The sequence below is a fragment of the Lytechinus pictus genome, chromosome 15 (genome assembly GCF_037042905.1).
Source record: "Lytechinus pictus isolate F3 Inbred chromosome 15, Lp3.0, whole genome shotgun sequence".
Taxonomy (NCBI): domain Eukaryota; kingdom Metazoa; phylum Echinodermata; class Echinoidea; order Temnopleuroida; family Toxopneustidae; genus Lytechinus; species Lytechinus pictus.
The window spans coordinates 20,928,175-20,991,293 of record NC_087259.1 but is presented as its reverse complement, the minus strand read 5'-3'; the positions used below and the strand labels follow the sequence as shown (position 1 = coordinate 20,991,293).

Genomic DNA, 63,119 nt, shown 5'->3' with positions numbered 1-63,119 from the left:
AATGTATTATGTTTTATTATTAAATATATTTCTTTTTTAAAAAGGGCATATTTCATTTGAAAAAAAAAATCCTACAGGGATTTTTTATTTATTATTATAATTTTTTTTTATTTGGGGGGGGGGGGGGGCAAGAGAGCACAAAGCGCAAGCTAAAATTTTCAAATGCTTAAACTGGAAATGAGTCATTTTTAGGACTCTTGTCAGTTTTCATATTTTTTTCTACTTACAACCACTTTTAAATTTCAATTCTCATTTCTTGTATCTTCTACACTTATTTTACCTTAAAAAACAGAATAAAGAATACTAACAAAATAAAGTTATATTCAAAAGGATATAAAGTAAACAGGGCGCACCCCATATCCTTAGTTGGGAGAGGGTAAATCTTAATTATTTCTTTAAACAGTTAATCAATCATTAATTATTAATACTTGTTGATAAAATTAATGATAATTAATCATTCAATTACTATTTTTTTATTAATCATTATTTCTTGAAACCATATTGACACAAAAACAAATACGTTGTTTATTTCCTTGAAACTGCATGTAGAGAAATGAAATTCACTGTTGAACGATATATGATTAAAAAGAAGTAAACATTTTCCCCCTTTGCTTTGTCAATCTGACCCAAAACAAATATACAATTTAGAAAAGAGATAGAGAGAAGAAGAACTTCCACCACCAATAATACACTTAGATAAGGGGGAAGGGACAGGAAAAGATGGAGTAAATGTGATATTATTTAAAAAAAAAATCTATCGCAAAATTAGCTTTTCCTATAGAAGGAGAGGGAAATTTTGTTCACTCGCTCGCTTCAATCGCTTTCTTCTTTTTTTTTGACAGAAATTTTGCTCTATATGCCATGCTTGGCCCCTCAAAGTTTCTGGCTCATCATGCCATTGACATAACCCATTTGGATATGACAAAATTGAAGACTGTGTTCTAGTTTACCAAATCTTTTCAGAATATCATGAAGACTTAAAACATTCTTGTTGGCCAAAGAAAATAATACAAGGAAAATCCTAATGGAATAGAAATAAACCTTGTTATCGTGCTTTAGAGTTAGCTATGTTTAAAGTATGAAAATTGTTGTCAAAATTGCAGTCAGATGTCAAATTTATTCTTGTCATCAAAGCACTATTATCTTGATCTTGATCATTATTATTTACTGTCATTATCATCATTAGTCATGATTACAACACATTACCAAAACATAATGCTATTTTTCATAACTGATGTATTCTTTGTTTGAAAATTCTTGATAATGGTGACAATTAAAATTGATGACACTGCTAGTACACTTACTACTGCTGCTGCTAACGTTACTGGTGACTGGTAGTATTGGCCATTAGTGTCATTAAATATATAAAAAAAATGAAACATTTATAATTACTTATTTAAAACAAATGAAAGTACAAAATACAAAATGCCTTGAAAAGGCCTTGAAAAGGCCTTGAAAATCCCTTGAAATTTCAAGGCTCAAATTCCTCAAGGCCAAGGCCAAGGCTTGAATGTTCAAGGCCAAGGCACTACAACACTGATTAGTACTAGGCATTAGACAGGTCCAGATTTGAGGTAAAGTTAATGCGCTAGCCTAAGCAAGCCCTAGCCTAGCACATGTCTTGCCATTAATGGTAGCTAGTTTGATAAGTGTTTAAGAATTGGATATATATATATATATATATATATATCTAAGCCTAAAAGGCCTATGTAACTATGTAAGGGTACCGGTAATTTGACGATGCTAATATTCATTCTGAGCAACTGAACGTGAATGCTTACGACCAGTACTGGTCGAGGCAGAGTCCACGCGCATGCGTACTCTTAATCCGAAGTCGCAAGTCATGAATATTCATATGCTGGTCCAGAACTCGGTGGGAAAAATAATTTCGCGACCGGGACATCCTTACGACATGTCATCATATGAAAATGATGACTATCCTCCTATTCCTCTTGCTAAGCGCGAGATGAAACAAAAGGGACAATTTCATTATTAAATTAATATCATATTGATCATAATGAGGGCGCGAAATCTGATGATATCATGGCATAAAAACTGGACATTTCACTTTTGTGATTATAAATAGGATGCATCAGTTAATATATTTCTAACCATTAATGCGAGCACAAATCGCGAGCTGAAATTTTTGATAAACTGTAATGAAAAGGGGATTTTAAGTAGTTTGTTGTATAATCAATATTGAAACATTTATATAACTCGCCAATCAAAATGCGAGCGTGCAGCGCGCTAGCTGATACGTCTTGACAATCAGACCTGAAAAGGGATATTTTGAAAACTTTATTAAATACACGAAAATAATAGGTACCTGATAAATCAAAATTTGCGAGCGCGCAGCGCAAGCAGCAAATGTTAACATTCAGACCATAAAACTGACATTTTTACAAAGCACTTTTTAAAAACCAATTTGTAAATTACACAAAATAATGAATGTTCGATTTCCGAGGTAAAATATGTTTTGTATATTGACTTCCAAACTTGATATTCGAACTCCATATTGTACAAGATATGTTAATCACATAACAGGCAATGCGAGCGCGAAGCTTGAGCGAAAATTTTATATATTGGCACGAAATATTCTTTTTATTTTCCAAGTCTTCCCCTCATCTTATTTTAAGCACTCGTCGTCCTTCTCTTCTTTTTCTCCTCTCTTTTCCCTCTTTTTCCTTCTTTCTTTCCCTTTTTTATTTTTTTGCTCCGCCAAGAGGGGGGGGGGGCTTCGGCCCCCGGATTCGCCTATGGGGACAAGGGGCGGGAAAATTTGACAAGCAAAAAAAAAGGTTATCATCGCCAAAGTAAGGTAATCTTGTCCCAAAATACATGTTTTATTTCGATTTAGAATGATGTATTTCTTACCATCATAAAAGACCAAAATAGTAGGGGGGACATTTGATATTGTGTCCCCCCTACTATTTTTAGTAGGGGGGACACGTCCCCCCTGGGATTTCCGCCCATGCATACATTTATAACAGTTTCATGTAACAGGCCCCAGGTCTGCGGTCAGGTCTGCTAGGAATTACATTTTGAGGGACCTGGTAATGAGGGTTAAAGCACTTTAATGGACAGCTCGGTTTCTGCCTGTGTCGCTTGATTGCAATTCCACTGATCTGTAAGAACTGAGCTATGATGCATCTTAGATATTTATATGAATTGAAAGTATATTCCTAATTGGAATTAATATGCTAAGCTTTATTTATCTAGTATGGAAAACAACTTCATAATGATTCAGTTTTGTGAATTCACTTGATTACAGTATAATTATACACAATATCCAGTTGTTCAATTAATTTTATTTACAAATTATTGTCTGAGATATTGAATGAATATATTTTTAAATCAAAAGATTTATACCTCTCCACTAAAAAAATATGGTACTCGATCGATTCCTTCCTGAATTTGTATCAGTATTCAAACATCACACTTTTTTGACAAATTTCCTTTATTAAAGCCTTTATTTTTTACATCTACCATCTTCTTTTTCCAAGCCGACCCACCTCTAGTTAACATTCTCTCTCTCTCTCTCTCTCCCCACCTATCCTCTTTCTGTAAGTATATGAAGTAAAATCTTAATCACATGCATTCGGTTAACGCCTCATAAATATAAATCTTATAAATACAAAAAGCTAGCGTCCCCCTTTTTTTAATGAATCTTTGAATATCAAACAGTCTCCATTACAGTGTAGTCCTTAACTAAGCTGGTTTGGTGTAGAGAGTAAATTAGATTACTAAGGTATTCAGATGTCAAAATTACCTTAAAAATATAAACCATTCATCAGGCAACCGATGCAACAGATTTAAAAAAGGAATTTGGCAATGAAACATTGCTACTCTTATTAAATAGAAAATAAATTTCACAAACATAAATAATTACAACTCCTGAAAGACGCCACTTTTATTTCCACATTATATACAGAACAAGAATTTATTAGGTATAATTTAATGATGCTATTTACAAAAATGCCACATGTAAGCTGAGTTGTGCATCAAAATCTCATATGGGCTAGTACCGTACAATTGGTGCTGTCATTACTATTTCATAGTACAAAATGTGAAATAATGGGTATTGAAAATAGATATTTTATATTTTTCCATATAATCGTTTGCTCCAAAAAGTTCTGTTTGTATGAATTTTAAGGTAAACACTGACATTCTAAAATACAGTATTCAAGAATTCTCAATTATATTATGAGGAAAGAGCAATGGTGTGCAGATATGACATGTCCATATAAACAAACAACAATACCTTTATACATGTAAAATGTTATATCAAACATTTTGGCAACTCCTGGAAATGTTTACTTCATTAACAAAGCTTCATACTATGTGTCGGACCTTTGCAGATAAGAGTGCAATTGATATTCACTTTCAAGTAACATATAAATAATCATATCTTTTGGGGGTATTTTTAAATTAAACCCATTTCCATTGTAATCTAGGAACAAACACTTCAGATAAATACAGCCTATAAAGTTAAAAGGCTCCTGATTATCAAGATTGCTTTTTAAAAAGCAATATCAAATCAACATTGAATGATAGAAATGAGAACAAAAAATAAAAAGAAGTATCTGTCCATGATGCAGCTTCACAAATATTGCAGTACAATAGGCCTACAGATTACTTTAACAGTGATAATCATCTTTGAAATAATGGAAATAATGATATTACATTGAAGGAAAATCATGAAGGGCGGAGAAGTCACCACTTAACATTTCAGTAAACCATTTCAAAAATGTATTATCAGCATGTATTATGATTCCAGCCAGCAGACATGATGCATAGTGCTTCAAAATATTTGAAGTCTTTCTTGATACACTGTTAACATTCCATCTGCAGAGAAGAATTAATTCTATTTTTCTAGGGGCTGTTTTCTCTTTTTACATTGATTACAAACCAAGTAATTCTGTACCATTCATCACTATTCTGCTATATGTCTTGAGTATTGCAGCAAATCTAGGGGTGACTATAGAAAAGATGCTCACCCCAAAGTATACCATTTGGGAAATTTACTGGCGATCAAGTAATCACAGGATAAAAAAATATCATAACACTTTATATTCATGATTCAGTTCAAAATGAAGACCCAAGTCAGAAATTGAGCATACGATTGATTTTTAAGGAGATCGATGCTTTAAAGGGGAAGTTCACCCTGGAAACAAATTGGTTTGATTGAAAGCAGATGAATTAGCGAAAATGTTGGTAAAGGTTTGATGATAATCCATCACAGAATAAGAAGCACCCACATACTTTAGGTAATATGATTTCTATAAATTCCTTTTTTTTTAATGGATCATAATGAATAAAAATATTTTTTCCTACAGAAGGTGGTATGAAATAGTTTGTCTGATGATATATTGTATCCATTTTTTGAGAAAATGGCATTTTGGGGAATTTACATCACAAAATATATGGTGGATCTGCTTGTTTGTGACGACACAAAATCATAACTTAAAAAATTCATAACTCCAATTTAATTCTCAAATTGTTTTACTTTTATTAAAGCCAACTTGTTGTTCAGGTGCACTTCCACTTTAAGTATGAATCACAAAAATTGACGGATTAACCAATGAATAAACTTTATGGGGCTCAAATAACCACATATGCTCTGGGACCAGCCTCAATCCCATTCTTTTTAATAATTCCTCAATGAATTGACATTACACCTACTCATCAAAAGCTCTAATGAAAATAAGGACATTCAATTGAATTGAATGGCCCTGATTTTTTGGATGTTATAAATAATTATCACAAGTCATGACAGAGCACGAATGACGGACTATCCACAGATAATTTCAAGAGAGCAGCATCAACAGCATTACAAGTACACATGTACCGACTGACTCAAAATCAGCATTAACCATCGGGGAAAACACAGGACCGAACAAAATATTGACTCGACGCATGGTGCATTTATACAGTATATATGGCAATGATGAATTTTAATACTGTGCAGCTAAGACCACCTGGGTTTTAGTGTGTCCATTCCATCAATAAATATATTTCAAAGACACCACAGATGAATGTCCTCTGGTTACATTCACCCATAAAGAACCATTATTTCTGAGAAAATGCATAAAATCATTCGTCCATAAAGCACTTCTGCTCAGAGTCAATGGCTAATACTTCTATGACACCACTAAACCGGCAAAGAGACCCACTGACTCCAATCTGATTGACTCTTGGCAACACGGGTACAGTCAGCAATCTGGTCTAGGGTATATCTGTCCGGTGTGAATAGGGACAGTGGCGGATCATTCAATCTCTCCGAATTCAAGGAAGAGCGCCCTCACATCAAGCATGGAGGCAAGGTCAAGGATCTGCTTGTGTAGGAGTGTGCTCTCGAGGATGTCATGGCCAAGAAGGCTGGGGTTGCTCCGTGGGTAGTAGCTGTCATCCTGAAAAGATACAAACATCAAAAAGCAAATAAAATACTGCCGTAATCAAGGTGTTGGTAGGATAGACGTTATAGTTGTAGATGAAGAACCAGCAGTAGAACTACTTGTATAAAAGCAACTCACACTGAACAAGTATTTAATGAGAAGTCAGCAACATTCTACGGCTTACAACATTTGAAAATGTTGCCCTAGCAGAGCTGCTGAACAAGAACATTTCAGTATTATAAAAGCTGAAAGTCAGTATTTTGCTTAGGAAATAAGTATTTTCAAACAAATACCATAGGACAACACATAAAACTGGAACTTTAGAAATCAGTATTTTGCATGAAACCATCTGCATTCTTCTCACTTTTCAGTACTAAAACGTAAAATCTGTACTACTTTGCAGCTCTGCCCTAGTAATAGTAAACACTTGAAGATATAGTGCAATGAATTGTAAATCCTTGAAGTGGTATATGATGAACAGAAATAAGAAATGGTTTTTAAAAAATACATTAGAAACTGAAACCCATTTCTAGAATTAATTCTTGGAAAACTGGTCAAAAGCTGAACTTTGTCTCCTTTTGATCATGGGATGTCTACTGATCAGTCCGTGAAGCTAGAACACACAAATATTTACCTTGAATCCTCTATGGTATCTCAAAGCTCCATAGCAGAATATAAATCTTGTCACCAATAACCTCAAAAACTCATCACTGAAGAATTGCTTATATACATGATCTACAAATAAAGAAAAAAAAATATTCAAATATGAAAAAGAAATATCACACTGACACATAACTGTAAAAGGCAATTAGCTACATTGTCCTTGCTGCACCACTAAAATCGCCCAGTGTGCTTCATTTGCATGAGCACTGTTTGCACAATATTCAGGCTTTAACATGGCAGCTTTAGAGACATATTTTATCAATAAAAAGCATGGCATCTAGACATACATGTAGCCCCATCTTCAAAACAAAACTTCCATAATGAAATTTGCATGTGCTTTAATATAGAGCACTTCTATCTTTCTTTAGCAAAATTCATATACGCTGTACAATAATGCTGCATTATCAACCAGGTTGTATACTGTATTTCAAGGAATAAATTACTGTCAGGTCCTCCTTGTGTTACCTAAATTGAGTGCAATAAGGACAGATTCCTTGATGAAGGAAATGAAGCCCCTGGAGTAGGATTCAAACCCAAGACCCACTGATTAAGACACAAGAGTTGGGACAACTACATGACATCTCCATCATCCCAAAAACCTTTTTCTGCGAGACGTACCGATTGTCTTGGACTTGACGATCTGGATGTGGCCCTCCTCGATGATCTTCTGGACCATGGCCTGGCAGTTGGCCCAGAGGAGGCAGGGGACGTCGGTGATGTCGCAGGCATAGCAGAAGGCAGCCAGGGGCGAGTGGAGGAAGTGGGTGAAGAGGTTGCCCTTGTGAGGGGCGTTGTCCTGGATGGTGACGGGTAGCTGGATCGGTGACATGAGGCAGATGGTGGGCTGGCCAAACAGGTTAGGAATGTTCTGTGCAATATGAAAATATGTAAAATATATTGTGAATGTTCTTTGGAATATATGAGCCCAATGATAAAATGATGATTACTGCCTAAAAACAAAAGAACTAAAAGATTTGAATATCCATCAATGTTGGTGAATGAAAACATAAAAGATATTGAAGCAATGACAGGAAACAAGATAAATCCTTTCAATATGGATCAAAATGAGAAAATAACTATTTATATCCAAGGATTTCCTTTAATAAAGAAATATATGATGTAACTTACGGTAAATGCATGTGCATTAGGACTGTCAACTATGATGAAGAGAGGTTTTCTTAAGAACGGATACAAGTCACCAGGATGAATACTGAAAGAAAAAAAAAACATGACATCTTGAAACATCTAAAATTTTTAAAGGAAAAGTATAAAGGTAAAGAATCTTTAAGTATATATTTTTCATATTTGATCCATAAAAATCCCTGATTATTAAAATTGTCATATTTGTCCATAAAATATTCAAGCTGTAGCCTTTATATTACAGCAAAATGTGGATTATATTCAGACATGTTTCACAAACTTATAGTAATTACTATGATTCTATGACAAACCTGGGCAGTGTTTCACAAAACAAATAATCAAAGATTTTCACTGACTAATTTGCTCTGAGCCAATCAGATGAAAGAATTTCAGGAGCTTATAACAATAGTCAGTGAAAATCACTGTCTATTTGTGTCACGAAATACTCCTCTCCTCTCAACCAATCAAATTGCACCATTTAAATAACTTATTCTATAACAAAAGCTTCTAACATTTCATTAATAAAGATTCTTAAAATCAAATTCACTCTGAACCAATAAAATTACAGTATTTCAGGAGCTTATAACATCACATCTGCTTGTAAAACTCTGCATTCTCACCAATGAATATCTTTGAGGTGGGTGGATCTCTTGACATGGTTTTCTCCATTCTCCTTCTTCGGATTAGTGGCCACGCCCCCCAGGTCGTACGCCCCGTCACTGTCCGGTTTCCCTGGCGTACTGGCGCTTGCCGCTAGGTACACCAGGAGCACAGAATTAGCTGGGATTTCCTGTGGGCATAAATTAAAACAATAAATATTATTAAATGATCTCATGAAATGGTTTGCTCCATGCTCCATCTTCTGATCAATGGCCACTGCCTTATAATACATATTCCCAAGGGCATTAGTAAGTATTACATGCCCAAGGTACTTTTGGAACAGTTAAACATGCCCGAGGCATACCTGAGGGGCCTTTGGACTCTCTAAAAGGTAGCAAGGGCATGTAATTATTCTAAAGGCTCAGCAATATGAAAAGAATTACGTGTGTAAGTAAATAAAGATGTGGATTGTTCTTATTCAATGAAACATCCTATCTCAAAACCATGACTGGTCAATAGAACTAGTCATAAGTAACATTCATTTTGCTGATAGCTAAAACAAATGCCTGGTCACATGACAGCTTTCAACCAATCACTTTTTATCAATATCCATAACATCATTTTATAAGTCTGTGAGCTATAACACATCTTCCCTGTATTAGCACTGCTGCGAATGCGACATTTAAGCATACAATATATACGTAATATATTTTCTTAAGAATAGAAATATGAACAATAAGCTAAATCAACCGCCAAAATACTCTGAATTCATACCTTAATTCCCGCAGACATGAATGTGTAGAACTGGTCAAATGATGGCTTATAGAGAAGATACTTGTGAGGGTTCTGCCTCTTGATTTGGCCTTGGTCCTTCAAAGAAAATGGTGAGATTAAAGTATTACTGGTATGACAGTTTTTCTCCAATATCCTAGAATTAGTTTAACTATCTGAGGAGATGCAAATAATGATGGGGTGACTGGGGTATGTTGCATCCGTCACCTAGCCCTTTGACAAGGCCTTGTGACTCATCAAAGAAGAGAGTTGGCAACCCCGGGTGAATACACATACAAACAACTTCAGTCACCAGGCCTTTTGGATTCTGGCAGAGACGTAAAAAAAAAACGGCTGTGAGCGCCTGTATTGGTAGACTAGCTTTGCCTGGGTAATATAGGACTGCCTTGAGCACCTTAGAAGGATGGTATTTGCGCTATACAAGTATCCTTTATTATAATTTTTAGTACAAGTCATTAGCTAAAATAAATGAATGGTCACATGATATATTTCAGCCAATTATTTGATTAGAATCCATATCACCATTATATAAAAAGGACTATTACCTTGGTTGAATTCTCTTCCCTCAGCGTAGGTTCCCTCTCTAACGTCTGTAACATCCTGTACATATCAAGGGTCAACTCACTGAATTTCACCTACAAAGGAAATGGGAAAGAACAAGAGAGACAAATAAATTGACCCAATGGATCTTCAAGTAATTTGAGGGTGGTGTTTAAATGTCAGAGATCATATTGGAAAGCCAAAACAACTATAAAACTATATCATTACTTGACGTCTTTGGGCAGGTTGACTGTCCATCTTCAGCAGTCAGTCAGTCAACCTGCCCAAAACGTTGAGTCTCCAAATCGCTAACTCAAGCCAGCCTTCTCTATTCTCTATAACTACTCAAGCCTCTCACCTTTTCTCTATACTGGTTTACACACTGTCCTTTTAAGGACAAAACTCACCTCAAAAGGAGAATACTCTACTTCCCAACATTCCACTCTCTTGCCACTCCATTTCACCCCTACCTCTAGATACTTTTCACTTTTCTTAGTCCACCTAGGATTCATCACATGGCGTATCATAAACCTCCTCCTCGATGATATCTATCTTGTCAAACACAATTCTGCTCTAATTTTCAATCCTTCCAACAGTTCTGATGATGGCTAATTCCTCATTAACTATTTACGGCATGATTACATATGACTAAATAAGTTGATCCTTGAGTGACAGTCTCTAGCACAATTTTGGCAAGGAAACCCTTGGAGTAGAGGGCTTTAAGCAACAGGTGTTTTCCTCTATGTACGCTTTCCTTTAGAGCTTCTAAGATGTCACTGACCTGGTGGGAACAGTTTCCTACGATGATGGCCTCTTGGAGAGAGAGCTCACTGGTGATGGCAGGGTCCTTGGCTGGAACAATGCTTTCCGTAAGACGATGAGTCTGTACTTGTGCCACAGCTTGCTCATCTAACACACGTATGCTCTCATCGGCCTACAAGGATAATAATCAGGTGAGTGTCTCATGAAATATTTGATAAAGTTTTTTACTGACAATATGCAAAACCATTTTAAACGAGCGTTCACCAATCACAACAAAAGTTGCTTCCAAATGTAATAGCATCAATGAAAGCCCCTTTCATCGAATAGCAAAAAAAACTAGCACATCATTGATGTGGAGCTCATCCGGCATCTCGCAACGAAATTTAACACAATTTCAATTTCAGCCCAGTTGACACTGTAGTGAATTATATTGGTAACATAAATTGAGGATATAGAATTGAAATTGATGAAGAAATGACATAGAAGCATTTTTTGTGATCTATGAATGAATTTCATATAAATTATAAAACATAAATAATTGTCTAGTAAAAATTTCTTAACTCTGTGTAGAACCTTGGTGAACCTCATGTAGCTCTCAGATGGAACAAAAATAATCAAAATCAATCAACAAATAAATATGTATTTTTTGTGAGTTTAGAAAATATATGAATAAATTAGCATATTTAATGAGTTTCAAAATTCTGTGTTGAAATTTTGTATCACCACCTCGAGCTATCATATAAATTGAAATTAATCAACAAATGAAGAAGAAAAAACATTTTTTATGATTTATGAATAAATTTTGCATACATTAGCATAAATAATTTTCTAGACAAAATTTCAAAATTTTGTGTACAAGTTTGGTGAACCTCATGCAGCTCTACCAGATGGAAAGAAAAAAAATCAAAATCGGTCAACAAATAAAGAGGCATTTTCTGTGATTTATGAATAAATTTCGCATAAATTAGCATAAATAATTTTCTACTGAAAATTTCAAAATTCTGTGTAAAAGTTTGGTGAACCTCATGAAGTTCTACCAGATGGAAGAGAAAAAATCAAAATCGATCAACAATTAAAGAAGAAGCATTTTATGTGAATTTTTAAAAGTACGCATAAATTAGCATATTTAATGAGTTTCAAAATTCTGTGTAGATGTTTTGAATTCCCCACCTAATGCTATCATATAAAGCAAACAGAATTGAAATCAGACTTGAAGTGACGAAGAAGAAGCATTTTGAAATTCAGTCAACAAATAAAGAAGAGGCATTTTCTGTGATTTATGAATTTTGCATAAATTAGCATAAATAATTTTCTACTCCAAATTTTAAAATTCTTTGTAGAAGTTTGGTGAACCTCATGAAGCTCTACCAGATGGAAGAAAAAAAATCAAAATCGGTCAACAAATAAAGAAGAAGAAGCTTTTATATGAATTTTTTAAAAATATGCATAAATTAATTTCGCATAAATTAGCATAAAAATTGTTCTAGTCAAAATGTCAAAATTCTGTGTAGAAGTTTGGTGAACCTCATAAAGCTCAACCAGATGGAAGCAAAAAATTCAAAATTGGCCAACAAATAAAGAAGCATTTTTTTTTTTTTTTTGAAAAATGCGCATAAATTAGCATATTTAATGAATTTCAAAATTCTGTGGAGAAGTTTTGAATCCCCCACCTAGTGCTATCTTATAAAGCAAACAGAATTAAAATCGGACTTGAAATGGCGAAGAAGAAGCAATTTGAAATTGTGGACGGACGCCAAGGCATAAAAGAAAATTCATAAAATCTTCACACTTACATCAATAAAGGCCTCAATTTCACCAAGCACCAGGTCCCATTCAGGCTGATCCTCAGCATTGTAGTTAGACCGATACTCTTCTAGATTCCTACTCAAATCCTGAAACAAAACAGAATAATCATGACAATGATAAAAACATATGCAGAAATATATCCAAGGTATAGGACAGGGGTTCTCAAACTACGGCCCGGGCCGGATCCGGCCCGCGGAGCTTCTCAATCCGGCCCGCGAGACTGCTGGGGTTTTTTTAATCACTTTTTAAGTCACAATTATATAAAACATAGCTCAATATGATTACATTGTGTATCCATGTAGACCTAATTAACCGTAATAAAAGTAATGGCAGTCAAATTAATTTGACTTTTAAACAAAGTTTAGTGGAGTCTTTTCTGTCTGTTCGATCTACTTTCTTATTAGATGACCAGCGCTTTTCTCACCATGTTTGGATCTACATACAGGTGCCAAAGTGCATTTTCCACAGTGAACATTTTAAAGAACTAACTCATACCGAAGTACCTTGACAGGGTCCGCGGAACGGTTTTCAGAGTGGGGGGGGGGTGCTGGCCATGCAAAAAATCAGAATCATATGGTAATTTTTACGTTTTGTACATGGTTTTGGAAAATTGGGGGGGGGGGGCTGAAGCCCCCCCCCCCCCCCCCCCCCCGCTTCCGCTGCCCCTGCTTGACCAGTGAACATTTGCACCAGTGCCTTCGTATGGCAATTACACCTTTTGTGCCAAGGAACTTTCAAGCAACTTGTTGCTGACAGACTGTCACTTTTCCTATATTGAAAGTGACTACATGTAGGAGACTGACATCCTTGTTAGAGTGTACAACAGACATGGTCTATTATTCATACTACTTTGACTACAAAAAATATTGATACTTCAAGACATTATCTGTCTCCCCAATGCCAGGTATGTATAGACCTGTACGATCTAGATTCCTTTTAACAAAGTACTACAATTTTCTTTTCATTAATATTGACTCTCGCTGTATTTTGAAATATTTTCTATTTTTTCCTGCGTTCAATATGAAACTGTTCTAAATTTGTTGGATTAAATACTCCCAAAATAAGGGCCAGATTGCACAAGAGAGCATCAAGGACCCCGACCGCAAGTGTCTTTGCGCTTCGCGCACATTTTTTTCTTAGTAACCACTTCACCCTGGCCCTTTCAGGTTTACTTGGAGTCTCATTTGGCCCTTCAAAGAAAAAGTTTGAGAACCCCTGGTATAGGACATATTGGCCATCTGTATTTTCATACACAATACAAAAAATAATGTTTCATTCCTTGGTGAAAGCAGAGTAGCGGACATAACATACTCCCATTGCTTTACGACAGAACCAACACTATTTCATCTTAATAATGTCATGAAAACCCAAGACAAGGGGTGTGCCTGAAACCTCCCTGACAAAAGATTGTGAGACGAATGCAAGCCCAGTCCATACGCACCATGTACATGTATAACATTCACCCTCCATTTGAATCATCACATTCTGTACACAGAACCAAAAAATCAAATATCAAACTTCACAGATGGATTTTCGCAAACTTTCATTGATTTACTGCATTTATTTTTCTGATTTATCATAACGATCATGGGGAACTTCCCTTAAATATGTATGACACTGTAAAACTAAATTGGTCATGCCACTGTGTACAATTGCTTGGGAAGAAATTACCAACCTTCACTAGATCCTTGACCAAGTCCATCTTCCGTAATAAAAGACTAACCACAATTACTCTGGCATAGTATCGTAGTTTCTTCACCATCAGTTCTGGACTGTTTGAAAAGTAGAAGGGGAGAATATTTAATATTTTAAAGAAATTTTACCTCTCCTCTTTTCGTTACATTGTCATTTCTTACACACAACACTGCACACATTATGATAATATTACTTGATCATCACATAATATTGAACACTTAAAAAATACAGTAATTTTTAAAGTTTATTTTTATTATGAGAACATAGAAATATCATTCAAAGTATTAACAAAATATTGACATTTTCATCATTTGTTTGGAAATAGTACAATATCATTGCTACTAAAAACCAAGCATAACTTAGAATTTTAGAATTATGCAAATGTCACCAAAAAGGGCAAATGACTATTAAGATTTGTATTTGAAATCTAGTTACCTTTTCTCCCTGTTTACTTTTGAGAAGTAGCCTCTCGCTCGTATAGCAAGGTAGAATGAGAAGGCTTCATGGAGATAATTAGTTTCACTGGTCCTCAAGCTGAGAGATAATGAAAAATACAAAATTACATTAGTAATCATCCAAATGATCCAATAGGCAAGTTTAAAAAGTTTTTTTTTGGTTTACATTTGATATTTGCATTGGAAGATTTGATAAAGCATGATAGAAAAATAATAAATGCAAAGTAGGTCACATTTTTATATTTTGTACAGAAATAATTGAAATTATTTCTGTACTTATCTATGAAAAGCAGGAGACCATCATTAAGTGCAAAGTGCTTGATATTGATGATGGACGAAAAAAAGTAATAAAAAATGAAACTATGTTTATTTTCTTCATTGAAGTAAAACTAGTAAGAAGCCTTCCTACTGAGTTTTTAATGAATGGATTGCAATTTATGGGAGTTTTAAAAACTTCGGATAAGTTTTCAGGTTGAAAAGGTCCAAGAATGATATTTAATGCCTATTCTTTTTCATTAAAATTTATACATGTACATGTAATACAGTCAACATTTTCTGCAGGAGATACTGCATTCATTTCAAACAAAATTGATGAATGATCACATTTAAATTGTGGACAGCAAATAATAATGGCAACAAAATTACATAATTAACACAAATGAAAAAAACAATTAATCAAAATGTAGGGAACAGCTACATGTATCATTTATTTATGAGCAAAATGGCTGATGAAAAAATAGCAGCCAGAACATTTACATGTATGAAAAGGCCTACATGTTTCCACAACTACATCCTTTTATTCATATATCAGGCCAACTGTCATCTGAGTATGTCTTCCACCAGAAATAGATGGAATATAATTACATTCAATCCTTGGAGAATACAGAGGTCATTCTTCATCAATCCACTGATGCCCTTGATATATCATCCCTAAATATCTGATGATGTAATCATAATATATTCATAATAGCTCAGTACACGTACCTGGAGGCCAGTATACACAGCACTATTAAGACTATGAGACTTTCTGAGTAGTAGACAACTGCTTCTAGTTATCCCAAGTAAATATACATTTAAGCTGGAAAATATAGTGTCAAAGCATTCCACCTTTTATTTATATGCATTATAGACCAATTTCATAGTTAAAAAAACCTACTGTACTGTGCATGTTAAAGTTGTATGCACATCCATGGGATACATGTACATGTACATACATGTATGTTGTAGCTAAAAGGCAAATCAACGAAAATCTAAATTCAGGGAAAATATAGGCCTACACATGTACCTTTTTTGTAGGTACTTGGTGACTCATATATACATGTAATGTCCCGGGGGGGGCCACTTCCATTGACGAGTGGATACCATGCGCGACCATGGGGTCTCGAAAAGCACCCTAAACACGTATTTTCCATATTCTGAAAATGCACCCCTTAACAAGTATTGGCGTCTGAAATCCTACCCTTAACAAGTATTGGCAACAAAACGATACTCTATTCCCTGAAATGAACCCCTAAACAAGTATAGCGATATTTTATTGTTTTTTATTTTATCACGGGTCCGTCGGTCGTCGGTTTTACCTTTACACACCATTTGGTTTAGTGCGGCCCCACCTTCCACACCTCGCGCAAATTAGACTCTAAACACGTGGTGTTGGGGCAAAAAGGATATCCTTTAGAAAACATTTTAATTTTGTTTTATCATCCCCGCAAATTTGACCCTAAACACGTACATGTAGCTTTCCTAGCGAAATAGATACCCTTTTTTCATTATTTTTGTGTTCTTGACACCCTTATCACGTTACGTACGTAACGTGACCTATCTTGAAAAAGACATCCTTTTTACGTGTTTTTTGGTCGCGCATGGTATCCACTCGTCAATGTAAGAGGCCCCCCCCCCCCGGGTGTAATGTACATGCCGGGGGGGGCACTCAAATTATTTTTTTGATGGGGTGTGCCTCACGAAACCCTGAAATGGGGGTCTAAGGAACTGACCACAAGGGTAAAATACGGGGTCTCAGGAACTAAATACATGTATACTGGGCGGAACGGGATCTTGGTACAGTATACGGTGCACGCTAGCACTGCATGTATATATAATGGGCACGCTAGCGGTGCATGGAGCTGCTAGCAGAGGGGCAATTCCATAAAATATGTATGTCCGACCCCCTATATTTGGTACCTTCATGAAATTTTCTGTCTCTGATTTCTGGTTCTTATGACAGTCTGTAATGCTGTCAAATGACTATGACTTGGTCAGTTTATTAAGTGAAGTAAGACTTGAGAAAAATGGGGGTCGGATGTACAAAAAGGTTGAATTGCCCAGAGGGAGTTGTAAAACCAGCCGTGCGTGCAGCTTTCGCGTATGCGGTGCTCGCGCTAGACAATTTTGGCAGCACAGGGCAAGTAATAGGGGGTCTTGCGAGCGGGCGGTGTGGCTTCTGAACAGAACTTTTGTCATTCGGAGTATCTAGAGAACTGAAAATTAGGTCTGAAAAAGGGTGTCATCAAAGCGGCACTTCCCTGTACCACCAATATATGTGAGTCCCCCCCCCCTTCCGTGTGTACATGTACTCTTATGGCTATGCATTTGAACTTGAAAGGGCATGAAAGCACTATTAAAGTACTTTAATATTTCAAAAATGTGATTACATTGTATCATCAGCCTAAACAACAGTATTCTTTGATCAGATAACCTGTAATAACAATAACCCCTAGGCTTCGTTTTGTTTCTTCAAGTTATTACTGTGTTATCCATTTGGTACATTAACAGTCCACTGAATTGGCAATTGAATGATATCAAAGATTAATCTAAACTCCTTCACTTCATGATAAAATCTAAGTAAAAGCAAAAATTCCAATGTCAGAAAAGGACAATTATTTAAATCTACATTTTTTTTAAAACAAAGTCTTGAATGAAAGAAAGAAAAAAAAAACAATTACTTTGTAAATTTCATAACATACTCTAGTCGATAATAAAAAAATTGTTAGGATATAATACAGCATACTATCTATCAATTTGGTAAATGTCTTTCCAAGTACTTCCCACACACAGCTGCACAAGCGAGTGTATTTCCTGATGAAGGTACTTAAAACAAAGCAATTTAGCAACTAGCTGGTGTGAGAGTTAACACCGGGATATTTATGGACATCGCTTTCAATCATGGTGACGGGCTCTTCCTCTGAGTGGTATCTGCTGGAGGCAGTTGCTATGGTGATCAAAGCAGAATGGAACGCATCTTTCAACTCCACGCACTGTTTGTCTGTAGTCTACATTGGACAGACAGATGGTGCTAATGTCTGGTATCATGACAACCATATGCTTGTAGGCAATAGGCCCATTTTATACTGAACAAATATCTCCAGCATTGTCAGTTTTGCAATTTCTAGAAGCTCGAAAACTCAGCTGTTTTAATAGCAGAAGTACTTGTAATAATAATGATAATGATGATGATGATTGATGATGATGTTGATGACAATAATGATGATGATGATGAGTGATGGTGTTCAAGGTGGTACTGCAGTGGTGGTGGTGATCAATATCGATGATATGATGACAATGATGATGATGACGATGATGATGATGATGATGAAGATTTTGAATAGTAATGTGATAATAACACCACAAGTAGCACAACATGTAGCAATAGCACAAAAGTTAATGTACATGTACATGTATGCATTTGTAATCTAAGAGCCAATTCCACTATGAGTGTTAAAGACAAATTATAAGTCAAATAAAACAGATTTTTAGAAGATTTTTTTTTTTTACTATGTCTTCAGGGCCAGTAATATAAAGCTTAGCAATTAATCATGAGGATAATTTCTAAGATTGATCAGATCTTACACAATAATCAATGCAATCAATAAAAAAATATCATGATATCCTATCGTGATCAATTGCTAAGCTTTATGTTTACAGGACTCAGGAGGTTTACTCCAAAAAGACATTTAAATAATGTGCCATTTTGTGCATATGAAATAGCTTCACCTTAAGCATCAATTACTTGAAAGCAAAACTGCACATATAATTTCAATTAATAACTGAGGTCAACAATTGAAAAATTCATATCATTTACATATATTCGCCCTCAACAAGTCTGTCATCTCATTCTTTTCCCTTTTTTTTTAAATTTGTTTCAAATGTCTCCAGCACCCTCTAGGATAAGGGCAGACAAAACATAAATAACTGTCTTGTAGCCCAGGCTGCACTCAGCATATTGGGCTTGTCAAAAAGTCAGCCAAGGCACAGAAGTGACATTAATCAGTCTTGAGGTACAAATCAATAGAACAGCCACACTATACTAACACTGACATGTGGTTGCCAATTGATTTTTCCTCCATGGAGGTTTATCACGTAGGGTATAAAATTTGTACTCGCAAAAACTATGAGCGAGTGCTTGAAAACAGCAGAGCAAGCTTTGCAATGTGACTACACATGCTTTGCTGTAGTCTACATGTATGTATGGGTACAGAGTTTTGAAATAGGAACATATATGTTACTGTCAAGTGGTAAAAATTGATAGAATAATAAAACTGAAATTATACTCTCTCAAAAAAATATAGCAAATGCTTGAAAATTGCGGACTGTGCACTATCACTACTGACTTGAAATTTCTTTGAAATTTCTTTGAAATATCAAGTATTTCAAACAGGTTCAAAATTAATCCAATAGAACATGTTTGAAACAAAGTGTATATTGATCACTTTATATGCAAGTGCAAACTGCAAACTGCAAATACGGTACTAAAACTGCTAAATATATTAGGTTCCAACTTTAAATTACATTAATTTCAGCATACTACTCATTCTTGCAATTAAAATCATATGAGATCAATTTAAATGAATCACTTGTACTTGTGCATGTTTTGTTTCTGTTTGATTTACAGCACTAATAGTCAGATTCCATTTCCAATTTTCCATGATAAACTTAATATTACTCATATGAACATATTTATGTACATGTATCAAATGAGTATTAAAAGGCTCAAAGCTTTTGTTTTTACTTCTTTGAATGTACCAGCCTACCAGGGGAAAAATACATGAGGCAATGGCACAATTTTGACCCTAAATTGTCCAAAAGAGCCACTGAAAACTAAAAAAAGTTGGTAATGTACCTGGTCCAAGCTAAATTTTAATATAATGAAGCAAATTTTGGCTGGTGAGCTCAGAAAGACTTCTTTTATTAATTTTCCCCCTGGAATTTATGCAATTCTTCAATTCCATAGCTTTGATCAGGGTTACATTTCTCTTCCCTTTAATATCATTTCATCCATCAATTTCTGAACAATGAAAAATGTACATTAATCAACTAGCAATTTACTTTTTTTAATGATAGAGACCTTTGTATCCACTCTGGATTTGATCAAATACCAGATAATGTTCAACTTGAAGTACTTACCAGGTACCAGGTAATCAACCATTTTCCCCACACACCAGGTACTAGTCAGTGGGAGAACCTATCATAGCAGTGGCCATGGAACGGGGGGGGGGGGGGGGGGGGGCAGGGGGACACTTTTCCAGTAAATATGTACAAAAACGTAAATAACTTTAATTTTTCACATTATTTCTAAAAAGTACAACTTCTGAGTTCAGGAGATCACCATGTATGTATTGTCGCATAATGATCTGAGAATCAGAGAATGACTAAAACATCATTGGTACATGTATTAAAAGTCACAATAATATATATTCGTAATAAAAAAATTCACAACACACCTAATTGTTATATCGCAGGATACTTACTAGTAGTGGTAATACAGCTGACCAATTTTAGAAGCAATCTCTCCGATCTGCCATCTCTTCAAACCATACCTCAGATCCAAAGTTTGCCTTGGAAGAGGACAGAAAACAAATGTTTTCATGATAATTTGGTTATAAATGGAGTTCAATTGGATCAATATTTTTGAAGTTCTAAAAATGATGGTACTTGTGATCAAGAATCTATTAATATAATGAAACATAATATTTCTTTTTAATGAATAAATAAACTTGAAAATAAATAAATAAATAAAGTGCATGGCTTGAATGAACCCAAGGCCACCCAAGGGCCCCTGATGCCCTAAGAATAGCCTTGAGGCTTGATGCTCTTCCAAATATTTGTAGACTGAACCCTAAAAGGACTGGGCTATTTGAGATGTATCGAGGACTGGGGGGGGGGGGGCATGATGGCCCCACTTCTGATCTCAGCCGCCATTCCATTGTTTTTTCAATGGAAATTACTACAGACCATTTCACAACTATTAAAATTAAACCCTAAAATAATTAAGCAGACCAATTAGAACGAAAATTAATCACCCTTTTATGAAATTCAACTCCCATATACTTTGTACACAAAGTATAAAAACAAGCCATTTTCGGCATGACATTGCCTCGTAAAAAGTCATGTGACGTCGCGATGCTATAACCGTATGTCGCGAATTTGGTCTCAAAACATTGCGTGAGACTTTTAAGAAAAAAGTCATAAAATTTTGCAGCGCTATCTTTTTCCTTTTTAGAAATATCGCTCGAAGCGTCGAGAGGGGCAATCATGCCCCTCCAGTCTTTTTAGGGTCAAAGTCAAAATAAGTGCCCTTTGCATGTGTCCCATTGAAAAAGACACTTTACTATTGATGCCCTTTTTAAAGTCATAAAAACAGGTTAGATTATTATTTTTCAATTCCATCTAGATAGCCAGTGTTGGAAGCAAAATGAATATATATTCATCAAAATTCTGAAATTGATTGTGTAGTGTCAACTTGTATTTGCCTTTAATAGTTTGAACAATGTGAGTTAAAATTTAATCAAACATGGATTTTATTAGTGTATTTCTGAATGGCCTCTTCTCCCACCCCTCCTCACTCCCCCCCCCCCCTTGCTGATGTATCCTATTCCCTCTTGTTCTCCCTTTCTATATACACTGCAACATGTAAATCAGGCATTTTTTCTTTAAGTTTCACAACCTAGTACTGCATAAATCTACATCATTGGATAAGCTTTAACATTGCAGTGAATGTGGATTTTCCAGGGCCCTTTTGAGCATTCTGCAGGAGAAATCTCTGAGCCCCAATCCATTTTTCCCCCAAAAAAACCCCAAACAGTACCCCTGTAGAATATGGTATACAAAGTTAATGTGAAAACCATACAACACTTGGCCAGCACAAAAAACAAATTGTACATGTTCTCCCCCCCCCCCCCCTCACCCAAACCAAACTATCTGAGGAAAAGTACATGTAGACCTGCAATTTCTATGAAGTTAATATGGAAACCATATTAACAATTTGGCAGCACACATGTTGATAAATTAAATGAACATGCATTATACAAAACACTGTGGCCCGTAATCTGTAGTCGGGTTTAACTTAAACTCAGGTTTAAAGTTGTGGTTTAAGTATGGGAAGCCAAAAGTATCAAAATTGTTATTACGTTGTATGTTTCTTATGTTTACTGTGCTCTTTCCTGATTCATCGATGGTGAAGACAATCATCTATTTATACTTCCTACACAATTATGAATGATTTGAGAGCCGAATGAGCTGAAGTACGATATCTCTACTGTTAGTGATTATGTAACAATTGGCTCTCCATACCACAACTTTAAACCTGAGTTTAAGTTAAACCCGACTTCAGAATACGGGCCTTAGGCTTTACAATGTATAGCCTACATGTACAGTACATGTATGGATACTAGACTCTGAGAGGGCAGATGTATCTGGAAATCACATCAAACTACTTAGCCTGGAACATATGTGCATGCAAGTATGCAAGTATTCCAAAGTATGACCGTTTTAGATCAAGATCATCCATGGTACGAACAGTTGTTACATTCCAATTGATTATTTTGAAAATACATGTACATACAGTACTGTATTATTGCACATTTAATCACTGTACAAAATGTCTTAAAGTCATTGTTAACAAAGTATACAATTTCATGAACAGAGGTTTTACAACATAGTTTTTGTTGTTGTGTTTTAATTAGAATTTGCTAATAAAGATTTCACTGGCTAGGATATCTCTTTCTTCTGCTTTACAATTACATGTAATAAATGAACATATAAAATGTATTTCATCCAAACTTCAATTCAATTTGATTCTATTTGATTTATTTCAATTCAATTCAATTCAATCCAAATTCTATTCAATTTGAAGTCAAACAATGGCGGCTTCCATGGGTGAGAAAAATGGGTTCAATCAACTGCAATTTTCTCTGCAATTTGGAATCTGGGAGACATGAACGATATGTTATTAGAAAGGTAAAGGATAGGCCTTTCTTATGAGTTGTGACATCAATTTTTTCTGCCCTGGATTCCCCTTTAATCCTAATCCAGTTAATTTCACTCAATTAATATTTTTTATCATTCTCTTTATAATCAATATCCAAAAAATAAACATAATTGAATAATATACATTTCACTTTTCATCGATTCAGTGCGCAAAGGGTTAACCTTGAATTAATGATTTTATTAATTCAAGGTACCCTTTGCGCGCTGATGTTGCAATCTTGCACTTTTGTACAATTAAATTTAACAATCGTAATAATTAGTTTTCTCCCCTACCTTCAAATTTATAGAGAAGCTAATAAAAGGTACATGTAATACTTCTTGGATAACATCTATATAATAATCATAAGTATCAATGGTGCAGTATGAAAATCTTGAATTAAAGAAAATAACATGAAAACGATTGTCATTATTATCCCCCAAAATTATCTCAGCGTGCAAAGAATTAATTTTAAAAGCAACAACTCAAACATGTGTAATAAAACATGACTCATTTATGTTTAAACAACACATTCAAAATTGCAACTCACTTGTTGACATTTTTTACACTATAATTTTGTTTCAAGGTGTTGGATCCTCTCTGTAATCAGACTATTATCAAACACAATACTAATCAAATGCTTATAAATTAGGCCTGAGTCATGTCAGAATTCTTTTGGTCCGGAATCCGCCGGAGTTGCGCCGGTCAGAATCTGGTATCCCGATAAATGAATTCATAAACAGGGAAACTTTTACAAAGAAGTCACAGATTACATGCATACAATTTTGATTTTCATTTTTAAACATTCACTAAAAAATCAGGAAAAATATTATGAGAAGATGGGAAAAAACTTGCCGATGTTTACGTGGCCATCTGGTTCTCTTTGTTAGTAGCAAAGCTACGAGATGCATATAGTGTCTGCCGCCCTCTATATGTGTCTCGTAGCTTAGCTGTAAGAGAAGAAGATGGCCATGTAAACATCGGCAAGTTTTTTTCCCATCTTCTCATCATATTTTTCTCGTTGGTCACCTGAAGTGTAACAAAGAAACCTGGGTTATGATTGGTAAAACTGAATAAAACATACTTGATAATTATGTTAAGATATTCAGAAGAAAAAAATGTTAGACTTTTTGTTATGTATTACATTATTTTATCGGAATACCGGAACAGAAAAAACAAAACCGGAACCCGCACACATTGGACAGATTCCGGTATTTCGTCCGTTCCGACCCAGGCCTATTATAAATGCTTATCAAACACAATGCTCTTGCAATAGGGAAGGGGAAGGTGAATATCCATAAAGAGTATTCTTAGTGAATGATGTTAGAATTTTAATAGAGCATTACATTATCCAATCTTAACCTCCCTTTTCATTATGAAAGGGATGTACATAAAATGTGACCTGCCACCCAAAACCAGCAATAAGTCATCCATTATAAATCTTAAGATTTTAATTGAGCTTGAAAAAAGAATCTCCTTAGAAGCTTTAGAATGATATGCTTGTAAAAAGTGATCAACATTAACCCATTAATGTATTTGATTGAATGTAGAAGAAATCCACTAAGAGCTCCAAAGAAAAGGGAGAAAACAAGTTTGAACTTTGGGCTCACTCAAGCATGAGATATGCATACTGTACAGTTTCAGTCAAACTTTCAAGCAATCTGGGGAAAAAATGGTGCCAAAGGAACTCTTATATCTTGTCTCTAAAACTTTACATCCTCAAAAATTTGAAAGTATGAAAATAATTTTACTGTTTTAGATAAGCAGATATTCTTATTTTTGCTTTTTTGATTTTTTCTTTTTTGGCCGTTTACAGAGAACCTTGCTTGGCAACTTGTTGTTGGTTTGGGGGTGGCTGGTCACAAAAAAAAAAAAAAAAAAAAAATTATCCACTACTGACTTACCTATTTTGCTGTTGGAATTTCCACAATTTGGTGTACACATCAAATGTTCGGGCAAAGTAAGATTGCCATTGCTTGTGCCCATACTGTGGCAGATCCCTGAAATAACAAAGAAATAAAAAAGGTAACAATTAGATAATAATCCATCATATTGAAAAAAAGGGTCAAGATAAAAGAATTGTTCACTGCACAATTATTTTTTTTTCAATTTTGCCACAAATTGCATTGTGGAAGTTTTAAAGATATGTAAATCATGTTGCCATTGACAACCCATGACTTGGAATGCAATTTTTTACCAGGATTGTATTAATAAATTTGAGTGAGATCAATAGATTGGTGTGAGGTGTAGACAGTGGATCAGAAATCAAACCCTTCATTAAAAAAAAATCTTTAGTATACAAAGAATTCAATTTCTTAATAATACTTTACTTGATCCCATGTAGAAAGTGTGTGGCATGTGTGCTTTTGTATTATCTTCTTAAGTATCTAAAATACATGAACCAAGCATCCAACAAAGAGAATTCCAAAGTATTTCAGAGGAGGAAAAAATAATAATGTATGGCTTAGCTGAATGCTCATATCAGTAGATAGATCTAGAGAATCTCTTTTAGAAGCAGCGGGGAAATAGAAGAATCGTCCACTGGTACATGTACATGTACATGTAGATTGAAAAATCATTAAAAATAATAAATAAAAAAATTATCATCATTGTTAAATTATAAACCTATTTAAAAAATTTATATCTAAAATAATACTAGCAAATAACAATCAATAGATTCATTTATTTCAATTTCAATTTGTGTTTTATATAAAATACAAATATTTTTTTTATTGAATATAAACCCCATTGCTTACATGTATCTTGTATCTTTGACAATATTGTGCACCAAGTTTGGACACCAAGGCCTGTATCATAAACTCAGGTTTACTTGAAACTCTGGTCTAAAATTTGTGGTTTGACTTTGGATAGACTGTGTAACAATCCCTAACATTAACAGTGCAAGGTTTGATTTGTCTGCTCAGCCTCAGCGATCAGCCTCATCATCATCATCACCATCATAATCAACATCATAATCATCATCATCAACATCATCACCATCATCAACATCACCACCACCATATAATCACCATCATCATCACCATCATCATCACCATCATAATCATCATCATCATCATTATCATGTTACGATGTGAGGAAGTCATCCTGTTGACCTTGATATCTTCATCTGGAATTACAGTCATCCATCTCCATAATATACAAGAGTAAAAACTTGCACACGTGGAGGGTAGAGACGGTTTTGATAATTGAAGATTGAAACGCTCAGACCACCAAAACTTATCAAGTCTTAATTTAAATACATCAATTGTGCCTGAGTCAATAACTTCTTCAAGTTCAAGGGGGAGGCTATTCGGAATATTCCAGTCATTCACTACCCTGTTACTAAAATTGCATTTGCCTATGTCGAGTCTCATCAGAAATTGAGGCACAGAAAATATTATTAATATGAATGATAAATCAAGTGCGTAGGCGTAGCTTTAGCCCCCCTTCTAAATTAAATATCTATCTAAGGTTGTTAGTTTTAATAGACGGGCTCGGAAAACATGCCGTATTTTCGTATTTTAATGAGTTTTTTTATGTTTTCTTCTTTGTTAATGATCTTTAAGAGCTTAGAATATTTACCACAAATTCGAGCAAGACAATCTGTTAAAATATTATTAACACTGCCATAGTTTATCGTTTGTAAACAAAGTGAGTAGCTTTAGCGCCCCCCCCCCCCCCCTCCCCATCATACACCATGTAACGTTACATGTACACATGACACACAAAGTAATAAAGTGGGACTAAGCTAGGTTAGAATTCTGAGTAGACAAAAAAATAATTACCTCAATCCATTGAACAGCTGCTTCGATTTCTCGTGTAAATAGTTGAATTCCTGAACAACTTTCCTCTCCTCTTCGGTGATAGGTGCTTCGGCTTCTCCTTCCATAATTATTCCTGGTCTAATAGTTTACACTAGATTTGATAATTGAAACAGACACGTCTCTATGAATGGCCTATCTAAGCCAGTATGGGATAAAATCAACGAACGTAGAGGGCAGCAACACACAAGCGTGTTGCTCTAAGGAAGGTCAACTCCGCTCGAATTTTGTGACCACTTTAAAAAATAAGGTGGGGTTTTGGGAAATTTGTCGAGTTGATTTTTTTTCATTTGTTAATTTCAAATATTTTTTAATGAACAATTATTAGATCGGTTATTCTGGGTATAAATATTAAAAATATTACTTTCATTTTTAAAGAAAATATTTAGCTTAAATAATCATGATTTTGACATTTTTCCTCATTTTGGAATATTAAGCCTGTGACGAGGATACCTCATATCTCTTATTTTCTTCTGCTGAATTTCGCTGCACCACTAATAAATGCATAGACAACCACCGTAATAATCGAGGTCATTTTTCTGGCCTGGGTGCGCCGAGTCTGGGCTGGTCGCGCAGCTAGCTAGTGACGTTGATGATGCGCTGGGGCTTCAGGCGACTCGTCATAGATCTAGCAACTTAGACAATGACATCTAATTTGCCTGGCCTGATTTGAAGTGTAATGGCTTCAGGGCTGATGTTTATCAACGATGATTGTTCAAGGTTAGATTTCAAATTTTAAATGTCATTTGACTTTTAAGTCTATAAATCTGAAATAAAGGCGCTGTATCCCCGAAATCCGGGTCTAAATTTCAACTCTGAGTCCGAGACCATGGCATGGACGGCGAAAAAACAACCCATGCATCGGATGCATTGCATTGGCTGCGCGCTGCGCTGCAGCTGCACTGTGATGATGGGTTCAGCGAAGAGCTCAGAGAAAATAAGGTGGTTATATTCAATCCCGAAATGCTTTGCGAGTGGTCACAAAATCGTCTCGACGCAAATCACCTAATACAGCCGTCTGGTGAAATCGCTGATAACAACAATCACCGATTTGGTAATGATTTTAGTTTCTTGAAACTTATATTTGTAAAGTTTTAAATATCAAAGTATGTTTTTATATGTATGTATATTCCTCAACATATTTTTTAAGTTATCTTTGATATTGTTGTAGTCATATTCTTTCATATTCGTTTTTTGATCGCTACTAATTTGTTGTTGTATTGGATCGGCATTTGATTTCGTTGGCATGAACAATAAAATACGCGCGCAGCTCAGCTGCATGCGCGTATCGAGTTGACCTTCCTTATAGCAACACGCTTGTGTGTTGCTGCCCTCTACGTTCGTTGGATAAAATCTAACGAAATCGATCATTTGATCAGGCGCGCGCATAGCTAGCTAGCTAGCTATATCGCACCGGTTATATACATAGAGCTAGCTAGCTCGCCAGCGCTCTCTCCAGATTCAGTACTAGCAACTTCCCACATTTGACATAACTTGTAAGCTATAGTCTAGAGATGAGATGCAATACATTTCTATTATATGTTGTATCTTATCTCCCTCATATTTGGGGCCAGGGCCATGGACCCCCCTAAAAAAAATTCAATTCAATTCAAAATGGTTTATTAAGATAAAAACTTCCATCGCAGCACAGAGCCGAATTACAAAAAGCTTTTAAAGATCGAAATCATAAGAAATAAGCATAGTGTGGAATATAACAACAAAAACATAATACAGTAAAGCAACAAATATGGTATATACATAACATAAGATAAATAAAAATGATCACAAGACAAAATGTGTTCAATATGATATTAACGTCAATTACAAGAATCACAGAACTAAAACAAAAAAATACAGAGTCAGAGAACTAAATATGAGAAAAAGGATGAGGCATAAATTATGCAAAAAAGTACCAGATCGTGTACAATTAGGGATTGAATTAAATATAAGAATACACAGAGATGAAGGATATAGGCAGAATAACAAGAGTGAGGAGAAAAGGGACAAAAAGATAAAGAAACGAAGCAGCAATTAAAATTAAAGGCGAAAGAGAAAAAAACAAGAACAATAGCATAATAAACGAGATGGAGTAACTGATCAATAGTAAAAACAACTTAATTGGGGGGATACAACGTAAATATACAACGAAACAAAAGAAGGACAAGAGAGAACGGTAGCGAGGCTACTAAAAAAACTTGTTTAAGTTATAGATAATTAGGAATCCAACTTAGTAAACTATGAAGATAAAAAATATAAAATTTGTCTGTATTGTACAAGATTGCATTGTAAGAAAAAAGAAAAAGAGTGCATAATGTTTGTGTTGAAAAAAAAAACAGTGGTGAAAAGCAAGGAAGGAGGGAGAATGGAGAAGAATACAGAAAAGAAGAGAGACTGAAGTGATAATGAGAAAGAAAAGGAATAAATAGTCAAAGAGATACAAAGTGAAAAAAGCAAGGGTAAACGAAAGCTAGAGAGAATAGAAATAATCAGATGATGAAGATGAAGAAGAAAGGGAAAAAGAGAAGAGGGAAGAAAGGAAGTAGAAACAGAATGCGGGGAAGGAGAGAGAAATAGAAAAGGTAATATAATTAAAGAGTAAAAGGGGGAGGTGAGACACGAAACCACAAACATTTAGGGATTGACAAGTCTAAAGAGCAGGTAGAAAGGAAAAGTACTCACTCATCACTTATTCTGATTATTGTTTAGCATACGAATGAGTATACGATATTGCACTATTTTGCATGCGTTTAGTTTTACATTTCGGCTCAGGGATTAGGGGTTTACGTCTCAACAATCTTGGATTATCTGGAGGGAAAAACGATTTAAATTGGTCTGTATTGAGTAGAGTTTTCCTGAAGAAATTCAAACTCAAATCTTCCCTTCTATCAGAGAGTGACTGGAGTTTCAATTCCACTAAGACAGTATCGTAAGTAGAGTAGCGTGTGCCCATAACTACCCTTAAAGCCATTTTCTGAACTCTCTCTAATCTTGTGATCTGTTCTTTGGTGAGTCCCCCATTCCATACAGGAGCTCCATATTCAAGCACGGGTCTAATATATAGCACCTATATATTGTCAACAAATCATCTTGGGGAAGACCATGGCGTTTCAATAATCTAAGCATGTGAATTTTGTTGTTCGATCTCTTTATTATATCATTTGTGTTTTGGTCCCATTCTAAGTTGTTTTGTATAATGACACCCAGAATTTTGGTTGATTGAACAGGTGCCAGTTCATGGGTATCAATATAAACTGATGGGTGCACTTGGAAGGACCTTTGAAAGCAAACATTCATTTGTGCACATTTTAGGGGGTTCATTTTCATATGATTGCGTTCACACCAGGTGAGAATATAGTCCTGGGGCCCGTTTCTCAACACCGTCATAAGTCTAACTTCTTGACTAAATCGGAGATAGTGAGCTACTTGTCCGCTAACAAATTCAAATTCAAATTCAAATTCAAATTCATTTATTTCACTTCCATCAAACAAAAACAAATTGTATACCATATATAAAACATAAATATTTGTATCCGTTGCAAACAAAATTAATTATACATATGTAGTGAAAAAAACCGTTTCACGAAGCCCTCTTTACCAAGATCGGGTACAACAACCTCACTAAATATTTATGACACCTCCGAACCTGTCATAACTTCTTTCTTAATGACGTAGTGGCATCACGTGGGTAGACTATGACATGCAAAATTGCCTCGAAATTTGAAAATTGTAATCTTACGTAATCATTCATAGAAGTTGAAATTACATTGCAAAACAGGTGTGATAGATCATTCAATAATAATTGTTATGCACAGAAACTATCAAAACTGTTGGTAAAACGCAACAAAACCACTCATTTTAAAATAGTAAAGTAATTGAATCGATAAAGATTCTACCACGGCAGGTCATCCATAACTGGACTCGTATTCGTCGTTTTCAAACACTTATCAACATTTTTGATAAATTCTATCTCTAATTTATGCAAAGAATTTGTAAAATCGTGTGTTTCGGTATGTAAAAAAATTAAAAAAAATAATTTAAACTATATTTTGATGATGTTTGGAACCATAAATAAACGTATAATTATCATTATTTTACAAAGATAACAATTGTGGTTTACTTTCGTAAACTATCAAAATTTACTATCCCGGGGATACCCATCTCATTGTCCCCATGTGATTTTTTAGTCATGAAATGATATATTCATAATTTGATTTTCTCAGCAATTAGATGCTCAAGTCTTCATGGTTTAAGTATGCATGGTTCATATTTTGCCTCTGATATTATTTTTATTAGATGTATTTCCAAATTAATCACAATAATTGCAGTTTTATCACATTTTTGCTTTTCAAAAATTATGCTATTTTGTGACTAAGGCTACGTCTCGTCTGCTCTTTCTACCGATAGTATTGATATCAAGGGATTCTAGTTAGGAAGCCCTTCGTGAAACGGGTTTAGTAAGATTGGAACTAACTCCGTTGTTGGTGGATAAAGATATGACTAACTTGTCCAGGTGTTGAGAAACGGGCCCCAGATTTCTGCAATTCAGATAATGGTTACTGTTCCTACATTCTATACGACAGACAGATCATCAACGTATTTGAAGGTAGATGAGTTCTTGGAGGATGGCTTAATGTCATTGACCATCGCCAGGAATATAATTGGCCCAAATTTAGTTCCCTGAAGGACACCTACATGTGAGGATACCCAATCAGAATGCGTTGAACGATATCTTACACATTGCTGACGTGAACAAAAAAAAATATAAAATTATGACACATTATTTTTTTAATATTATGTCAAAATCTGTCACAAAATTAGGGGGATTTAATATTATTCTACCCCCATCTTCGCCACTCACATCTTCATTAAGAAATCTGGCCCTATATTATAAGCTATATCTGCCCCTCAAAATGTGGCTCATAACGCCCATCGGGTCAATATTCTTTTTTTGTCGAAATATGTTGTTGCTGTTTTGTTTTTGTTTGTATTTTTGTTCAGATTATGCTTTAATTGCTTTTTTGTTTTTAACTAGAACAGATAATGATCTAGCCCAAATTAAATAATTCATGTGATCGAAGTATTGTGAAAGTATAAGCACAAAAAACCCATAGACGAGGACGGGGAGATGGGGAAGAGCAAATTCCTGGGTGCATGTATTTATATTTTCCAATATTTCAGATCATTAAGGAGTACAATTTCATTATCTCCTCTGTTTCTCAAATTCAATGAGGTCCCTCAAGAAGCTTCGATAGCTCACGCTCGTGGGCCACGTACCTATTCATTTACGGTTTTGTTTTTATTTTATTTCAAATAGTAGGCTTAAATATTGCATGCACAAAATGACCGTAATACAACATCTTACTATAATGCGGCTATAATTTCACCAACTGATTTAATGAATATGATAAGAGGGGGTGTTTAATAGTCTACATACACACCATAATGATGACACCGTGCCAAAAAACGGTGAATGCGCCTCAATACAAATAAGCAGATGAGCTAGCGAGTGACTTCTCTAATTAATAATAATCGCAATATATAAACTTGGTGAAATTAATTTCATGAGGAAAGACGAGCATAACGAACTACTACCTGAAAATAAAGTAGGCCTACTTTTTTCAACATGAAGTACTGGTTATGGTAGGACGGTTAATGTTGTGCTAAATTAATGTTTAATAGCGAACGAGCAACTTGTTAATATTTTCCAGCAGAAGCTGCAATAATTTTTTTATGTGTACTAGCTTGCTACATGCTCGGGCAGGCACTTCAACATTAAGTTCGACAAAGCATAATATATTTAATCAAAGTAAATATCTTAAGTGAATCACCATGATTTCCAATTCATCACCATATTATTATGCTCTAAGTCTAAAACATTATAGGCCTATCGAACTTATTATTTTCGTTATTTGATCGGGTTTGTTTTTTAATAATGAAGTCAATAAAACATACGATTAAAAAAAAAATGTGTTTAACTGGATGCATTTTGAAATTTTTCGTGATTAAAATAATTGTATATCTTCATAATATTTTTGTTATGTAAAGTCCAGGAGCTATTCACTGTCACTACAGCTTCCTGCTATCAAATCACTAAATTTGTAGGCCTCCGATCGACTTAATCAAGGTGGCGCTAGATATTTTAAAAAAATGAAGCAATACACTTTTTTGTAAAATTGGCATATCCATATATTAGATGGTATTCGAGAAATCATATTCTTTCCTTCCTCTCTCCTTTTTTGTTTTCCTCTTCTTTTCACCCCTTTATGTCGCCCTTTTATTATTCTTTATATTTACGCAGTTTTACTTTCTCTCCTTCCTTTTATCTCAGATCTCTTTCTTTTCCCTTTTTTATCCCTCCTATATTTTTTACCTTTCATTTCTCCCTCCCGTTTTCTTTCATTCCGGTAAGTTTCTAAATGGTTGAATGGATTTCCTCTCTCACTCATTTCCTTGTTTTCTCCCTACTCTCTACCCCCACTGGAGGACAAATATATAGCTAGGGGACTGGGGCCATGGCCCCCTAAAAGCTTCATAATGAAGTAAAATAGGAGAAAAAGACAGAAAATGAAGAAAAAGGGTAGAATATGATAGAAATTGTTATCTTTTTCTTGATATTCTTTCAAAATTCACGGTTTGCAGTGAAGAAATTAAAATTTTGGCCCGCTCGCTTCGCTCTCATCTGTAAAGAAATCTTGCCCCTTACGCCACGGACCACCTCAAAACAAAAGTTTTGGCTCACTTACACTACTGCCCCCTTCTCTCTCTCTCTCTCCTCTCTTCTCTCTCTCTTCATTCTCACTCCCCTCTTTTTTCTCTCTATTTTATTGATATATACTCGTCTATTCTACTTGTTTTAGACCTCTTTTAAACCCCCCTAAATCATATATTTACACACGAGTCGGGGCAGAACATTTTATACTGACGGATCAAAATTTTATTACACGGTGCACTGAGTGGAAATTCATAACTAGTGCTACAGTCACACCAACGAAACCAACTCTAAATCGACCATTTTATATTATATATATATATATTCATTTATTTATATATTTATTTATTTGTTTAACAATATTTACTTATATATTTATTTATTTATTCATTCATTTATTCATTTATCTATTTATTTATTTACTTATTTATTTATTTACTTATATATTTATTTATTTGTTTAACAATATTTACTTATATATTTATTTATTCATTCATTCATTTATTAATTTATATATTTATTTATTTATTTATATATTTATTTACTTATATATTAATTTTTATTTATTTGTTTAACAATATTTACTTATATATTTATTCATTCATTTATCTATTTATCTATTTATTCTTTAGAAGCCACCTCTATTCTAAACCTTTTTCTTCTTTTTTTATAATAATGTCGACTATATTTTTGTACTTAGGACACCTGCTCTGTTTTATTGCTTACAATTATCAAGACGTATAAAAACAATTGTTAACGTTGGGAATAGAAAGAAACGAAATGAAATAAAAATTAAAATTAGAATGAAATGAAACGAAATTATATGAAACAAAACGAAATGAAATGAAACCGACCAAATCTATTAGGTTTTTACCAATCGGTCGATTTGGAGATGTTTCATTGACCTGACTGTAGCACTATAATATACATGTGGCGTGCCATCAAGCAAAGAGTCCTGCTCTGCAGTCTATAAAGTTAGGTGAAAATATAAATATCCTCTGAATAAAAAATTATATAATATAGAATATATCTCTGGTACGCAACTTATTACACGTTTTGAAACGAACAGCTCCAACAGGGAATGCTCAATTCTACCATATACACATTTTTCCATGAATCAACATTACATCTAAATAGAGCGCAGAAACTATCCATGAATTATTCTACTCTCAACTATAATACTTGACAGATAAATTTGTGTATTATGATTCAGTCAACATCAACATAATTTGTGTGCATTATAGTTTTAAGAAAAAATATACAACTGATATGTGAAATATAATTCAGTATATGCTTCTCATTTTATCATCGTTTAATTAACTGATGCTGTGTAATATTAAGAAAGTTAAACCAACAAATAAATTGAATGAAATCATCAAATTTCTACACTATTCAAGATACTATATCATTTTCTTGAATAACCATGGTTCTTTTAGTACATCAATAAAATAACTAGCATCAGGATTGAAAAGCTGATTACTATTGAGTCCAAGGGACGGATCCATGATTTTTCAAAAGGGGGGCACATTTTCCCCGAGGAAAAAAAGGTCTTCATTTTTGAAGGGGGGGGGGGGGGCAAACTTCTGTTTTAACGGTATTTTTGCATTACACATTTTACTTATGCCTCTCAAAAAAAGGGGGGGCCACGGGCCGGCTGTGCCCCCCCCCTGTATCCCCCAGTGATTGAATCATCCATCTGTTATGATGGTCACAAGTAGGCCTAATCAATGTTGATTGTTTGATTTTTTTTCTTTAAGTTAATGCTAGGTTATGATGACGAGATTTCACATTAGGTGCACAGGTCTCAAGGACAAGAGTTTTAGCACCTCTTGAATCATTTCATTTTCAACCAGCTTTCCCTAATCCATGTAATCGTGAGCCACACTCTTTCACATTCTCCCATTTCAATCTCTTTGCCATCAGTTCGTACTATCTCCTTTTTAATTGTTCCACTTTTAAATTCATAATGGTAAAACATGAATGCAATTGTTCAACAATCATTATCTTAATCATAATAGGGTATATTGCACATCAAGAAATCGCATTTTAAAGAAGTCTTACATTACATTATTTTCTCAGCATCCATTACACCTATTCAATTTGACTTCACCGCTATATACTTCATACTTCGGAGCAACATTGTTTTCCATTATACTTATTGATGTTCATATTTGCATTCGAGTGCACATAATTATTGCTGTGTCCGGAAACGTCAAGTCTTCAATTCTATCACGTGAACGAGGGTCGTTGGGGCTACCTGGCGATAGGGAACCTTCTGCAACCGAATTGTTCTACCGGCAATCCGTGCTAGAGTCATCCAATTTCTCTTGGCGTCAAGAAGCCTTAATCTCATCTGGCTTTCTACGGCTTCATCTTTGCACATGTCAAGGGCAGATCTGCCATTCTGAGTAAAGAGATCCGCCGAACCTCCGAAGCTTTGAAGAATCTCTACAAATTCTTGAAAAGAGAATCCGTTGTTATCGCTGGCTGTCTGATGGCTACTCTGGATACCTTGTCCTACCCCTTGGTTGTAGATCTCCATTAAGTGGTGAAGAAGGGTATACCCTCTTTTGTCCTGAGCGTTCGGATCTGCACCACTCTTGAGCAGCAGTATCAGGACAGTTTTTAGTTCAATGTAGCAAGTGATGTCACAGCTTGGAGACAGGTAGCCAACGAGAACAGAATTGAGAGCGGTCTGTTCTAGCTTGTCTTTCACGTCAGGATCGGCACCCTCAATCAGAAGCGTCTGAACTGCCAGCCGACATTCTACCGTCATGGCCGTTGAGTGCCTATCCAAGAGTACCTTCAATGGTGTTTTGCCTTCAGAGTTTATGGCATTGATATCCTCACCGCATGAATGTAGTATTTCAAGGAGTGCCGAAAGACGTGTTGGGTGGTCAAAGCTGCAAGTACAGTTCCTGTCGTCATTTGAGTTGGATTCATCTTTTGGGATGTGTCTGCAAGCAACGTGAAGGGAATTGTCTCCTACCACTGCCCGAAAGGGTTCGCTCGTACACGATCCAAACAGGTATGCATCCTCACAGTGATCATAGGTGGCTAGTACTGACTTTTTGATGGCTCTTGTGACAGATAGAAACCTCTTGGTTAATCCACGGATATTCTCTATATCTGAAGAGCCAATTGACGGGTTACAGAGGCATAGATATAACAGGTGCATTTGTGTGAGATACAACCAACGCAGAAGAAATCGCTTCTCCGATGGCTCGCTTTCATAACATTCTTCAATGAAAGTTATGACTGCCTCTGCAATTTTCTGATCATCTTTCCGGGCCCATTGTGAACTATGTCTATAAGATCGGAACAATCCGAGAAGAAAGATAATGGTGTGCTCAAACTTTCTTTGCGTTAACTGAAGCTGCAGGCGCATCTTGTGCGTCAATAGCGATATTGCTTGACTGTAGTGATGTTTGTTCTTCAAGTATAAGTAATACTCAATGATCAAGGGCATCAGGTGATCCTCGTATGCCTTTGAGGGAAGAACCCTTTGTCTGGCCAGAATCAACTCCACAAGAAGACCTTCCCCGTGATTCTTAAGAGCATGTAATTCTTCAAAGGTTTGTGTCTCGACGTGATAGAGAAGCCCCTCCTCTCGTATCTGGTTGGTGAACTTCCACAATGGCGTCTCGTGTGACGTTCGCAATTTCATGCCAATCTCCAAGTGCTTAAATGCCTTGCAATGGGTCTCGTTTATTTTGCATATTATAGAGAATTTCCCATCACGTTTGATTTTATTGAAGTACAGAGAAGATGCTAGTAGTTCATGGTAGTCAGCCAACTCGGCATCATCTACAGAAAAGCTATTCGAAAGGAACGTGAGGGTTTCAGCATTGCCTTTGAGGCAAGCAAGATGAAGTGGTGTGAGACCAAGGTTATTCGGCTTCAGCTTTGCTCCGGCTTTCACCAACCACTTCAACACATTCAGTCTGTCCCAAGCCAATTCCTTCAACATTTCATCCGTTTGTTGAATAGCAAAATGAAGAGCGGTGTTGCCATCAGGCGACGAAATGTTTACCATTGCCCCTCCCTGCAGGAGAATCTTGACCATGTCCTGTGCCTGTGAATTTCTCTTCTGACAAACAATCATCAAAGGAGTAAGACCTTTATGGTTCTTCAGATTGATGTTGGCTCCACTGTGTATAAGAATCTTCAGGACCTGTATGCCATTCGGTGTTTCTCCTCCACATACCCGATGTATGGGATACCCTCGGTCGGGATACTTCAGCTTCTTGCTTATGATACGAAGAATGCCCACATTGCCACCAAGAACACTCTGCATCAAAGGTGACGACTCCTCATCAGACTTCGCGTCGACAGTGACCCCAAAGTATTCCACAAGATCACGGACTACATTCTCGTGTTTGAAATGAACAGCGATGTTGAGTACCGGTTCGACCACGATGGAACTGTGTTCTAGAACTCTCCTTGCTTCCCGAAACGTTAAATCTTGTAACAGTCTTCGTATTTCCAGAATATCCCCCACTCGGGCTGCTTCGTAGAGGTCCTTTGAAACTTTGGGTGATATTACGACGCTCATGATTGCTATTGGTGAACTGATAAATCTGTATAGAAAGAAAAATAAACGAAGATACATTTGACTTTGTTACATTTTAAGGTATATAATTATCAAACAATGAAAGTGACGATGGTGGTAACCTTGATAATTTATAGTGATGCAAAAACACGAGAAATAATACAATTTTGCAATGATGACAATATTGTTGGAGGATAAGATATCTTTTAACTACATGTTTTTTCTAAGGTCGAGACTCACCCATGCATCCATCCCCAAAATGTTCGGTCTGATCGAAGATCAAAAATCATGTATTAACGCTCTTTCAAAATAATGTTCATTCATCATACATTACAAACTCGTTTCTGCATTGAGGCGTTTGGTAATGTCATAGGAAAGGGCTGTACACTCACAGAAATAACAGAATTGGTGTCCCTTCATCTATTGGGTCACACTCTAATCAGTTTTTCATTTTTGTTCACTTTACATTTCTTTTTCAAAGTCACTTCTGAGTTTATAAAACAGATCATGAATATCATAAACCAATCGTAAATAAAATGTAGTTCATTGAATTATGAAGCGCTTTGACAGTATTCAGAGATCATAATTTATAAAACTTCCATAATTATTGACAACATGCTGGTATTAACAGATTTATTCGCATAGTAAAGAAAACAAAGCATTTAAAATTACATACGTTAGGCATATGAACCAGGGGCTGCATGAGGAGGTGGCATTTTCTCGGGGAAAAAATTACTAGCAAAATAAAAAGGTGTTCACTCCCGAATCCCGAATGAAGGCTATATATCATTATGTCAACCAATAAAATGAAAAGGTCTTCACCATGCATATTTTCCACTACAAATATATTTTATGGCCTCAAGGGGAGGGGGGGGGGGGACGGACCGGATGTGCCCCCCATCCGGATCCGCCACTGTGGCGAACCATGTATACAACAATGGCAATCACAAAGGTTTCGCATAACAAAATGGCAGAGGTAAAGATGGCAGAGGTAAAATGGCTTGGGTAAAAATGGCAGAGGTTAAAAAAAATGGGCGGGGTAATTATATCATAAATGTGACTGTAATATAGACAATATTCTTCATCACTTTGATTCATCTTTCTTCATTGCGTTATATAATTTTCAATCATTAATTTCTGGAAACCTATACGTTTACAAACGGGTTTACAAGTTATATGCTCATTAAAGGACAAGTCCACTCCAACAAAAAGTTGATTTGAATAAAAAGAGAAAAATCAAACAAGCATAACACTGAAAATTTCATCAAAATCGGATGTAAAATAAGAAAGTTATGACATTTTAAATTTTCGCTTAATTTCACAAAACAGTTATATGCACATCTCGGTCAGTATGCAAATGAGGGAAGTGATGACATCACTCACTCACTATTTCTTTTGTATTTTATTATATGAAATACGAAATATTCTAATTTTCTCCTCATTGTCCTGTGAAACAAAGTTTAATTTCTCCCTGAACATGTTGAATTACCATTGCTTAACATTTTATGGTTCAGTCATGTTGGTCCTTATTGTCAAATCTGCAAAAATAGAGATAATGTATAATTCAAACAATAAAAAACAAAAGAAATAGTGAGTGAGGGACATCATCGATTCTCTCATTTGCATGTGACTAAATTGTGCTTATAACTATTTTGCGAAAAATAAGCGAAACTTTGAAATGTCATAACTTTCTTATTTTACATCCGATTTTTATGAAATTTCCAGCATTATGCTTGTCTGATTTTCCTTTATTTATTAAAATCAACATTTTTCTGAGGTGGACTTGACCTTTAATATAGATTCCTCATTTCCGTGAATCTATATTACTATTAAAAACAAAAGTGAATGACGTTATTTCCATTATTTTCTCATTAATTTTGCTAAAGATGTATATGTTTTCGTGGAATGAGAATAATAATCACACCAAATCAAATCAATGGCAGACGGGGGTAAATGGCAGTGGTTCGAAATGCAGATCTTACACCCCAAACAATCAAATTGTCATAGCAAATCCCCTAGATATCATTTGATTATTAATTCCCAAAATAGAAAAATAGACCATGGACCTACTGCAGACAAAGGGATTTGCCTGTGCCATCTTTATCGGCCAATTTTTGCATCTGAAATTTTTACCTCTGCCATTTTTTTTAACTCGGCCAGTTTTACCTCGCACCATTACGTTTCACCTCCGTATATGCCTGGACCTATCGGCAGATCACTATTACTTTCACTGAGACAATTTTTTTTAAAGTTTCAATTCCACAATAATTATGTACTGCAATGCTTACAAATCATAATGACCGGTCGTACAAGCAATTTTTTTTAAATTTCAAGTTCAGTTTATTATTTTATTTCTTGTGAAATACATAATATAACATTTTATAACAACGTATCGTCGTTGACATTGGATTTATCAATTGTCTCTACGTTGAGGGAATTTTACATCATGTGATAGACAATATCTCAACTTACAAAGCAGGAAAAATATTTAAGGAAATGAGAGGGAATCGGGCAAAAAGCCAAGCTCGGTTAAATTTTGTCTCTAAATCCACCCTAACGAATTAGTTATAACATTAAACTCACATATTCACAGTTTCTTTCGTATTTATTGATTTCTATATACAAGACTTTTCATCAAAAGACATGCAATTTACAACTTCTGGTAATTTCTCATATACTTTCATGGAGAAATCAAACTCTACTAAATGGAAAATTAACCTATTTCTTCACACCATAAAATAAAATATAGTGAGTGAGTGATGTCATCAGTCACCAGATGATCATAATGTTTTGTGAAAATTAAGCAATACTTTAAAATGTTTAAAAGTCAAGTCCACCCCGGGAAAATGCGAACTTGAATAAATAAAGAAAAATCAAACTAGTTTAGTGCTGAAAATTTCATCAAAATCGGATGTAAAATAAGAAAGTTATGACATTTTAAAGTTTCGCTCATTTTTCACAAAACAGTGATATGCACAACTAGGTGACTCAGTCGATGATGTCCATCACTCACTATTTCTTTTGTTTTTTATTGTTTGAATTATACAATATTTCATTTTCTATAGATTTGACAATAAGGACCAACTTGACTGAACCATATAGTATTAAACAATGCTAATTCCACATGTTCATGGTAATCGTTGTACCACTTGATAATGAGGAGAAAATTCGAATATTTCATATAATAAAATACAAAAGAAATAGTCTCCTCATTTGCATACCAGCCAGGATGTGCATTAGTGCATATAACTGTTTTGTGAAATTAAGCGAAACTTCAAAATGTCATAACTTTCTTATTTTACATCCGATTTTGATGAAATTTTCAGTGCTATATGCTTGTTGGATTTTTCTCTTTCTATTCAAATCAACTCTTTGTTAGGGTGGACTTGTCCTTTAAGTTAGCAATGTTTGCTCTATGCACCATCGAGCAATACTACATGATGGCACACAGATATACATCGACGCATGGATAAAATAATGATACTATACAAGGGAAGTGAGCTGAGAGACTGGGAACTCCCACTTGACTTCCCTGATACTATACAATGCAATACCATGAATAAGACAAGGCTTGCATTCCCCTTACATTATGAGCCCGGATTATGAGTATGGAGTTTACTATAAATCCCTGTTTAAAAAAAAACACTCTCCGTAATAACCGGCGACCAAAAAGGAAAAATATCTCAATCTCATTTCCAAACTTAATTTGCTCAGATAAAATGCAAAACAGATCGTTTTAGAAAAAGTGCAATACCATATTTCATAGATTTACTAAATTCTGAATAAATTTTACTTTCATAGCCTTGAAATCAACTTAAATTTTTGTCATTGTTTTAGTCTCCATTTAAATCTGATTACTATTTTAATTTTTAATTGTCTGATACCGGTATTCATCAAAGTATTTTTTTCACTCGATTAATGAATTCTTATACTTATAGTTACACTTGCTCTTTAAAAAATATTTATTATCTATGTACATCCAAAATCCTTACATGTACCTGTTTAAATTGCAATTGTTGCTTTTACCAATGTATGACTTAATTGTGAACATTTTATTGTAAACATAATCATTTCAGCCTTTTGGCTGTGTAACATGACTCACATGTATACGAAATAAACAATGATTAAATTGAATTGAATTGAATGCATGGGCATATTAAGATTGGTTGAATGTCATATTTTACCATACGTGTTAGTTTACCATTAAGTACTCTCACCCCTCCCACAATGCAATCACCAAGATAAGCTCCTTTATTATATGTTGTCATTATAATAATACAACATTTACAATCGTATGCGTTCGAGAAAAATATATCGCGCAATGAACGGACGTTGTGGGACACGACTGTAATGTCCGCGTACTAGTATTTTTGTGGTAGATATTCCGGTTGATATTATAACATTTGCCTGTAGTATACGGTCATATTATACTATTAGAACGAAGTCAAATACTTACCCCTTTCCCATATATCAGTTCACGAATTGATTCTACAGTCAATATCTGCTTTATCCATTTCATGCATGCTGAATGACAACATGTACATATTCGTCGCCATTTCTGATTTTCGTTTGTCTTTCGTCTGTGCAATGCTATCGTGTGCTACTCAGTACAGTGGCTATAGTACATACATAATATGTATATTGCTGGGATTCTAACTCGGATCATTGGGCCTAAATACCACAGAAATTTAAACTGCATATGTATAAAAATTGCATTCATTTATTTAGCTTTCATCGCGAAGAAGGTAGAATTATGGTTAAAATTCGATTTTCAAATGCATGATCTCAGACAAGACAAATAATGTCTTTTTCGAGAATTGAAATTTGAAATTGTGTTTGAAAACATCATATACAAAAATGCAATGTTTATTAAAAAAAGTTAAATAATCGATCTAAATACATTAAAAATATTTTATTTTCATCATTTTTTAAACGAACACAGTCCGAGTACACAGCCATACACAAGCTACTCAAAGAATACGACGCTGAATGATGCATGGTTGGTTTTTATTTTGACGTCATAGGTCAAAGTTAATTGCCTTGCATATTCATATTCTGGTCGCCAGCGCGAAGGTTTTCCAAGTAGAAGTGCACCAAATTGGCATATTTTTACAATTTATTCTTATTTTGAAAAATATTTTTCAATCAAAAAATTTACAATCGTTATTGATAATGTTTTGAAATAATACTATTTCATAGCAAGTCTGTTCATAATCGGAAATATAAATTAAAGAAGGATAAACTTACGAAGTTTGAATGAACCACTAACCGTAACTAGTGTAATACGTTTATTCTTACTTATATTTTCTGAAACTCTGACAGGCATACTTACCTGGCGCAGGGGTCGCATTGATCAAGAAGGATGCACCCCCAGGGCGAGGCTTGCCATTGCACTCCGGCTTGCTGAACCTTGCGATTCCCCCAAACGTGGGGAACTCGGGCGTATAATTTATGGTAGCGGAGATCTGCGTTCGCGCTATCTCCTACAATTCAACCTTGTAATGTCAGATACCCATTTCATTCAATAGTAAGATTTGGACGTGTCAACGCACGAAAGTTGTTTGTTACTTTTTCTTCTGTAAGGTTCCTTGTAATTACTGGTCCTATTTTTTTTCAGTCACACATAAATTGGAGGAGGGGAGAGCTGGGCGAGTCAGCCCTAGGGGCGATCCGAGTCCCTCCACCACGTGATTTGCCCCTTTGCTGTGATTTGATATAAGTTTGAAGATGTAATGGCCTACCGAAGGCACCTTGGCGAGAGATCATGTGCTCGGAATCCCAAAAAGTTAAACTTACGGCGACTCTTTCCATTTTGAGGCCTACACCGATCCGACTGTAAAAAGACCCCCTGTGCAATCTTTAAGATTCAAAGGGGATCGAAGTTCACCCCAACAAAAAAATATATATTAAAAAAATATATATATATAAAATTGCTGAAGGTTGGAGTGAAATCCATCCAAGATTTTAGAATTTATTCGAAGTTTCATTTTTATTAAAGGTCAAGTCCACCCCAGAGAAATGTTGATTTGAATAAATAGAGAAAAATCAAACAAACATTATGCTGAAAAGTTCATCAAAATCGGATGTAAAATAAGAAAGTTATGACATTTTAAAGTTTCGCTTATTTTTCACAAAAAAAGTGATATGCACAACTCAGTGACAAGCAAAATTAATGAGACAGTCGATGATGTCCCTTACTCACTATTTCTTTTTTTTTTTTTTATTGTTTGAATTACAATATTTCAATTTAAAAAAAAATTGACAATAAAGATCAACTGAATTGAACCATATAGTATTAAACAATGCTAATTGCACATGTTCAGGGAGGAATTAATCGTTGTTTCACACGACAATTGGGAGAAAATTTGAATATTTCATATTTCACATATTAAAATACAAAAGAGTGAGTGATGTCATCAGTCTCCTCATTTGCATAACGACCAGGATGTGAATATAACTGTTTTGTGAATTTAAGCGAAACTTTAAAATGTCATAACTTTCTTATTTTACATCCGACCAGGATGTGAATATAACTGTTTTGTGAATTTAAGCGAAACTTTAAAATGTCATAACTTTCTTATTTTACATCCGATTTTGATGAAATTTTCAGTGTTATGCTTGCTGGATTTTTCTCTTTTTATGCGAATCAACTTTTTGTTGGGGTTGACTTGTCCTTTAAGCTTGTGACGTTAGACAGTGCGTCCCCCCAAAAAAAATGTCCCTCTGATATTCGGCTGAATTTATTCCAAAATTGAAAACCATTCTCAATTGAATATATGGAACATAGAAGCTCATCTCATGTCCTAACTTCCGTAAAAATATAATTGGTCTCGCTTCACTCGGTTTTGAATACACAGTCTATTATGTAACACTGTGGTGCATTTTAGCCCATTCCAAGTTCCACATGCAGCATTGCTAAACCATCTATATTCTGCACTGTCTATCATAACCCAAGGATCATTCAGAATCTGACTATAGGGAATCAGTCTGATCTGACCAAGGAAATCTCCATTATCTACCTATAGGCTCATCAAATCACAACCTTGAGCATGTTCAGAAGGGCAACAAAAGCAGGAACCGTGAATCCGGGTGGGCTGGGGGGGGGGGGGGTTCGCTTCAGCTCCCCCCTCACTTTTTCCCAAGACCGTGTACAAAAACGTAAAATTGACCATAATTTATGATTGTGATCAGCCCCCCCCCACTTTTGGCTCAGCCCCCCCCCCACTTTGAAAATCGTTCCGCGGCCCCTGAAAAGCACTTACAGTTAATTTGAAGTTTGATAATAAGAGATGCACAATGATGGTTATTGTTTATGCCAAATATTTCATTCTTGTTTTCATCAAATACTTTTTAAAGTTAACTCACTGTAGGCCTACCAGGCCTTTTCAATGAAAAAAGTAAATTTCCACTTAGCTTTTGCAAAGTGTGGTGCACTAGTCTTGTGGTTTGCTCTTCATTGTTTAGCTTATTATACTCATCCATCATTATTTTCTTTAATTTGCTGCACTATTTTCTTTAATTTGCTGCACTGATTTCCCTATTGATTAGTACAAAACATAATGCTTTTTTTTGTTTCTCACCCTTCTAAACATGCCCAGGTTTATGATTTGATAAGATCGGGGAAATGTCCTTGTTGAGATACTGGATGGTAAAATGGGGGTTAAGAAGTCATGCTAAGGACAATGCAGAAATACATCAGTATGCTGCAAACTTGGAATGGGCTGAAATGCACCACTGTTAATAGAATGTGTATTCAAAACCGCTGAAGCAAGACAAATGAAATTTTCATAGAAGTTAGAACATGAAATGGGCCCCAAATGGACTTTCTTTTCATGTACATTTAATTAAGAATACTATACCACATTTTGGAATTAATTCAGCCCGGTGTCAGGGGGACGTTTGGGGGATGCGCTGTATAGAGAGCAACTTCCACAGGCATAATCATGTAATGATTATAATTGAAATGTCATTTTCTAAATAAAATGAAATGGTCTTTATTATGACTTCAGTATCAACAGCCAAATGATTTCACATTATGGTATTTTAACAACCATTGCAACTTTTCTTCACGGTGAACTTCCCGTGGCAAAAAATTATATTGTAAAAATAGCAGATAATATATATAATCAAAAAATAGTGGCGAAGGTTTGAGGAAAATTCATTAAAGTTTTTTTTTTAAGCTATCAGAATCTAAGTTATTTGATTTGTGACGTCATATGCGAGCAGCTTTCCTACATATCGCATGATAAAAAAATCAATGAAATGTCGTTTTCTCAGAAAATTGAAAATGGCTTTTTATTTTTTGTATCACACGCACTCCTAAAAAGAAAATAGAAAAGAAGTCATCACGTACTATTAAAAAAAATGAAATTCATGCATTTGGGGCAGCTACTTGTTTGTGACGTCACAAACCAAAAACTTCAAATTATAATAACTTTCCTAATATTTAATGGATTTTCCTCAAACCTTCACCAATATTTTTCTTCTGCAGTTTTTATAACAAACTTTTCCTCAAGGTGAACTTCCCCTTTGAATAAAATCAAGAGGTCGACTTTGGTCATCGATCATTACGCCGAGGTGCCGTGGCCGAGCCGGGTCTAATTAAGGCGCCTGACTGTACATGGAAAGTCCGGGGTTCGATCCTGCGGCACCTAAGCCCGTGAGCAAGGTATATTTAATCGACAAAAAAGATCTGCATATCCGTTATTTCGAATCCGTCCCAAAAAGGAACGGATTAATATTTAATCGATTCCCTAACATTACACCAGGGAAGCGGTTTTTGTCCGATAAGTTGTCAGATCTGACATTTTTCTTTGATTTTGATTGGCTGAGAAGCAAAACAGGACTGTCGGATAAAACGTCTGGCAAGTACCTGGGGAGAGTTTCATCAACATTTTCATCCGACAAGTTGTCAATTCCAACGTCGCAAATTATTTGAGAGAGTGTGTGTGTGTGTTGTAACATGTTTTCTTTGCAAAGATGGAAGTGAGACGTTAAGTTCCACCACCTGACCACCAAGAAAAGGAAAAAGAAAGAGATCGAGCAATGTCAACATTGTGGAGGTGCCGTAGCCGAGTGGTCTAGGGCGCCTGGCTATACATGGAAAAGTCCGGGGTTCGATCCCCGGCCGCGGCAGCTATGCCCGTGAGCAAGGCATTTAATCTACAATGCTCTTTTATCCTGCTTTCAAATAAATGGAAATGCTATATGCATTAATGGTAACTAGGTGTGAAAAAAAAATGTAGCTTGCTCGATTCGCTCGCTCGCTCTCATCATTTGGAATTTTGCCCCAGCATGCCCCCCTCAACAATATTGACTCATCATATATATGTATATATATATATATATATATATAAGTATATATTTATATATATATATATATATATATATGTATATATATATATATACATATATATATATATATATATATATATATATATATATATATACATATATATATATATATATAAGTATATATTTATATATATATATATATATATATATATATATATATATATATATCTCAAAATAGTTCAAAATAGTTCTTTTCGGAGGAGGTTATAAAGCCGCGGAAGAGAGGAAACTCGCTAAACTTCGAGCCATTATTCATAGCCGAAGTTTTCAGTATGGCCTAAACAAGGATCTGTCTTGGCTGGACAAATACAATTTTTATAAATAATTTCAGGAATTTCTCATAGGTTTATTATCATTATTATTGCTCTACTCTCCTCCATACATATTAACAGTTGATTTCAAGATAGAGTGATTTGGGAGGTCATTGTCACCTCCTTTAATAGTAATTTATTTTCTTGATATATAAGCCTTTATCCATTCTATTCTTGCATTTTCATGATTGTGGTGGCGTCATAATAAGTGATTGTTACGTAACAATGATATCCTCACGCGATAATTTTTACAGCCTGCGCCTCCAATATGCTTTTTTTATATTATTATTATGATGGTGATGCTGTTTTGTGCGCGGTTCCATGACTACCACAATCATGAATGTTATTATTTCACCCGGCCCCTTAACAAGTATTGGTATGTGAAACCCTATACCCTTAACAAGTATTGGAAATAAAACGACACCCTTGGCAAGTATTCCCTAAATTGAACCCCTAAACAAGTACAGCGATATTTTAATTGTTATAAGTCACGGAGGTCGGTTTTACATTTACCTATACATCATTGGGTTTAGTACGGCCCACATCCCACACCTCGCGCGAATCAAATCGGACTCTAAACACGTATATATATAATATAGTGTTAACTGTTGGGGCAAAAAGTAAATCCTTTATAAAACATTTTAGTCATTTTTATACCCTCGCAAATTTGACCCTAAACACGTAGCTTTCCTAGCAAAATAGATACCCTTTCTTCAAACACGTAGCTTTCCTAGCGAAATAGATACCCTTTTTTCATTTATTATTTTTTTTGACACCCTTATTACGTTACGTACGTAACGTGCCTATCTTGAAAAAGACATCCCTTTTACGTGTTTTTTTTTGGTCGCGCATGGCAGGCGCGTAGCCAGGGGCGTAGCCCAAAAAAAAAAAACGCTCCCTCCAAATAAAAAGAAGAGGAAAAGGAGAAAAAGCGAAAGGAGAAAAAGGAAGAAAGGTATAGCTTAGTCCAAAAAAAATATCAAAATTGCAATTCCCTTTTGTTTCCCACATTTTTTTCTACTCCGTTTTTCCCCTTCCCGGCTGTGGGAATCGTATATTCTTGCCAAAAATTAAGTACAAAGTATACATAGGTGTAAAGAGTATAAAAAGTATTTTTTTTTTTTATTTCATTGACACAAATTTTGTCTCTTCTTTTCGGAGCGGGTAAACATTACCGTCACTCCCCGAGTCCCCAACTGCTATTTCTTCCGCTTTCAGCAAGAATTTTGGGCAAAGTATCTGCTTAAAGGAGAAGGCATTAAACTCGTGCCGTTCTATATGCAAAAATATGTACGATATCAAACTTTATTCTTTATTGCTGCACATCCATCTCCAGTCTTGTTTTGCGCCATTGATTTGAAATTTTGAACATCACTGAAGTAATCAACCAAAAGGAAGCGCTTAATATGAGCGAAATTACACATTTTTTTCCCCAAAATAAATGAGGTTTCCGTGCTTCGCGAGCATGGGAAAGGAAAAGTCATTCTTCTAGTGCACCATCCCTTTCACATTTTGAGGTCATTTTTCTTCTGAATCGAGTTATATATAAATAATATCAAAATTAAAACAGGTTAAAGTTTCGGAGAAATTTCTAAAATTCAGAGCTTCAACGCCATTCGCGGGAAGGAATATAGGGCCTATTTCCTTCCTGTATATATACCCGTCTTCTACTCTGTTTGGCGACTTGATCGAGTTAACGAAATTTAATGTGGATAAACTTTTTACAATTAAATCTGCTGTGACCAAGGTAGTCATAATAATCATTTCTGTCTCTATTTTTATAAAACGTTTAAGCTTCCGCGCTTCTCGCGCTGAGAGGAATTATTTCAAACTCTTCAGTCTTTTCCCATTTTTGGGCGCTCATAATTTCTTTCGAAAACAAATTTGTTTTCATCACAGCAAGTCAATATTCGAGTTGATAAGGGTACTAGAGACGCAAGAGATGCCTTCTTTTGATTTGAATTTGATGAGATGGAGGGGAAAAACTCCCCCCCCCTCCCTGCACCCTCCCCCTCCTCTGTAAGTGTTGGCAGGTTGGCATGCTTCGCGTGTACTTACCGCCCTCCAAAATTAAATCCTGGCTATGTGGTACGTTGGCGCATGGTATCCACTCGTCAATGTAAGTCCCCCAGGATATTTTAGCATTGCATGATTATAATGTTTTCAAGTTGTCAAAATCATTTTGGGGGGAAATCGATATGTTCCCCCAATATTTTCATCCCCACCCCAGGAACGACACCTCTGCTTAGAATTACTTGAATCTATACATACTCTATTGTGTATAGAATTATGTGTTTACAATACTAATAATTTATTGTGTAGACTTACAGGACAGCGATCATAATCTTCTGCAGCCTATCTGCATGTTTAGTATCCTATACAGAAAGTGAAAGACGTTGTCGATTTATATTAGGAAGTTCATAAGAAAGGTCTCTAAATAAAAGTCTCTAAGTTTTGGAAATGTGTTTTTTTTTCACTCGTTCACTTTGCTCACTCGATAATAAATGAAACACCTGGAGATAGTACATTCTTGTCCACTTTATCGTGAAGTAAGATCACGTGCCCTCATCTAAGTGTATAACATGGTTATGAAAAACATTCTCACGTATTTTGAATATGTGATTTTTTCGCTCGGTCGCTACACTAACTTGCATAGCAGGCCTAATATTTTGGCCCGGGGGGGCCACTTACATTGACGAGTGGATACCATGCGCGACCAAAAAAACACGTAAAAAGGATGTCTTTTTCACGACAGGGCACGTTACGTACGTAACGTGATAAGGGTGTCAAAAACACAAAAATAATGAAAAAAGGGTATCTATTTCGCTATGAAAATTACGTGTTTAGGGTAGAATTCGCGGGGATGATAAAACAAAATTAAAATGTTTTATAAAGGATGTCCTTTTTGCCCCAACACTTCGTGTTTAGAGTCCGATTTGCGCGAGGTGTAGAAGGTGGGGTCGTACTAAACCAATAAGGTAAAGCCGACGACCGAAGGTTAAGGACCCGTAACAATCAAACATTCCTGTACTTGTTTAGGGGTTCATTTTAGGGAACATTTGCCAAGAGTATCGTTTTGTTTCCAATACTTGTTAAGGGTAGGGTTTCACACGCCAATACTTGTTAAGGGGTGCATTTTCAGAATATGGAAATTACGTGTTTAGGGTGCTTTTCGAGACACCATGGTCGCGCATGGTATCCACTCGTGAATGGAAGTGGCCCCCCCGGGTATTTTGGAGACTGGAATGGGGGCCTAGCCTAGCTGCTAGGTCAGATCAGAATAGTCTCCTATGCTGCCCACTAAGAACACTATGCTACCCACAATAGGCCATTTTCATTTTATTGAATAAACCAACGTCAAGGCTCAAGCCCGGCCCAGATTGAAGCCCCACCAAAATTTTTAGTCTAGAACCACGCCAGATATGCATTAATCGAACGTAGAGGGCCTTGTGAACACGAAGTTCATCAAAAATCAAGTCAGACAAAAAAGTCAGAAGGCCAAGAAACAGATTTCTGAGCTTGCCTGAAATTTCTCCGTCCCTGGTTTGATTTTTATCGATAAAGGTGATCTGGAGCATACTGGTAAGCAAAAGGCCTCACAATTTTGGGACCAAATTAATGGTCCTGACCTGAATTATGCACAGGACCCTAGTTTTGCATTGCCATAATTGCATTCCGGTCCCATATGCTTTATTCTGTGTTAGTATTAGCCAGACAGTGTTATTATACTAGATACGAGTGGTGCTGGTGTGGAGCACTCCTAGTATGGTAGTGGATCGTATTACCGAACACTTATCATGAATTCAATCATATCAAACACATTATTCTCATAAAATTCACCAAACTTTGAACATAAATACACAATTACCTACAAAATATAAATATGTAAAAATTTTGCCGAAATCGTTTTTCCTTTTTATGATATTAGCTTCTAATCGGACCCCTCTTCGCACGTGAAATATTTTGGTCACTTGAAAAAGGTATCGTATTACCGAACGTGTGTTTTCTATGGGAAAAGTTGAGAAAACAACAAAAACACTTATGAGCTATTTTGACCATATTTTATTATTGTTAGAATATTAAGACTTTGAAAATGTATTTTTGACCATTTTTCATCAATTTCTATTCAAGTTCTCTTTGGAAGGATGTTGCAAAATTTTGAGCGTATGAATTTATTTTCTGATGCGTATGATGCGTGCGTTCGGTAATACAAGGCCGGTCGGTAATACAATCACTCACTATACTAACCCAGAGAGCTCCCGCCCGCACAGCGGGCGGGAGCCCAGAAGCTTGCCGTGTATTTTACCATTGTCACCGGACTAGGGTGATTTATGGTCTAAATATTTCTCCAAATGAATTGTGAAAACAGAAAGTATACAATTACCATGATTATATGGATGAAGGTCTAACGAGTGGCAGATTCCTGACATCTGGGCACAGTCTGGAACCTCAAAAAAACGAAAAGTTCTCTCCTTCTACCCCGTCTCGATCGGCCATTTTTGTTAAAAATCGTAACAAAATGGCCGATCGAGACTGGGTAGAAGGAGAGAACTTTTCGTTTTTTTGAGGTTCCAGACTGTGCCCAGATGTCAGGAATCTGCCACTCGTTAGACCTTCATCCATATAATCGTGGTAATTGTATACTTTCCGTTTTCACAATTCATTTGGAGAAATATTTAGACCATAAATCACCCTAGTCCGGTGACAATGGTAAAATACACGGTAAGCTTCTGGGCTCCCGCCCGCTACGCGGGCGGGAGCTCTCTGGGTTATCCTAGTACCAATGCACTCTAGGCGACACCCCAATACTTACCCGTGCTAATAAACTGGGACTCCACTCACGCGCATTTGGGCCGCCCTAGCTTAGAACTAAGCAATATTATCTAGAAATTGTTACATTGTAGTCATTAAATATGTTCTATTAAATAAATTGATAATGTTTAATCGGTACTCACCGGTTCTTTTGTTGCATTTTCAGACCATTTCTCACAATTCTTCGTAAATATTTGCGGCAAATTTTGTCGCCATAGACAGCTTAGCATCCATCTTTATTGATAAATGGAGCGCCCTTTACGATAGTTGTTAATGCCGCGGAGAAATCGTTAGGCATTTTGGCCTGTGTTCAAGGCGTTCTTTCTGTTTTATTTTTTATATTGAAGATTGTGCATTTGTTGAATAGCGCCGTCTACGTCAGGTATGAGATCGAGTGTATAAATACACTCTTCCAAAATAATTATGATTCCGACCTGGTGCTGTTTAACTTCAATCTCTTTCACCTAAATTAGCGATGAATGCTAGCATTATAAAATATATATTATTAACGTCTGACGAAAAGAATAACCAACCGATCAGCTGACGAGAACGCGAATCACGTGATCTTCATATCAGCTTCGATCGCGAGTCAAAAGAGAAGAGCAGCTGCCCAGAAAATCAGGAAAAAGCCGTGAAAATGTAAGTTCCCCTTCATTTCTTTCATTTTTTTGTTGTTGCTAACGATGCATTTACACTATAAAATTATAATTTAAATAAGAGAAAGGAATATAGCTTGTACTTGTGATATAATATATAAATATCCTGTTCTCAGAGATTTCTAACCAAAAATACTACTGATGTCGCCTATGAGGTCCATACATGTAATGTTGGACCTCATTGGTACTAGGAGTGGTACCAATGAGGTCCAAACATTAACATGTATGGACCTCATAGGCGACAATGCGTTAAAAACAGGTTAGAACTTCTAAACGTACTGTTTCCTGCACCCAAGTATGATATTACTCCCAAAATATGAGTTTTTTCCTCGTTTGTTTATCATTTATTAAAAGATTGCCCATTAAATATATTCCTATTCCTAATTTGAATTTAATAAAATAAAGGGAAACTTACATTTGAGTCATTTTTCGATCTTTTTTTGGCAGTCAGTCCGGTCACCGTCGAGTGCGATCAAAGCGGTATGAAGCTGATTTTCAGATCACGTGATACGTGTGGTCATCACCTGATCAATCGACTATCCTTTTTTAAAGACCGCAACAATTATAAATTTTATTATAAAATATATATAGAATGAATAATTGCATGATATTATATATATTTCTACAATTAAAAATATTTTGTGATATGAATTTAATATTTGACGTAAAAATCACTATTTAACAAAATATTTATTAAAAATAAAAAATCAAACAAAATAAAAACGCCTTGGACACAGTGCAAAAAACCTAACAATTTGGCCGCGTTCTTAACAACTATCGTAAGGGGCGCTCTATTTATAAATAAAGTTGCATATGTAGCTGTCTACCGCGACAGGAACAGCCGCAGAATTGAAGCCAGAAGCGTGGGAAATTGCCAGAAAATTCAAGAAAAGAACCGGTGAGTACCAATTTAACAGTACTAATTTATTAAGTAACATTTATTGAATCATTACAAGATTTATTTTTTAGTAAAACAAAGCTTAGTTCTAAGCTAGGGCGGCCCAAATGCGCGTGAGTGGAGTCCCAGTTTATTAGCACGGGTAAGTATTGGGGTGTCGCCTAGAGTGGTGTGGAGCACTGCACTGGTGCATGGTTTGACTCTTTGAGTCATTGCATGTGATAAAATCATGAAATAGAAATAAACTTCTATATCTTCATCACATGTTAACTTCACGTTAATGTGCCCTGATATGAGTATAACTGTATGTATGATTCAGAGTCAGCTGTTTAGAGACAATTGATTGGATAAGATATGATTTATTTAGATCTAGTTCTACAATCGATATTCACAGAAAGTCGTCACAGTAATAAAAATCTAACTTTATGTTAATTTGGTTTATGAAGGGGAAGTTCACCCTGACAAAAAATGGTTTTAATAGAAGCAGTAGGTAAGAGTTCCATATGCACCCCCCACTAAAATTGAAAATAAAAACATGGAGAAGTTTCAGTATAATAATATATCTAGCCCTAATATCGAACATATATGATGGGGAAGTGGAAATACATACCAAAATATGGCTTTATTCCGTCAAATTTCGAGCGAGATCTTGTGCGTGTAATTGTCCATAGACATCGGTTTATTTAGTCAGTAAAGGGTCTGCGAGTCAAGACTAGTCGAACTATCGGCTGATAATCGTAAAAATACCCTTACCAGTATCAGCGCTTCTTGCTAGCATAGCGGGAAAGGTCTTGACTGCAGATCAACCGAGGTGAGTTCGAGTCCCAACTAAGGTAAGCAACAGTAAAAAAATGATAGAAAAATCTGAAGGGAACGAACCGGAAGTCTCAACAATCTTTTGTTATTTTTGGTGGGGGGTGCATATGGAACTCTTTCCGAAGCAGTAAAAATAAAGAAACTAGTAAAAAGTAGTATTATTATATTAGACTGGTGAAAACTTAGATGAAAATTTATCAAAGAACATAATTATTATTTTTCAAACTTAATAAACATGATAAACTTTGAAGTTTTATTTGTGACACATGCAAGCTTTTTTAGTTCCTTCATACAGTAATATTAATTCCATAAATCATTTTTTTCATGGAACATAATGAATAAAAATAGTTTTCTTATATAAGGGAGGATTGGACGAGGTGTTTGATGATAACTGCTGCACAAATACATTTTTTTTTTTTTTAGAAAGTGGCCTTTTTTTCTTTATATCATACAACATATTGTAGGAGCTGCTTATCCGTCATGTCAGAAAATCAATATTTCAAAAGTTCATAACTGTTATTCTGAGAAAAAAAATATTATCCAGTCTGTCCAACACAAAAAGTAGATTAAAAATGGTACATGTAATTAATGAGAGAGCACGGATGTCCAAAACAATGCTTTTTGTTTGTAATGTATGCGCAGTTATGTTAAGATGGGGAAAGTCAGGATCACCCCCATCTCAACAGCATGCCAGCATTACAAACAACTTGATAAATTTTATTGAATGAAAATCAATTTTTTAAATGAAAACTCTGTATTTGAATAAAGAAAATGTTTTTCTTAAATTTTATGTAATTATTTTTCTTCCTTTATTTATTTCCCTAAATAGGAGGAAAGCAATGTAGAGTACTTTATACCATTGGTCCAGTTTGCACTAGACCTGATCAAGAGATATCTTGGATTGGTCTAAGAAAATATATCCTCACACAAGACTTGAGATCTGGAGATTCTTGTGAAAAAGTAATGGAGAAGAGTATCACTTAGTAGATAAGCCATTGTACTGTCCACAAACCAATGGTTTAACAGAACATTTTCGCTTGAATGATGCTGAGTTTGCTGACCTGATCAAACTTGTATTTCTCAGCCAGCGGTGTATGCAGACATCAGGAACAGTGGCGCATCGATTCCTGAGCCGGCGGACCGTAGATCCGGAGTCCCGGCAGTTCATCCGGGAGCGGTACCAGGACACGTCGGTTGTCATCTTCAAGGAGCAGCAGAAGAAATACCAGGAGGAGTACCAACGTCGTCGTCCTCCCAAACCCCAGGACGAGACTGACAAAGCGGAACCGAGCATGGTCAAGTACGGTCGGTACGGCAACGAGAGTATCACTGTGAGTCATGTTGGGCAGGATGTGGTGAAAAGGGACAACCATGTTGTGCAATCTACTGTGTGTTCTGTCATGTAGCATCATGGCAGAGGTATCAATTAAATTTCAAACCCATGAGACATAATGTTCTTCAGTGTCATAGTATTCAGAATAATGAAGTACACATCTTTCTTAGCTATCTCAATTGTAATATCCATTCCCAAATATTCAACAACAACAACAAAATGGGAAATAGTTGTTCTTTTCCATTCCAAGAAGATTAAAGATAAATCATATGTATTCAGCAGGGCTGCACAATATTACATGTGTAGGTATTTGATTATCATCACCTAATGTTCACCTTTGATATCCTGATCTGTTAGTGTTCAGGTTGAGGGAGGCACAGAATTGAGGTCTATCCATTTCCAGACAAGCAAGAAAAAGAGGGGGAGGGGGGGTTCTTGATCAAAAGTAGGATACAATTGCGAATAAAGAGGTTCTGAACCACCCTCACCCTAAAAAGGATAAAATTTGAAGGATAAAAATGACAAAATAGTGAGAGGCAATGCTGATTTGGGGCAAAAGATAGAGCGGATTCCCCCTGTGACTATGCTCCCACCCTCACCCGCACCTACCTACTGACTCTTGTATTATTTTCTAAAGGCATATTGGTAACAGGTCGGCATTGACTGTTGGGAAACCTAAAGATTTATATTTGAATCTGTAATTGCATCGTTCTGTGTGATAAGTACTGGTACTTTTCATGAAACCTTGCGTACCATTATATCAGCTGGTATGATATTTGGTATCACAACTACTTCAGGAAGTGATGTATTTATTTGAATTCCTTATCTTTCTTGTACTCTGATATCACGCTGAATTTGATGTGCAGATGTAATCTTCGTTTTATTCAAAAGTAAAGTTAAAAAGTGAGATTATTACAGAGAGATAAGATTCATTAACTTAAATTGGTCCAATTGATTGATTGATACATTAGTTTACATACTGTTTTTCTACCTTGAATTGTAGTATTGTACCTTGACTGTTTAGAAATTCCATGTTATTTTCAGCTCTTATTTATGAGTGGATGTTGATTATTAGGGTCAGCTTTACTAATAGTGTGATGAAATTATTAAATGCAACATGAAGAATTTCATTTTATCTATCTTTCATTGGTGGTTAAACATTCTAATACACACTGAGACAAAGCAGACTAAAATAATAAAAAACAGTATAAACATGGCAATTGGCAAATATATAGGGATTTGTTTCGATAGAAAACTACAAACAGATTTTTACTGAGTAATGTCTACTACTGTACTAGTATGCATACAGATTATGATGTTTGATATGGGAATTGTTAGACAAGAAACATTCAATAAATCAAAGATTTGTTTTGTTGAGGTTTTTTCCCCTAGCTTTTTGTGCTTAAGATGTCTAACATCATCGTACCTGTACTTAATTAATTGTGTGCCCTGGGATCCGTTGCAGAAATAGTTGCGTTTAAACGAAAGTCAAAAAATCAATCGCAAGTCCCAAATGCGTGCTGTTGATTGGTTGAAAATCAAGTTGTGCATGATTTTTAGAGTTGCGATTGATTGCAACTCTTTCTGCAACGGGCCCCAGGGGCCCGCTGCTCCAATAATGACTTTAAAAATTATCCAAATCTGCAGATCTTATAGATGTATGAACCTGCACATTAATTGTACAGTGTGTAAAGCATTTTATGTACGTAAGTTTCATTCGGGACTATATATTCATGTATATATTTCAAAAGAGGTTGATGCACTTAAATAGCAATATAGAATAATCAATAGATGTATTTGTACTGAAGATTTATACTGGAGAATTTTGTACAAGTTGGAGCATGTAGATTAGTGTACTTAACTAAGGCAGTGTTTAGTGGATATGTATTATATCAATAACTTGTTCAGATGTTTAGTATCTTCTAGATAGAGATTTCATTGAGAAAGAGAGAAGGAAAGAAAAGGGATGATGCATTAGCTTTTCGTCAAATTCAAAGTACCATGAAATCATAAGAGTCAAATATCATTCATGTCTCTTATTTTTGCCACATCTTGCCTGAATTTGTTTTTGTCAATCAATATCGTAACCTTGACTTCTAAACTGTTTCAAAATTCTGCATATGTGAATAATATCCTTTAACCTTATGCAACTGATAAAGTATTCTTAGTGCATTTTTGTGTATTATAATAATAGGTATTACATTTCTGCATTTTCTTGTTTTCTTTCATTTCCTTTCTTCAAAATCTTATCCAAATTTCATACCAAAATTGAATGCATGTACTGTAATACTTTGCAAACATAATTGAATAATGTCTTACTAAAGGTAAATTCATCCTCTTTTCTTTGGTCTGTTGTGCATATTGATTGGCAATAACTATGGCCCATATTATGGGCAGTATTCTCTTATATAGTGCAATAATTGTACAGCGATTGAAGTTTATTTATGTTTTCAGTGACTGGGTATGGTTAAGATCTTAGACATGATTTAAACAATACATGGATTTGAATAGTTAATTTGTTTATTTCAAACAGAAGTGATAGATAAGTTCTTTAATATGCAACATTTATCTGTTATGATAAGTGCATAACAATTAGTGTAGTTCTTCATATGCAAATTATGTATTTTGTATTTTTAAATAACCAACTTTGAAAAAAAAACAGAGATGAGTAGTGGAAAAGTTTGAACAAATTCTGACTAACAACAAAATTATGATATTATTAAAGTTGTAGAAACCCATGATTATCACAAAACTGTGGCTGTTGAAAATAACTTACCACAAAGTTTATGTCATTGGAATGTGAGGTAAGAAGTACTCCATAAATTTCATTATTATATCCCGAAACAAAATATTTTCAAGTATTTTACTCAGAATTGTATTGTCCTTTTGTTAGGACTGACGCTATATATTTGATCACCCCCTAAGTTATAGAGGAGAAAACTAGAAAATTATTTTAACAAAGTGCAGGACTAATGGGATATGGATAGATCCTTCCTATTTGTTACAATCTACCCTTCAAATTGCTAATTTGTGAGATTTACAGAGTTTTAGTCATCTCATTTTTCAATCACCAAAACTTGTGTTCATGGTCCAATTTCTTTCAACCTTTCTGCTTTCTGTTTTAGGTTTTCATCTTTCATACAATTCATTTTATATTCAAAGGAAATAGATTTCATTTTAATTGTCAATGGTCATTGCTTTGTAGGTTTATGATTATGAAGGATGTCAACTGTCAATGTGATATAGGCCTATCCTGAATTTGAATTTCTGAAGTTACACTTCCAAATTAGGAAACAGTTTATACCATGTCTAGAAATATGACTAAAATATTTCTTTTTTGTTGATGGCACTGTTCTAAAGCATGTTCAATATCTTCATGTAATTTTTTTTGGCATTACCTGTCATGCAAACATTCATTTATCTATTTGTATGAAATTTATTGGAAATCTGATGTTAGATTTATTTATAATGATGATGAACATTATACAAGCTCTATTATTTCTGTACATACTTTTTGAACAGCTGGAAATAGGAAAATGTTTTGAGAGTTATATTATATTATATTGTATCAAATACATGTAGATTTATGTCCCTAGTGATCATTGCCATTTTGAAAAGAAAAACAACACTTTTAGGTGGAAAATATGTGAATTATTATTTTCAATGTGTTTTCCCATCAGAATGCTTTCATTTAAGTTCACAAAGTAAGTTTTGTGTAAAATTTGAATGCTGAAATTGATGCTTATGAAAACAGCCGCATAGTCCTCAAGTATTATTAAGCCGTCATGGAGCTGGTCAAAGCAAACATTTGAAATATTTCATTGATGATAGAAGAGGTTGAAGAAGAATCTGTTTTCATTAGATATTTATTGTTTGTTTTATTAGTAATGTTCTCAATGAGATTATTCACCACTACATGGAGTATATCAAGGGTGTTTGGACATTACCACATTCCAAATTTTTCAGGTCAAATAAGAATATCCCAGTGCATAACAGAATAATGTGGTCTCTGTACAAGGCCTTATATGTCTATATTTTTAGGACTGAAATGCTGAAAATTTGATCAAAATTGGATAACAAATAACAAAGTTATTGAATTTTCAAGATTTGCATTATTTCAGTGAAACAGTTCTAGGCATGTATTTATGAATATTCATAAGATGGGCTGATGCGTTCATATCCCCACTTGTTCTTTTGTATTTTCATATATGAAATTAGGTTTATTAAAAAAAAAATTCTACCAAGAACTAAAACAATTGGATTGACAACTGATTAAGTGCATTAGTTATCTATTGCCGTATTTTATTTCATCATAATGGAGACACATCATTTACACATGTATGAAAAAAATGAAACATTTATGATTTCATGTAATAACATAAGAAAAAGAAAAGTGGGGATGTGACATCATCAGCCCACCTAATGAATATTCAAGACGATGTGCAAATAACTGTTTTCACAAAATATTGATAAACTTTAGAATTCAATATTTTTGTTATTTGTTATCTGATTTTGATGAAATTTTCAGCATTTTGCTGTGTGAATTTTACTATATTTATTTAGATATAAATATTTTCAGCCTGGACCACCCCTTTAACAGCACAACTGGAAAAAATTAAAGGTGGGCACACCACATTTCTAAGGCCAATGGTAGGAGCACCAAGGCCAGGCAACATGACATCCATGTTTATTGTAAAAATACCTGAATAAATAAAGAATATTGGTGAAGGTTTAAGGAAAATCCACCAAAGATTAACAAAGTTATTCAAATTTTAAACTTTGGATTTGTGACGTCATATACGAGCAGCAGCTGCCCCAAATGTAATTTAAAATGCTTAAATTTCACAATCTAATGGTTCATGATGACTAAAATAAATTTTTCTTTCAGGAGCTGGTGTAATTTGTTCTGTTGATATACTACTGAAGTTACAACACTAGCGTACCTACGGGGGGGGGGGGGGGGGGCAGAGGGGGCACTCTGCCCCCCCCCTGACGAGCCACAACCCATACAAAAGACATATACCTGCCCCCCCTGACGAGCTTAAAAGACCTTTTTTGCCCCCCCCTGACGAACTTGAAGACCTTTAATGCCCCCCTGAAGAGCCTGAAGACCTTTTTTTTTTTTTTTTTTTTTTTTTGCTTGTCAATTTTTTTTCTGGTACGAAAACCTTAATTTTTTAATTGAAGACCTTTTTTTTTTTTTTTTTTTTTTTTTTTCTGCTTGTCAAATTTTTTTGTGGTACGAAAACCTAAATTTTTTTATTGAAGACCTTTTTTTTTTTTTGCTTGTCAAATTTTTTGGCGGCCGATTTTGCCCCCCCTGCGGAAAATCCTAGGTACGCCACTGAGTTACAATAGAAAGTATTTTCAAGTTTAGAGAAAGTGACATTTCAAATTTTTTAATACAGAAGAAGAAGCTGCTCGCTTATGACGTCACAAATCAAAAAATTAAAATTCTAATAACTTTGATGGAATTCCTTCAAACCTCGAAACCAATATTTTGTTGTTATTATTTCTGTTATTTTTAATTTAACTTTTTCTCGGGGTAAACTTCCCCAAGCCCTGCTTTATGAAGCATAAATTACAGACTTTATCATTTTAATATCCATATCCACTTTGTTATGACCCAACTAGATAAGACTTCATTTCAATATATTTTATACTTACATTCAGTCAATGAATAACATTATCTCCCCATGACATTTATGAAGTTTGTTGCAAATTTTAATTCGTAAAAAAATGAGTGTGTTTATAAAGGGTTTTGGTTGATTGCGCTCATGATATAAATCAGCAGTAACAATATTATGTTAGGTTTCTTTGAGCACTTAATAAATTGACAATGTGAAAGTAAGTTAGTCTAGCCTGCCTCATAAGGAGTTTCTAAGCCTGGCAGACATTTAACAATATCCTTTAATTGTCAGAGGCATTGTCTTTCCTTTAAGGATAAAATATATTTAAAATGGTCCAAAATGACAAAATATGCTGCATTTCTTTACAAGGTATACATGTACATGTAGTATTAAACATAATATTTATACCAGGCATTTGGATTGATATAAAGTTTGTATTTTTTTCTTTCTTACTGTATAGGCATTTGATAGCTACTTTACATAATTTGTGATTATTACAATACATGTTTATTACAATCTTTTACCATTACAGTATAACTTGTATGTCTTGCCAAACCTGCACAATCATCAATAGTCACACTGCCTGATACGTTACTGATAAACTTGACTAGATAATTGGATTTTTCAGAAATTTGAGGTAAATTTTCTGACATACTTATGTGATTCTAAATTATTTTTGTTTTAAGTTTTCATTTCATTATATTATGGTTACTCTTAATTAAGATTTGGTTAACACAGTCTATAAAGTGCAAGGGAAGTTGTATGATTCATTGAATTTATTTGCTATAAATATTATCAAAGGGTTAATCAGCCTTGGAGAGGCATTCATGTAACTATCCATTGATAAATATGAACAAATGAGTGCTGATAAGTCAAGAGGCCCTATAACGCCATTATTTACTTTCAGAATTGTTTGCTGAATTATTTAAATCATTTCCAGTCACTTATTTAAAGAAACCATTTAATTAAAAAAAATAGTTTGTTTCATTTTTGTCTCACCTGCAATGCATAGCAGCAGAGTGAGACTATAGGCGCCGCTTTTCCGGCGGCGACGGCGTCAACACCAAATCTTAACCTAAGGTTAAGTTTTTGAAATGACAGCATAACTTAGAAAGTATATGGACCTAGTTCATGAAACTTGGC

The 63,119-nt window shown here is 35.1% G+C and overlaps 2 protein-coding genes, 1 long non-coding RNA gene and 1 other non-coding gene across 5 annotated transcripts; 2 read left to right on the top strand and 2 right to left on the bottom strand.

Annotated features, from left to right (window-relative positions):
* Positions 1–3,909: 3,909 nt before the first annotated feature.
* Positions 3,910–27,073, bottom strand: LOC129277886 (protein SCAI-like). Its single transcript, XM_064110182.1, has 14 exons — positions 26,870–27,073; positions 24,989–25,084; positions 20,590–20,676; positions 14,829–14,927; positions 14,374–14,470; positions 12,686–12,784; positions 10,912–11,064; positions 10,136–10,225; positions 9,573–9,668; positions 8,819–8,988; positions 8,187–8,268; positions 7,677–7,926; positions 7,030–7,130; positions 3,910–6,410 (listed from the first exon to the last, which is right to left on the bottom strand). The coding sequence occupies exons 1-14, from the start codon at positions 26,971–26,973 to the stop codon at positions 6,267–6,269; spliced, it is 1,668 nt and encodes a 555-aa protein (XP_063966252.1). The 5' UTR covers positions 26,974–27,073; the 3' UTR covers positions 3,910–6,266.
* A 7,174-nt stretch (positions 27,074–34,247) lies between these two features.
* On the bottom strand, positions 34,248–42,773 carry LOC129277885 (uncharacterized). Of its 2 annotated transcripts, XR_010295909.1 has the most exons (3): positions 42,623–42,773; positions 35,262–38,194; positions 34,286–35,194 (listed from the first exon to the last, which is right to left on the bottom strand). XR_010295909.1 is itself a non-coding variant. In XM_054914065.2 (2 exons), the coding sequence occupies exons 1-2, from the start codon at positions 42,631–42,633 to the stop codon at positions 35,827–35,829; spliced, it is 2,379 nt and encodes a 792-aa protein (XP_054770040.2). In that variant the 5' UTR covers positions 42,634–42,773; the 3' UTR covers positions 34,248–35,826. The 2 variants fall into 2 exon arrangements, 1 of the variants encoding a protein (XP_054770040.2); XM_054914065.2 differs by having other exon boundaries at positions 34,248–38,194.
* Positions 42,774–43,490: 717 nt separating this feature from the next.
* On the top strand, positions 43,491–43,652 carry LOC129278427 (U1 spliceosomal RNA). The gene has a single exon (XR_008586259.1). It is a non-coding gene; the product is annotated as a U1 spliceosomal RNA (small nuclear RNA).
* Positions 43,653–51,277: 7,625 nt separating this feature from the next.
* On the top strand, positions 51,278–60,571 carry LOC129277159 (uncharacterized). Its single transcript, XR_010295939.1, has 3 exons — positions 51,278–51,413; positions 55,843–57,790; positions 57,947–60,571. It is a non-coding gene; the product is annotated as an uncharacterized LOC129277159 (long non-coding RNA).
* The last annotated feature ends 2,548 nt before the right edge of the window (positions 60,572–63,119 follow it).

Bases quoted from the DNA above. Each gene is read 5' to 3' on its own strand.
- LOC129277886 (XM_064110182.1), bottom strand. From the start codon at position 26,973: ATGGAAGGAGAAGCCGAAGCACCTATCACCGAAGAGGAGAGGAAAGTT. The intron at 9,669-10,135 runs GTAATAGTCCTT...TTTTCTTTGAAG, and splicing joins GGGAAGAGAATTCAACCAAG to GACCAAGGCCAAATCAAGAG. The intron at 7,131-7,676 runs GTACGTCTCGCA...CTTTATTTGTAG, and splicing joins CGTCAAGTCCAAGACAATCG to ATCATGTATATAAGCAATTC.